The 58,619-nt window shown below is 42.5% G+C and overlaps 1 protein-coding gene across 1 annotated transcript; it reads right to left on the bottom strand.

Moving 5' to 3' along the window:
• Positions 1–16,538: 16,538 nt before the first annotated feature.
• gabra1 (gamma-aminobutyric acid type A receptor subunit alpha1) lies at positions 16,539–39,349 on the bottom strand. The gene is made up of 9 exons (XM_061085293.1): positions 39,270–39,349; positions 35,132–35,244; positions 34,073–34,140; positions 32,219–32,439; positions 31,105–31,187; positions 29,770–29,913; positions 28,795–28,947; positions 17,502–17,704; positions 16,539–16,862 (listed from the first exon to the last, which is right to left on the bottom strand). Exons 1-9 carry the CDS (start codon positions 39,347–39,349, stop codon positions 16,539–16,541), a joined length of 1,389 nt encoding a protein of 462 aa, XP_060941276.1.
• Between the last annotated feature and the right edge of the window lie 19,270 nt (positions 39,350–58,619).

Below are 58,619 nucleotides of genomic sequence, written 5' to 3'. Positions count from 1 at the left end.
CTCTCGCTCTGTTTCTTTACCCCTCGCTTCACCCCTACTTCCCTTGCCGCCTCCCCTGTCTCTGCCGTCTGGTCTCACGGCGCCAGGTCGGTTGAATATGAAGCTCGCTTGGACGGCTGCGAGACAGCGTGGAAGTGTCACTGGAGAGGCAGAGAGAAAGGGTAGAGGAGATAGCGGGTGGATTGGCTACGCACTGCCAGTGGTATATCTGATGCTCTGTCAATCACAAGGTGTGGATCCGCACTTGATATTCAGTGTGCTGTGTTCACGGTGGATTTTTTTCCACTTTGACTTTGCTCAGTTTGTGAACACGCTGAGACTGAAGGGAATAGACCGACAGCTGAGGCTTACTCTTACCCTGAGAAGATTCCACCCAGGAGAGTTCTGCTTTCTCGAGGTTCGAGGGGTGAAACCACGTATTGTGACCAAACTGGAACCAGAGACATGTAGGAACTAGCCGTGTTGTAAGGGTGTGTGATTAAACATGGGGAGATGAAGGAACAACAGTTTTCCAGCTTTTGTTTAAGTGACATTTGAATAAAGTGAAGTGAAATGGCCATGTTCAGGTCCCAATTCACCTGTCATGACATCACTGCAGTTGGGCCAAAGTCAGATAAACTCTTTCACAGTATCTGAGTTCTCTGAGCAAAAAGGTTCTCAAAAGACTTTGATGATAATTTAGGATATTGTATATAGAATTTATATAGATATTCTGGTTTAGCAGATCTTAAAGGGGATCCCAGTTTTCCGAAGTTTTATCTAGAGGCTCGTTTTTGCATCTTGTGGGAAGGAACCCAGACAGTAACCTGACCACTGCATGAAATCAAGAACATAGAAAGGATGTATTCACTGGTGTTTATGCACCAGAAACAATGGATTCTATCACCTCCAGTAGAAGTTAATTTGTAGTTTAAATTATTAAAAATTATTGATTTGAATATCACAGAAAACTGTTAAATAATCCAGATCTTCACGGAAATGTATTTATTAATCTTCCTGAATTCTGCTTAATCAAGTTACAAATCAAACCTGCTACACACAGACAGTTGGATAAATCATGGCGTCGATAAAGGCACATAACCTGTTTTTTCCCAGAGGACAACTAGAGAGAAAATCCAGCTCAGATCCCATTAGAGGTTTCTTTTTCACATCCAGTGTGCGCTGGCTGGGATTTATCTCAGCGCTCCTGACAAAAACGTCATGGTCTCATTAGCCCGACGGGATATAAACCTGGACCACCAGTGTTGTGAAACTTAGAAACAAATGAAACAGAAGACCGGGATGTGGAGTTGAAAATAAATTCAATAAAACCCTTTAACTATGTTGACACAGAAATGATTAGAGAAAATAATCTTTGGTGGTTTTGTTGTGCGATAATTGACAACAACAAACTGCAACAATCACATTGTGTGTGAAAGAGAGGGTTCATCTCAATAATCCGACTTTCTCTCTCTCTCTCTCTCTCTCTCTCTCTCTCTCTCTCTCTCTCTCTCTCTCTCTCTCTCTCTCTCTCTCTCTCTCTCTCTCTCTCTCTCTCTCTCTCTCTCTCTCTCTCGCGCACTCTCACTCTCCAACCCTGCCTTCGAAACAGACAAAATGTCAGAGCTTCCCATCTGAGCGGAGACATTTCATGGTTGTGAACGGCTCTTTCCCTCAGCCAAGTGAGTCGGACTGGAGCACACACCTAGGGGAGAAAGACAGAGTCATATATGCTGTGAATATCTAAAGAGAGAGAAAGAACAGTATCCAAAGTATCCAAAGCCGCTGCTAAGAATCCTGAGGAATGTTGTGTTCAGGTAAATGCTCCTCCAGATGTAGATAAATGATTTGCATAGATTTATATATATGTTATATGTTAGTTGTCTTGTTTTTGCAACAGAGTTAGAAACCAAGCAAATATTGCAACACCACCCCCTGCTGGATCTACTGCAGTGAGATGTGCAGATGAATTATGGAGGCCTCTCTCTCTCTCTCTCTCTCTCTCTCTCTCTGTCTCTCTCTCTCTCTCTCTCTCTCTCTCTCTCTCTCTCTCGCGCTCTCTCTCTTGCGCTCTCTCTCTCTCTCTCTCTCTCGCTCTCACTCTTGCTCTCTGTCTCATCAGTCCCTTAAGCTCTTACTCTATTATGCTTCTTCTTTTTCTCTCACCTAAATATACCTTCTTATCTATCTATCTATCTATCTATCTATCTATCTATCTATCTATCTATATATCTATCTATCTATCTATCTATCTATCTATCTATCTATCTATCTATCTATCTATCTATCTATCTATCTATCTATCTATCTATCTATCTATCTATCTATCTATCTATCTATCTATCTATCTATCTATCTATCTATCTATCTATCTATCTACCTACCTACCTACCTACCTACCTACCTACCTACCTACCTACCTACCTACCTACCTACCTATCTATCTATCTATCTATCTATCTATCTATCTATCTATCTATCTATCTATCTATCTATCTATCTATCTATCTATCTATCTATCTATCTATCTATCTATCTATCTATCTATCTATCTATCTATCTATCTATCTATCTATCTATCTATCTATCTATCTATCTATCTATCTATCTATCTATCAACAATAATTAGATGGGGGGTGTATAGTAATGGCGCCAGATGACACAATGTAAAACAATAATGGCTGGTTGAAGGGGAAAAATGCATCGCCTGGGGGTGGAACAAATGTCAACAATAACAAATTACATCGGTATTAGCAATGTGTGTGTGTGAGGGGGGGGTGCATGTGTGTGTGTGCATGTGTGTGTGTGTTTTTATATGTTTTGTCGAGTACATTTGAATGACTAGGCGGTGTTTATAGTAACCAAACACATAATTTCTTACTAGATCAAATTGTGACGGATATTAGATGTATTTGTCCTGAAAATGTGTGTGTGTGTGTGTGTGTGTGTGTGTGTGTGTGTGTGTTTGTGTGAGATATATGATTCCAAGTACAGTACAGTATATGTTCAAACCACACAGTTTAGTGTTGGCTCAGCCCCGCTACTCTACTTTCAAAAATACGACAGTAAAAGAACACATCACTTAAAGTCCTACAGCCTCTTCTGTGTTTGAGGAGGCGAATTTATGAGAGAGAGCCTCGGGCATACCCTCATGTAATATGAAATAATTGCCCCCGAACAACACTGTCTACATCTGTATTTGAGAAAAGGAAGACATGTTTCCCCAATCTTCTCCTAAATGGCCCGCTGCATCCTGAAATCTCTGAATCTCAAACATTGGAGCATTGAGACAGTGTTGCTCAGAAAAAAAGCTGCTTTAAAAAAAGAATGAATCAGACTCGGTGAATGTCATGTCCCTGATGCTGGACACAGATAGAAGTCTGGGTGGTGTTTACAGAGACCGGTATCTTGTGCAGTGTGGTTACTGTGAAATAGCCTCTTTCATTTGTTATCATAGTCATTGGCAGCAGACCCACCAGTGGACTTTCCTTCCACATGTGTATGTCTGTGTCACACTGCACTGATTCACTGCCATCACAACTCCATGTTATTACCACATAGGACACTGAGGTGGCAAACGCGTATAATTACGATCCACATGAGTGCCCACATTATTTATATTCGGAACAAGAAGGTTTCTTGTCCTGACAGCTCACTGCTGAGACGGATAGAAATAAAGTGTGTGTACAGCTCGCAAGATGATAACTGACCTGATCTGTTTTGCTGTAAAATGGTGCAATGTTCAATCTGTCAGTTCTCTCGCTCTGACTAGATTTATTGGAATTCAAAAATCCATTTATTCACACAAACCACTCGGGTTGACAGCTGAAAACGTCTTCCAGCCGAACCTACAACCACACAGTGTATCTGCTATTCACGTCTACAGTTAGCTAATATAACCTAACTCACATTCTACAGACATGAAGTCCTATTTAAATACGTGTCAAAAATAATCAACTAGAATGACTCAGTTGAACGAATACATCTGCCAACAGCCCCTTTACATTTCACACTGATTATGCCGTGTTCGTTTGGACAGTTCTAAAACTACTCAAGATAATTATAAACTGCTGATTCCCAATTAAATCCACATCCAATCTCAGCTTCACGTTGGAGGCAGATGAAGGTTTGTAACACTATTTGTTACTGTGCTGTGACTGGAAAAAACTATCCTGCTTAAAGGGACTCTTACCTTTGTTGCATTTTTACACTTTTTGTGGATAAGGTTAAATTGGTATTACTAAGGTAATGACACTCTAAAATGCAAGACAGACCCACCAGGAGTTAAAGCAAACAATTATTTCACTCTCGTAATATTTAGTGAAAACTTCAACCAATAAAATTCTTCGGACCGAAGGACCTTATTGGCCGACAGACCTGTCTGTTTGCTGCATGGAAGCAGACAGGAAGCCCGTCTGCTTCTTGTGGCGCATTCGGGCCCGCGTCATCAAGGCGCGTCCTCAACTATAGGGTTTGTTTTGATTCCACGGCAGACAGTAGCGAGTAGCGACCGTATCGACCGTAGCGACTGACGATGGCAGACCAAAGTGGTCCACGACGTACTGAAACAGCCGCTCCCAGGGGGAAAAACAAAAGAAAAAACACCGCGGATGGGAACGAGGGGGTGGGGCATTGGAGGAAGGCGGGATGATTCGAATGTGCTGTAATTCTCAAATGCAACAAAGGTAAGAGTCCCTTTAAAACCACATATAAATCCAGTTTTTTATTTGCATCTGCACCATTCACACATATCGGTCCGCCTTTTTTCAAGATACAGACATTACTCATTGGAAAATTGGTGAAATTGTAATAAAAAAATAAAAAATCACAATTTGGATGAAAGTCTCCATAAAATCATCAATCTGCCACTTTTATGCAGATCCAAGCCAAAATTCAAGAAATTCTTTCCTGACCCATTTTCTAACCTTCAATCAATTTTCTTTTTGAAATCTGTTCTGTTGTTTTCTGCTGATTGTGAATCGCAATTCCAAATCTTTCAAATAAATCTCTGATCCTTGTCCTTTAGAACCCGCAGCACATTATCATCCATCTCTACAGCTGCTATTTGCTCTGTTAGGAGTAACACTGGAGGACATCACCATATGTTTTGCTCCTGGTCTGATCAGGATCCATTTGCCTCTCCCGTCATTTACGTTGAACCCATAACTGTTGATAGATTTTCTAGCGTCCCGTGAATCCCTTGGGAGGTGATGTTGAGATACGTCGATTCAAAGCACACAGTCTATCAAGGTGTGATTTATGGTGCAGCACACTATACGTGCTGCCTATCCTATACAGCACAGAAGATTGAGAGCCAACACATAAAGCTACAGATAAAAGGCTCTTGATCGAGCCCACGTTTTTTAAAGAGAGGTTTTGACACCATGTGGAAGTATTAAAACAGAGAAGTGCCCTCTTCTTGTCTTCTTGCAGAACTTACAGAATAGCTATACATCCAATTAATGGTTCACACTGTGCTTCCTTGGTCACACTCCGTGTTATCCTGTAAGTTCTTTATTGATTTACGCTCTTAAAACTGGGAATAGCACCGGCCTCATGAGGAAATTTTATTGTGTACATGTACAAGCCAATACATGTAATACGGTTACAGCTGGCACAGTGTCGCAGTTCGGAGAGAGTCAGTTTTGCGCAGTAATCCCCAGTAGAAAACAGGCCAAAACTCTCTCTGAAAGTCCACGGTGAAAATTATCTGGAGGAAGAAAAATGCGATAGGGAAGAAATGTTATGCTCTTGTGATTGAATTTGATAGAACTTGTGCCCTTTGAGCAGCCATCTTCCCTCCCAGAATAGATGGTTTCAAAAGGGGCAAGTCATGGTAACGAGATATGATTGAATGGCAATGTGTGGCTGAGCAGAAGTGAGCTTCGTAGCCTTTTGAACAGCGGAGCTTGTTAGAGATACGCGTGGCAGCTATTGGTTTTGACAAAGAACATCCGGACGGCCTTGAGGAGAGTAAGAAAATTGGGAGGAATGGGAACAGATGGAGGGAGAGGAAAAGAAAGAGGGGGGGGATGCTGAGTGAATATTACAAGAGAGGAATGAACACAAGTGATCCTTTCAGAAAATCCCTGAAGGGTGAAACAGTGCTCAGGTTGAGAGGGGCGCGAGACAAAGGGGAACTGTAACCAGGTTATGCTTGAGCTGACCGTGGTAAATGTGGGTTTACAGCGTGATTTATGGGAGTGAAAAGGAGAGGAACACAGCTTCAGGCAGGACACACACACACACACACACACACACAAAAGCATGAAGTAGATATGAGCGTAACATGTGCACATCGACTTTCACACACAATAACCACTTGATACAGAATCGTATGTAGCCGGCCAAGGTGAAGCTGTAAATCTATTGTGTTCTTTAGCCTCTTACCTACCTGTGGACAAATTGTGTGTTTGCCTGGTGCTCAGCGGACCTTCTAGCTGTGACAGGTGCAGCACAGCAGCTGCATCGGGTCAATACTGTACGAGCCTACTGGAGCCTATATTAATACAAGACAGCTGACAGCACACACATTCTGATAACACCCTGAACGGAAAGTAATTTCCAAACCCCAAAAATGGTTCCAAACAGCCCAGCGCCGAACAAAGCAAACACATTGTCCACATAGGATCCAAGAGTATTTATACTTTGACCTTCAAGAATTAGACAGTGTTTACCGACTGCGTAGCCAACTAGCTTACTGCAGCAAAACTAAAGCCAGGGACATTGTTTGGGATAAAAAGAATTCAAAAACTGCAAACAGGTCGAATTTGTTCCACACAAATCCGGTTGTATTGCCACAAAGAATGGATTGCACGCTGCAGATATGGTCACCGAATCCACAGGGACCTCGGGACAGCCGCACAAAGGCAGGAAATGCTCTGCAAACAGATGCTCTGCTCGTCGTTTTAATGAATGTACCGATTTGGTTGCGACGACTTGGAAAGATTCCGCATCCCACAGTTATTGTAATTATTATTCCATTCCATTATTTCACAAGGGCTAAACTAATTGTATTTCTGGCACTGGGGCCAAAATATCAGGGGGTTCCATAAGCCTCTATTGGTCTGTGGCTCTTATTAACTGGTGGGGTTGAAGTGGTATTTCTGTTTCAGAGTCAGAAAACCAGTTAATTTCACATGAAAGCCCTACTTGCAATTTAATGGAACAGGCCACATTTGGGATCAAAGCCATATAAATCTCTCCTGTGTTTTCTGATATTAAACATAACTATGGATTGTACCAAGCTGAAGGCCTCTCCTCATTCAGGATTCTTGGCAAATGGAAAGCACATTAAAGTGTCATTATACGAGGCAACCCTACATTTAAACTGGACGCGTATTCCACGGACAGGGAGCGTAGTCCTGTCGATAACAAAGCAGCTTTTGTTCTATGAAAGTCCATCACATGTTTTTCAGATGTGTGGGAGGATGGAAGAGGCAGATCTTGAAAAAAACAAAGGTACTAAGATGTTGAGAAGTGAAGGAAGGCGAGATGAAAGAGGAAAAGAACAGGGCAAAGCTGATTAGAGACTCGAGCACACGATTAAACACCGAAAAATAATTAGAATATGTTGTCAAACCAGCTTCTTTGGGTGTTTTCTTCAAGGGGCTTTACGCTTTGTAACATCCCTGCTCTCTGATCTTCACACCCCTGATCAATCCCGGGGTTTACTGAGCCCCTTTCTCCACTCTCTCTCATTTCATTCTACCTCTTGGATGATTTTTCATCTCTCTCTAGGGACCCCTCCCATATATTTTTCCCCAGTAAAGCACAATCCTTCCTATAGTTCACATTCTCCTGTAATAACCCTTGTATTTCCCATTTGCCTCCCTCGGTCTTTTCACGTCCTCATTTTCTCAATATAACTTTTTTCTTTGACTTTCTCTGCCTCTGGTCTTTCACTTGTCCTTGTTGATCATCTCCTCCCTCACGTCAGTCTATCATCTCAGCCCCCCCAACCCCACCCCACCCTCAGTCCCCACTCGTTTGACCCTCAGCTCACCTTTGGTTATTGGCGCTCGCCGTCTGCCGTTCCTCATTTCAATCTGGACACGAGTTCACTCCACCTGGAGAGCGGCGGAACAACACATCAATTGCAGTCAAAACTGACGGGGTGGTTGAATGGGAGATCAGTGGTGAGGACGACCCTGGATGTCAACTTCAGAACAAATGTGCGAGACAAGGACAAAACTGTGGAGATAAGCTTTGAGAAAACGCTCTGGTCCGAGAAAGTCCATTTGAAAGGGACAAGACAAAAGAGGGAAGTTTGTATTCTAATGAGAGCTGCAGGAGGAGAAGATAATACGCTGATGATATCATGATAGCCTGGAGAATATGTTCCATTCTTATGCCTGCCATCGCCCAGTCTTTCCTCTGGACTGACGAGTCTTGCCTTCGGCTGCTCTCACCATCATTAGCTGATGCCCAGTATTTTGCAGCATTCAACCAAGGCTTAACGACTACCTCATTCAGATCAACCTGTCACTGTGGTGGCTCTGCAAATGTCATATTATGTGACTAACATTATGCCCATTGCAAAGGAACAGCTTGTGGGCTAAAGTCTGCATCACTCAGGCTTCCACGAGCTGGTCCGGGCCATGTTTAAGAGAAGCCATTTTCTGTGTTCGTTGCAACATTATGCAAATAGTAACGTCCCTCAAGTGGGACATCTCTTTGTGTCGCATTTGCATCCAAGCACATTCGAGGTCGATCCTTTCGTTACGTGAGGCTGTGTTGTGTCTCGGTTATTTGTGGAAATCTCATGCAGTGTGACAGAGCCCCTCAGGGAGACTGGGCCGACATCCAATGAGACTGGAATTAGTTCAGGAGTTCAATTTGGGGTTAAGTGTCAAAACAACAGAAAAACGCAGCGCAGGAAGTCAAATCGGAAGCGTTTGATGAATGCGATGATTCACTTCTCACATTGTAGAACCTCTGCTTTTCCCTGGAGAGGAGGGTTTTATTAGTAACACCAGGCAGGAGTTTGATATCCCCTTGGAGGAGAGTCCGTGACGGCAGATTATCCCTGGAGCAATCCAGAAAAGTTTTTATCCTAGTGTTTAAAAAATAACTAAAACCCTTTTCTTAAATATTAAACTCAAGCAAGTGGCCACGTGTAATGGGAGGAGTCACTCGTAGTAATAAACTCTGCTCTTCAGGTTCTCCTCAGCTCCTTGTTTTAGTCTCTTTCAGCTCATTGTTTTGTTTATGCTTCCTGCAGCTTCACTGTTCTGGTCGACCACAGCAGCTTTTATTAATCTTAATTCCAACCTCAGAAAACAGATGGATTAAGGGACAAGTCTCAGCTTTCCGCACATCACAAAATAGTTAACTGCAGACAAAGTTAGCAGCTATTTGCTAGTGGAGCATATAGGAGATGAAGATGGTGGAATGGTGGAACCAAAAAAACGAAGCGAAAAGAGAGAGGGGGGAGGTAAATATCTGAATGTTAAGGACAAGAATTCATGTTCTGGGTAAAACCTGGCCTCTATTCAGAAATGTAGTTAATATTCTTTATTCCTTTCCATCACTGTGATATTACAGCACATGGACGGATGCAGCAAAAACCTGCAATGAGTCATTCCTCCAAAGGTTGGTGTCACCATCTTACATTACAGCCTGACATTTTGCCATTATGGAGCAGACATTTCATTTTTATCCGAGCTTCTATTCAGGAAGAGCTTTTCACAGTGGATGGAATTCACGATGCGAAAAAAGATGCCTTGAGCCCAACCATGTATTGACTTCCTAAACCCTGCTGAGAATAATAAACAACTAATTTGACTTTAAGGAAATAACAACCCTGGAAAAAGAAACCGATAAGGGTGAAGAGCTATTGTATTTAAACATTTTGTGGGCCCATGAACACAATATTGTTAAAAATATAAACACTGCTTGTCCTTGGGCATGGAACCTTTATAACATTAACATTTTCTTTCAGTAAACGCCAGGTAATTATCTTTCGCCGCGATTGTGTTTTCCTTGCTAATGTATTCAGTTATTCATTTCAACTGAAGGGAGAAAAACAAATCACAAATCCCGATACCTGGCCAAGTAATCCGCGAGTCTTCCAAAGGGTAATTGGGGGAAAGAGAGACAGTCGTCAATGGAGAAAGAGTGAGACGCTGAAGCAAAGGGACAGAAGAATGAGCAAGCAGGGAGAGAACTGAGAGAAATCTCAGGAGATGTGAGCCCCTGATGTGGCTCGAGCCCGAGGATTTAGAGCCTGGAGAATTGGACGTGGCACGAGGTACCTGGGACGTGTACGAGAAAGACAGAGTGACTGCTCGCTTCCCTTTGGCTGATCCGAAGTCTTCGTTATCTCTGTAGACCTTCACGAGAAAGATTTTGTCTGAGAGATGTCACATTTATGTAATTCATTTCGGGTACATTAATCGGATAAATGCCCTAAAATTTTCCCTCTTTTAGGCAACAAAATTCAATAAAAGAAGACCACCTATATTTATATGTATTACAAATGCTCACTGCCCATTAGGGTGGTTTTGATAAATGTGTATCTTTGATCATTTACATTTAATCCCATTGGCCGCTGAGAGTTAGGGTAGAAAAAGCAAAAAGGACTCAAACAAATTAAAAGAAAGGAAACAAAAACAATATCTTACTGTCACTTTCCTAATTAATTAAAATTTCTCAGCTAGCAGGTCAACTTGTTTCTGCGGAACTCATTTCTCTTCTATTTCTGTGGCCATTACCCAACAGCTTCACGTAACCTTCCACCACCTCCAGGTTTGGTGTAGCCAGCCGACTCAGATTTGCATATAATCCTCGAAAAGCAAGAGATGGATAGAATCGGATCTGTAATCGGGCCACTAGAGATGTTTATTCTGCATCTTCCTTCTATGTGGATACTAGAAATACTGTGAGTTAATTAACAAGGCCTACATTATAAGTGTTATACATACATATTATGTATATATATAAAATATATACATACAAAAATTAAATAATTATGAAAATTGGAAGCCACGTTATGATTGTTTCCTAATTTTTCATGTAGCCGAGTTGGATTATTTTGTGTTAAGAAAGGTGATCACCAGCAACAATTATCTTGTTTGCTATTCTTTGCAGCTTTTGCTATATTTTGATGAAGGGATTGGTTTTAATCACATTAATTCCTGCAAAAACAAGTCGTGGACAGACTCTGAATAGAGTTTCAAGACGATCGGGAAATACTTGTGCCAATAGTAATCCACACAATGCTTTTGTAAATTCAACTATGACTAATAATGCATATCGAGAGAAAAAAAAATAACAGGGTAGTCGGTGGCTATGAGGGTAAAAAGTGACAGACAGAGAGAAGGAGGAGGAGGAGAACCAGGCAGAGAGAAAGAGAGGGGGGGGGTCGGCCTCTACTTTAGCTGCTCTTCCCCAAGCGAGAAGCAGCTTTATTGCATAACAGTCTCAGGGCTTGGCAGCTCACATGCTTTTAAGGAAGAAGCGCACGTTCCCCTGCACCTAAAGTCTCATGGCAGGGTGGGAGAAGACGGGGATGAGGTGGAGGCTTAAGAAGAGAGGCAGGAGAAGAAGAAAGGAAAGAGGGAGGAGATAAATAATGAGGAACAAATTTCAGACGTCCATTTGAGAGAGGGTTGGACTGATGTTTTTTTTCTGGCTTGACGACAGGCATCACCCAACCACTGCCACCAGCACTAATAATATAAATAATGATTATTACAATAGTAATAGAGCACATATATGTTCTACATTTGCTTTTATTCTTGCTCAGCACCAGCACGAACTTTTTGGCTCATTGGAAAACGAACTGCAGTGACTTATAAAGGTGGTTGGTGCCGGGCTGTGCCACATTCGCCTCAATGTGAAAGTACCACAGAACGCCAATGTCCTCAGTTTGAAAGCCATTGCATTTCATTCAACTCCCGGTTCTCCTTTCCTGTTTTCATCCCTACTGCTGCTAACAAATGACAGAAGAATAAAATCTTTTAAAACATTGGATGCAGTTAGGTGAAGGGGTGTGGGGTTGGGATTTAGGGTCATGGTTACTTAGATGTGTCAGAAACAAGGGCTCGGACATCAGCATGCATTGAGCAAACTTCAGACAGCAGCCATGCTAGCTGGTATAACGTTGGTCATCTTTGGTAACCACTTCTCGGTTTAGCTTGTTAGCTTGCAGTTATTCACTAATTAGTAAGCAGAGGCTTACAGGAATTGAATCAGTGATGGTAGTGTTAAGTATGAAGCAAATAATGGCACCAGATTAAATGTTAGAGGATAATCAAAATGTTTTCTGTTTAGAGCCTTATCTGTGCCAAAATTCTTCCAGTCTAGAAAGTAGATTTTGAAATATATCACAGGATGATGTTAGTGGCACCTCAGGGAAATATTGAGGATGAACAAAGTCAGAGGGATTCGGCCTTTGGGCAACACATGCCTGCCGGTCTGCCTGAAATTCTACCATCTAATAGTGAGATATCGTGGTGAAATGGTTGACTCACCGACTGATAGACTGAGAAACGATCCTTCAGTTTTGGTCCTAATAAAAATCTTATTCTGTGTTTTTAAATACAAAATTGACACATAATGTAACGTTTTTAAACCTGCAGAATAGTAAATGATTTCCACTTTTACCACTTATTATCAGTGGACTTCAAACGGACCAGACAAAGACAAACATCTCGGTCCGGTAAATCCATAGCACACAAGGACAGAGGGAAAGGCACGACTTCACTTTGTTTTCTTTTTATTTAAAGACTAATGCAGAGAATCAGATTCTACAGGGGCCATATCATAACCAAAAGAAACAAAAGAAAACATTTACAGAAGGTTCACCGTTTCATCTACACCCATCGGAACCCTTCGTCCGTGTCACTGAACTCCGAACACATTCCTGTGTACAGTATGTATGTCTGTGTGCATCGTGAGAGTGTATGGATGTCTGTGTCCGTGTCCGTGTGTATACAGTCTCTAATCTATCATTTCTCTTGCCGTTATCAACTTTTGTGCTTTAGAAAATTAGTATTTTTTTTTTTACATTTCAGTGAAAATCAGAACATATTTTGCTTGATAAAAATACAAGAAAAAACTCCAGTAGGTATTTAGGAATAACCAAAAACTCAGTGTTGAAAAGCAAGTGCTGCTGAGAACTGCAATGGACCTTGCATCAAACGTAATGAAACAAATGAGTGACGTGCCTACAAATGTGATATTTACATGGGTGCTCTGCATATGAGTGTGAAGGTTAACGTTGGAAGCTCATGATTGCACTGTGCCTCATATTTCACATTCCCTCTCTCTGGAGCGTGGTGTAGCAAAACCAGACCTGGCTCGATATATTTGTAAATGGTCTATGGCGTCTGTTTTTGATCCTGCTTGGAGTGCAAGATAGGGGGGCGTATCAAAAACATTCCCGGCAGAAAAGTGTACAAAACTCACTTTTCCCTTCTCAAAGTCAAACTCTCTGGCGCTCCCTGTTTTATCATTGAGCTTTGGAAAGCAGAAAAAAAAAAAGACCATAGAGCAAAGTAACATTTCCCCTGCCACAATTTCTGTAATGACACACATGCTCGAGGAATGAACAGAAATATGATCAACAAGGTGATCTCGTTATAGTTTTTCTCCTGGTTTCTCAGTCCAGTCACTTTATTGCATGTCCCTAGAGGAAAAAGTGCAATCAACGATGAAAGCAATTTTGTCCTCAACCATCGACAAAAATCCAAAGCGCAAACAAAAGAGATAATCCACTGTTTCCTTTGTGGTCACCCTGTTTAGCCATGGTTGGAAAACAAAACAAAATAAGCTAATGGTTTGCACAGCTGATATAAAAGCCAAGCTTTTTTTGAATTTCTTTTTTTTTTTATATATATATAATAGCTTGGGAATCTGAAACACAATGATCGGGGAGAGAAGGTCGATGACGTGATTCGAAGCTGTCCTTGCATAGCACAAAGCTGACTACATAAATGTAAATGTTATTGTTCTTCTAAATGTGCAAAATGCATAACAATAGGTTGATAATACAAACAATATTCATCATCATCTTAGCTAATATCTTCATTAATATAATCAAATACTGTATGCATTATGTATTTTACATATGTATATATATTTTTTCTTCATGATAATAAACATACATACAATAGTTTAGAATTCAAATATCTTTATACAACTCTTCACCCTGAACTTCTGCAGTTCCTTGACCCTCAGCTTGTAGGTTTAGTGGCTGTGAACAGTGGAAAGCTGGCTTAAGCCATCAGGGGACAGGTTCAGTATTAGCCATAATGATGATGCAAATCATAACAATAGCAACAACCACCAATGTCTTTTTTGTTACCCTCGAAAGTGTGATCTCCTCACCTCAGTGCACAGACACACAGAGAATCCTTGCATGCTTTTGGCCTGTTCAGTGCCCTGTAAAACATATTCCCCCCAAAGAAAGCTCGCCCAGAGCGTATAATGCAATGCAATGCACCCCCACTCCACGGCGAGGAATGTGGAGATTTTGCAGAACAAAGATAAGAGCGGGAGCCAAATGCGTCTGGACCCCGGTTGGATGCACAATGCATTGATACATTGCGTAAAATCTAAATAATTTGTTTGATCTCTATGTACAGCATACTGATGAAACGACAAGTAGGAGGGGTCAATGTAAAGCTACAATGGATATCACCCCCAGACTGAGTGTCAGGTTCAGTTCCTAAGAAAAGCCCTTGCTCATTTATATTGCTACATTAACATAATTTTAAATGGACTTTCCAGAAACCTTAACGTGCCACATCAGAGAATAAGTGTTTCTCTAAAGTGTGTGTGTGTTTGTGTCTTTTCTAAGTTTTAAAGAAGAAAAAAAAAGAGCAAGCAATGTTCAAGACAAAAAAAACCCTAAAAACTAAAGCATTCTTTTTACATTTGCGTTAGTTTCTGTTTTTTGTTGTTTTTTTTACTCGGAAGGGGGATTGACATCATGCTACAAAAATATATTCATCTTCGTCACTATCGTAGAACTACAAGACAAGTCCTCTGTGCGAAACACAGCGCCGGCTAAAGTAAGATTACAGTGCCACTTCGACTCAACGTCTCCTCCCTCTCTTTGTCTCTTTCTGTCTCTGTCCCTGTCTCTCGCTGTTGCTCACCAACAAGCAGCAACAAATGAGTCCAAACGGCCATGTGATACTGAAGGCAGTGTAGCTGGTACTTCTGAGTGTTATGTTTTAAACTTTCGGCTGAAGGGAGACACGGTCGGGGGAAACAGTGGGATGGAAAATACAGATCGCGCCATCAATCTGCAAAGTAACAGCCATCACACCTTCAACTGGGATATCGGTAAAAAGGCACTTCCTTCTCAGTGTGCCCCACTCGTCTTTAAGCGATGCTAACTGTACTCTGCGAAAAATGGCGTGTTTTTTTTATACGAGGCCGCGTCTTAAATAGTTAAAAGCTCAAAAAAAACAAACAAAATAAGTAAATAATACGTGTTTTAATTCTAAATGTAAAATGCACTCCAGGAATTTGAGATGATTTTTTCTTTTCTTACATTCTTACTCATAAATAGTCAATCTCAGGTTTACACTGGTGATGTTGTTGTTGCTGTTGTTGCCATCAGTGTACACACAAACACACAGTTGAACAATATTTTACTTCATCGTGAAAGCAGCTTTGAATGGAAACGCTAACTTGGTGAGAAACAGTCACTTAAGCGTGAATTAGACCAGTATATACTCTTTTCGTAGAAAGTATCATAAACAAAAACAAAATGAAAATAAAATAAAAGTTCACTTTTCCATGTATTCAATAAACATACCCTTTAGTTACATTTTGCAAAGCTTAAACATAATATTGACATCTCTAACACTTGATCGTATTTACATTGCTGTGAAAGGAAATTAATATTTTCAATGCTTAGCACAGAGATGATTGGATTTTTAAGTTGTTTTTTTTCCCCTAAATAAATGGTGTGTCCACTGAGACATGTTTTATTGCTATTGCAGAAACCCTAACATATCTTTGAAGAATGAAATAATCAACCTCATAAAACATCTACAGAGGATGGAAGATATTTTGACAAAGACCGAGCATAGCATTTTGCTGCTGATGTCAAATAAACTAAGCCGTCAGTCAATGTTGATCAGTATAATAAATACATTTTTAACGTAAACGATACGATGCCTTGCCCATGCATATACACAAATATGTTTTCCCGTGTCTGTGATACATGTTTAAATAAAATTTAAAAAAAAAGAAAAAAAAAAGAAACAGAAACAAAAGAAAACCAGTTTGAGTTATGTGCAGTTGTAGAATAGCATTCTCTTGGCTATATATTTATATTAATATTTTCTAAGTAGCATTGTCCCAGAGCTGAACAACACCCTCTCAAAAGTCAGTTTCGTTTTCGTTCTTTTTTCCCCTCTATTTTCTTTTTTTCGAAATCTTCAAAATTTAGGTAAACATAGAAGCAATGCAACGACTGGGAATTCAAACCAGCATGGACACCATGTTTGTCTGAAAATAAACACTTTTTTTTTTAGGAGGAATAAGAAAGAAAGTGAAATAATTACAGATATAATTTAAAAGGAATGAAACATGGATTAGTCTGGATGCATTCCCTGCAGTTTGGGCTTCTTATTCAAGTAAGTTGCCCAGTAGACCAAGTTAAAGGTTCCAAAGAGTAATGGGAAGGCTATTCTGGCAATCCTGTCTATCTTGCTCACACTGTTAAAGGTTTTCTTGGCCTCTGGAGCTTTGGGCTTTGGCTCCTCCTTGGGCTCGGAGGATGGGGGCGCCGGTGCGCTTTTGGCAATAGTGGCCAATCCAGGGTCCCTGGCAATATTGGGCGCGAAGGCTGTAGCAGTGGCAGCTGGGTAGGCTGTGGTGTTGTTCTTCTTCAGGAGGGACTCCTTCTTCTTCTTTTGCTGATTTTGTTTTTGTGGGGGAAAAAAGAAAAAAAAAGGGACAAAGAGTTCTGGTTAAAGCTTTGACTGTTCATGTATATTTGAAATGTTCATTCCTCACCACCACAATAGGATCCACAGTGGTCTTAGACCACTATCTCACTCAGTCGAATGGGAACCCAAGTGCATTTCTAAATATAAACATTAACCTCACACACACAATCTAAGAATTAATAATAAGAACATTTCATAAAATAAAAAAACTGCTGGAGAGTAGTGAGAGTTCTGCGCTGCTAACTGTAGCATGGAGACAAGTGGAGCAGAAAGCACAAGATGAACACTAAACTATTCATGTTCATGTCATGCTACTCAAATTGCATTTTCTAAGAGATGAGCCTGCGACAACAACTAAATGTTCCCTGCCTCGGCCTTGCTCCCTCTGCAGCTAAGTGCTAACTCTCCAACATTTTAAGCAGGACTCCATACATGTAATTTTTAACATTTTCTTTTCTGTGACTGGTGTCAGGTCATTTGAGGAGTTCATCCACTTCCTGGAAACACAGCCACGTGCCATACAACGGCAACAGGCCATAGTATGTTTGTTTGTTTGTTTTTCTCTGTGATTGTATTTAGACATTATAAAAGAGTTGCCTCAAATACCTTCTCTGGTACCACACTCTTTCCATCCCAGGCGTAACCCCTCTTGGTGAAGTAGTTGACTGTGGCAAACTCGATGAGGGCCGAGAAGACGAATGCATAGCAGACAGCGATGAACCAATCCATAGCTGTGGCGTAGGCCACTTTAGGGAGAGAGTTCCTGGCACTGATACTGAGTGTGGTCATGGTCAGGACAGTGGTCACTCCTGCAGGGAAATACAAAGATCCACACATGATTAGCAAATCAAAGATAATATAGCTGCTATCACTACTCACCTGTGTATCATAAGTGTATGAAGATCAAATATGTGAAATATTTTAACACTCCATATTATATAAAACTATATAATTGGTTTCTGGAGACGTCCAAACTCGTGAATTGCATGACATAAAACCCTTTCTAGAGGAGTGATGTGCCATAAAGTGAATTTACTGTTGACATTAGCTACCGTTTGGCAGTAAATTCAAAGTATTTATATGCAGCATGGGGAAGGTACCGTGATATAGGGACGTCATATTGTGCATGGGAAGTGTTTTTATATATATTAATAAATCCAATGAGCCTGCAGTTCACTCACATTAATCTGTGTGAGCACTCTTGCAGCTTGTGCTTTTAATAGACTCGGAAAGGTGGAGATCTCTGCAGATGCAGCTTAGAGATGCAGTGATAGCCTCAGAGATGCTGCTGCTGATTAAAAAATAGGCTTTCTCGCTTAATTTGACCTCCACACCAGCGCCAAAGCATTCGCAATAAAATAAATCAGAGTAAACAATCTTTGTTCGAAGTGCCTGATAAAAGGAGTGGATGCCCGGCCTGGAAAATCAAGTGCAACATTAGCTACTGGAAGCTAAGACCCTGCACAGGGAAGGAGAGGAACTGGGTCAGAGCGCAGCTAACAATGCGGTGCTCGTCACAGAACAGGCTACTGCAGATGTTTACACACCAAATAACATCAGCCTAAGGAGCAATCACTCCGCCGATTCAGCCTGGGCTATCATGAGGGGAGGTGAAGAACAGCTGGCTCCAACAGGAACTATGAAAAATGCAGAGAGGAGCCTCCCACACACATGCTGCATGCACAGAAACATGTTTATATACAGTACACACACATGTACATGATAGCCTCACACACACACTGTCATGTTGAAAAGATCCAAAGAAACGTCTGCTTATCTGCTTCTTACGATTTATTTTAAACATCAAAGGATGATCGTGTCTTTCTCTCAATTCTGAGCAAACTTTCCAACCTTCAACTTTCAATGGGACTTTTCAATCCTTTGTTGATCCAGACACTCAAGTGAACTCTAATATTAAAGAATTATTTTGATTCAAATATGAGGAAAAAAAGGAGGCCACCCTGCAGAGGCTGGACGGGAACAGCTAACAACTGAAATGAAAAACTACCTCTGTGAAGAATATTGCTCAATATCTCCAATGACTATATCAGACAGTTGTTTATTCAACTGTCAGTCAGCGTTGTTATGATCTATTCATCACCACCGCTCCTCTCTGTCAGTGTTCCCTTCCATTCACTTGATTGTTACGACTTTCCTTTGGTTCAAACTTTCTCGGCTTTGTCATGTTTGTTGGGAACTAACCATCAATTCTTAAAGTCCTCAGACAAAGCTGCTTAACTTGAAATGGCTAATTTTATAGCTGCTTTTCCTAACTTGCAAACCATCGGCTTTCAATTATTTACAAAGAGTTTGTATCAAACAGCAGCTGCAACATGGTGACCCTTTTATATTTGCTCAGCAGAATCAACACTAGTTTCAAGGGATTCAAGATTCAAAAGACAGTGGATTATATTCACTTACAGTTATGTAATGTTTCTGTTATTGTCTCCACCACCTCCAAACTGCAAACACAGCTAATACTAAGTTATTACACGTGTCCTCAAATGTTACTGTTCCCCCTCAGATTCACGGACTCTTCCTCCTCTGTTCTGCTGAAGTGTTAGGAGATGAATCACTGACTCCTCATCCTCCCACTCCCTTTTCCATGATTTTGGCATTGCTTTGCTGACTCTGGTGCTGTGACATGAAGCATAAAGGATGAGTATTCTGTTCTCATTAGTCAGAGCCAAATAAATGATTGGCCATTAGCCATGAGCCAACAAGACACCTCTGATGGATTTATTGCATCTGAATATTAGGTAAGGCGGGTGCGTGATCATACAGTCCTGGTGTTTGTTATGTCACCGGGGGAATAACAAAGTGGGTCAAAGATATTTTCTTCTGAAATAATTTGTTGTTGAAATTTTAATCTTTAAAAAAAGGTCTCTGCTAGAGAGTCAGTAATAAAATTAATAAAAAAAAGGACGGAAGGAGGAATAATTAAGAGCAACACTTGCCTAATCATTTCACGCATACTACAACTGCACTGAGCACAGCTTGAACAAACAAAAAAATATAAATTATGATTCCAATTAACTATCCTCAACGCAGCCTCCTTTGTATGTGATGTTGACAGATGGAGAGGGAGGACGTGAAAGATAAAGGTAGCCGCTGTTGAATTCAGACACTAAGGTGTAAAAACTGAAAGTCATTTTTTATGCTATAGTGAGTGTAATAATACTGTCATGTGATGTCACAGAATCCACACCTTGTTCTGCGCCTCTCCCACTGCTAAGTAGGGCATTGACTGGTTTTGTTGATGCATTGTTGTGGGGGTGCATGGCAGCAGGAGATATGGAAATATTAAGTCATGCTTACTCATGTATTCACACCAGATTTCCATACCCCTCTATCTCAGCTCGGAATTATGTTCACACGCGGCTAATTTGCCCGAGATAAATGAGTAAATGTGCGCAGCTTTTTAAACAAAATGCAAAACATTAATATTGTTCTGTTCGCCGGGACGATTTGTTTTCTACATCCTACAAAAAAAAATAAAAAAAAATTATCTCACGCTGCGCTTAACACGGGCAGAAATCCAAACAGTGGAGCCGCCTGAAAACGTTCCAATACCTCTCATTGTCTCTTTCTCCGGATCGTGTTTGCTCCCCACAATATCTATGACAAGGGGAAGTTGATGCCATTTAAAGTTTGACAGCAGCGTGTTAAGACTTCTGCTGGAGTGCGACATTAGCATTAAGGTGTCACTGCTTTCTGAGGCGGGTGCCAGAGTATAGTCTCCGTTGGAGCACAGCCAGTGTGAAGGGATTTTCGCCAGCAATTATGCATACTCATGGCCTCGGCAGGTGCTGGAGCACAAAAGAGACAGCTCACATTGCGTGCCACTGTCCTTGTGGACCACAGAGGTATAGGAAAGATGAAGTATTCAAAGGGACAGCTGTTATTGGGAACAACTATAACATATATATATATATGAATGTCCAGGGGAGGATGAAAGCATGTATGAGAATTGATAGAGACATGTGAGGTGAGGTAGAAAAGGTATAAAAGACAGTGAATGAAAGGCGAGTTATCCCATTATGGTGTTTAACCTGTGTTCAGTTTGCCCCAGTAAATCAGTTCATTTTAGTGGGGGATGATGAAGGCAGCTCCACTGGGTATTACACAAGTCCTTATGAAAGCGCCCAGATGCTTGGAATCATATACTGTGTTTGACAGGCTCTGTTGTCATGGAAACAAGTCTTCCACCTCCTCCAACGTCTTAATACCACGAGAAGAAAAAACAATTTTAAAATTTCAAAGCTTTGTCTTTTTCTTTCTTCTGTGTGTATCTTTTACAATCATCTCGCATGTATACGTGTGTATGTGTGTGTAAAGGTGGGCAGCCGGGTTTGTGTTTCCCGTCGCCCCCCCCCCCCCAGTGTGTCCGTCCAGTGACAGCTCTGCTTAGGAATCATTTAGAACACGAGCGGGTTGATTCATTAGAACGTGACTCCAGAGCTGGGTTTAAATGACTCCATTTGACATGTTGTAACTAATAGACTTGAGGCTTTGAGGGCTGTTAATGAACAAAGTCACTGATCTGGAAAGTTCTAACTGGATTAATAGTGGAGTAACTCAATTCTGGAAAGTCCCTTCCACTCAATTTAGCTCTGTGTGCACAATCAGCGACACTTGATTTATACGATACATATCTTCTAATACGATTTTAGCCCTCTATTTGTGGATTCACTCTCAGATACACATATATATATAAAAAAGGAAACAATCTTTGGAGAAAGATGGTGCGAGAATGCAAATAGGGGGAAATCAAATTGTAGATTAAAGGTGATAAATAACAAGGTGACACATCACTGCAGCCTCAGCAAAGGAAATGGTTTACACGGCTAAATGTCAGGAAACAGCCTAATATGCATTTTTTATAGAACAACATGGCTGACACATTAAGTGAAGCCTATAGAGTTCTGATTTAATTTAGTCAGGCTGATCAGTCTGATGGAGTTTTAGTGCTCAACTGTCTTTAGAAGCCTGTGGATCAGAAGATTAATTGCTCCAGACATAGATAAAAATAAATGAATGGGCTCAACTTTGTTTGTCCTTTCGGGTCAAACTAAATTTTTCAGCATACGGTGCAAAGTCATTTTTTTTAAATTGCCATTAATATAATTAACCGTTTCCTATTATACAGTGATTGCTCTGATTGACAATCCCTCCCATGACAGGCTTCAGCTAATCTGACCGGTCTCAGGCAAACTCCACTGCTCAGCGGCTGGACCGAGGCCAAACCACAGGCACGTCTTTATGGGGCTTTCAGGAAAATGTCTGCTCTCACTCTCTCTCTCTCTCTCTCTCTCTCTCTCTCTCTCTCTCTCTCTCTCTCTCTCTCTCTCTCTCTCTCTCTCTCTCTCTCTCTCGTCCCTCTGCTCCAATTCCTCCTGATTCCAGACAGAATTTTGCTTCTGACAATGTTTTGGGTGAGATGGCAATAAATCAATCTGGACAATTAAAATCTGGGATGAGGTCAAATGTGCATGGGGGAGCGGGACGAGCGCTCATTCAAAGACCACATGTGCTTTTAGAATCCAGATTCAAGGCAGGTCGCTAAAGAGCCTCGTGATAAAGTTGCTGTAATTGAACTATGTGGCACGCACCACTGCTCCTGAACAATGATGGCACAGATAATACCTGCCGTGCATTTGCAGAGATGGATAAAAAGAATGCCAGAGCCAGTAAGAAAGCTTTTAGAAGTCGCTGGGGTGACTGCACATCTGCAGGACTATCAATTCAATTCAATTCAGTTTTTATTTGTATGGCGCCAAATCACAACATATATTATCCCAAAGCACTTTGCATAGGGAGAGGTCAAGAACTTGCATTGTTATAGAGGAATCCATATTTCCCACAATGTGTGAGCGTGCACTTAGCCACACCGGAGGGAGAGAGAACTCCTTTTAAAGGTACTCAAGAAAGGTTGAAATACTGAAATATTGATTATTAAAATGTTCCATCTTGAGCTCCACCATCTTTCTACTAACAAAACCTTTACCATTTTCTAAGACCCGCCTTGACGTAGAAATACTACGCTATTATAGTTGTTTGTATTCATTTTGTTGTGAAAACAAATGGAACAACTGCACGGTTTTGAGTTACTCTTATTGTAAAGATTTTGTGTTGGCACTAAACACTTAAAATTAAAACTCAGGTGCACAAAAGTGGCATTTTTATAGGGTTCCCTGCATTTAAATCTCATTTCCAGGATTTGTGCTTTTATGGGAACATGTGGACGATCAGCTGGATCTCATGCTAACACCTCAGGGAGTGCAGCAGCAGCGTTGTGTCTCGTAACCTAAGTGCAGTTGATGAATGAACACGGCCGGGGTGTTGGGAGTTGTCAAGCAACTTTTCATTTTCCTCTCAACTGGTCCCAGGGGAGAAGCCGTCTTTGTTGCACGTCTGTCAACATCTCCCCACGGTGCTGTGGCTACTCATTAATGCAGGCCTTATCAATAACTGATTCCTCCGGAGGGAGGGGGGGCGACTGAGAGGCAAGATATCTTCAGCTACGTCACCTTTGATTGGCGTAAGTGAAGAAACAAATTGACGTCTTGATTGGCGGTTGAATTAAATGAGTGTTCCAGCACCACAGCCTTGGCACGCACACACACACACACACACACACACACACACACACACACACACACACACACACACACACACACACACACACACACACACACACACACACAAACACACATTGAAGCACTGTGTCACAGAGTAATCATTAATTTATGAAGACACCCACTGGCAAACAACCAACATGTGCACATATAGCAAACATACAGTATATATATATATCCGATGACTACCACACACGCTCACATTTGTGTACATACACATTCAGAACACTCAAACACAAACACACAAACACAGGGTGTTGTTCCTTAATGAGCAGATACACTAACCAGCATCATGGGAGAACCAATAAATACCCAGTCAATAGCTCTCAAAGTGGGGAGAAGGAGGCAATCTTGTGGCTGACGGCTTAGAGACGGAGAGGGAGAGACGGGGGAAGGGCGAGCGGCGGGGGGGGGGGGGGGGGGGAGAGAGGAGAACCGAGCGTCATATCAGTACCATCAGTGGCTGTTTCCTTTTGCTTTTCCATTTGGACTGCAGAAATAACTAAATTGCCAACAGTTTTCCAGTACACCGAACTCGCCATAAACCAATCAGCCTTTTAATCGGGCACGATGATAAATAAGATAACTCTACCCACTGCTGTGTTTTCAAATTGCCTATTCATCTACAGGGCAGGCTTGAGGAGAAGATTTAGTGCAGAGGCTGTGCTTCATAGTCACATAATGTAATTTAAACTGTGGTCTCCATGCTTTGTTTGTACATGTTGGCGGGGGGGGGGGGGGGTTGGGGGGGGTCTCTGTCAGCATGGAACATCTGTGTTGAAAATGTAAACCTGATCACATCTGTAGAACTAAGACATAACAAACAGTATGATATCTCACGGTGGCTGCCTGTGTATTATTAGTACCGGTGCACTATGTGATGCATTGATATTGTGTTGTGCTGAAATGAAAACAAGGAGAAACCAAGCTGTGAATAGGTTTCTGCTGCAGGAGTGATTACAGTGCATGTGTGGAGTTTAGTCATTGCTCCTGTGGTAAATATATTATATAAAAGAGCCATATTTTCTTTCAGGTGCAATTTTTCCTTGTAGGTTTTTGTTTGTTCCCCTGCAGTCCTTTTTTTCTTTATTCTGTGGGTCTGGAATATGTAACATCGTTGGTTTCATCCACGTATTTGTTCTCATAATGAGTCTTTATCACTTAGTGTCTTTGTGTAGCCGCTCATGATTCATTTTTGGCATCGCAGGGTATTTTTGTAAAGTGCCACAACGCTGGCACATTATTTTGCAACTTGAAGGCAAGATGGAGTTGTGTTATTGGAGGACAGTGGTGAAATGAAAAATGACGTTATGAAGGGAGAAGAGGGTTTTTCATCAATGATGGATTTTAAAACTTATTTTCCCTTTGAAGATTTAATTAATGACCATCATGGGCACGGGTAATGCTTGTCCTCATTCCTCACAACGACTCCTCTTTAATAAAAATTCTCATTAATTTCATCATTCATCAAAAAAGCGTTTGCTTACTTATAATTTCCGACAGAGCAAAAGCACTGGATGACAAGACATTAAGTTGGGAGTGTTATTAAATTCCCATTTGCCCACACGTCGTATGTGAAGCTTTTTGTCTGAATATCCATTCAATCATCCATGTAGATGTAATTAATGAAATTCATATGGAGGCAGTGCTGATCTGCTGATAAGTTTGGTTATGTGGTGTATTGAACCAATTTTATTTTCTCTGTATAAAAGAGGCAATAATTAAGTGATATATTTATAACAGTAACAGTGATAACAATATGTGTTTTATTATTTATCTCTGTGTGTATTTAACCTTGTGTTATGGTAACCCCCAATATGAATGCAAATAAATTAAACTTAGACTTGTGCTGTGCTGGGAATGTGACCGTGTCAGACATAATTCAGAAAATCATTAAATTTGCTATCATGTATATGATGATGTACCTTTCTGAAAGGGGGCCTGACACTACATCAGGTGTTATTTGTGTCGATCGGCGTGTTGAAACCGTTCCTGCCAAGCCGTTAGCCGCCTGTTCCTCATTTCTGACATCCCTCTGCCTCATGTCGTAGTCATTGAATGTTCAAAGCGCCATTTACAAGCGCTGCTCTCAAAAGTAATCAGTAAATGCAGCCGGGGCGACGTCACAACAAGACAAATGGAGGCAAGAGGTGCTGGGAAACATTTCCCCTTCATACACAACAATCATTTCAAGAAGTGAGACCGCAGTAAACATTAACCTCCATCTAACATGAACACACGGCGCAATACTTCTGTGTTGACACTGAACGCTTCCTGGTCGCTTGTTGTTTAAGTTGACTTTTGAATATGATTCATCGAGACGGTCTGTAGCATGAAGACATACTGCACATAGGCAATGCATGAGCCTCTGTGACAGGACAGCTCAGTGTACCCTGCCAACCTAATGGTGCGAGACACATGTACACTTGCTTTATATGCCACATAAATCTTTGACACAGATGATAGTTTAAGGATTAAGATGGCGATTAAAGATCCGGATTGCCTGCTATGTCTTTTAAACGATTCGTTTAAATCGGTATTGACATTGTAACCTCTCGGAGGAACAGGCTCATTCATCTGCCCTCTCAGATGATGCATATTAATCACATGAATGACCTACCTAGTGCACCTGGAAGTTGCAGCGGTGCAGTGTCTTCATGAAGGCATGTACATGTGGTTATTCAACTGTGTGCGTGTGTGTGTGTGTATGTGTGTGTGTGTGTGTGTGTGTGTGTGTGTGTGTGTGTGTGTGTGTGTGTGTCTCTGCGTGTGTGTATGTGTGTGCGCGCAAGCTTGTAATCTCGTGAAGCAGAACCAGCAGTGATAGCATGAGGGACACACACATGCCCTAGATAGTTGTTTGAACCTAATCTAGGCCATCCTCATTTCCCCTCGACACGTGATGAGCACCGCAGGTAGCAAGCTGTGGCGCGCGCACACACACACACACACACACACACACAGATTAATACACTCACAAATAAAAAAGATGCCAAAACATTGCAGGAAGCACATATTAAAAAAATAAAACTACTGCATGCCGCAGAGCCGCAGAGCCGCAAAATCTAGTGCCTGTGTAACGTTTTAGGGAAAGCTCTGGATGTTGTGGGCCAGGGGAGACGCTGACATACATGAGAAGAGCAGGAAGAAAGAGGGAGAGCGCAAGAGAGCGAGAGAGAGAGGGAGAGAGAGACAGAGAACGAGAGCGACAGAGAGAAAAGAAGAAAGAGTGTATGGTGAGGTAACTCAAGGACATTCTGCCTGCTGCTGTGCTTTGCTGCTACAGAGCATGCTGCAGACTAGCAAAAGCTTTCCTTTTGGGCAGTATTATGTAAGACCTCAGTGTGACAGACAGACAGATACACACCACGTACACACACTCACCCGGAGACACACAGATACATACAAGCACACACACACAACACACATAGGCCAATCGCTGTGCGCACACACACACACACACACACACGCACACACACACACACACATGCATAAATAGACCCACAGTGACAAATTCATCGCACACGCAGGAGGACACAAACACACACACTTGTTGACACACATTCAGAGCACGTACATCTAAATTCTCAGTGAGTCTTGGGCTTGAAACTCTGCTGCAGCCTGCGCCACAATTGATTAGAGCTTTCGTTCCCCTTCATTGGTGCAGAGTGCAAACAGAATAAAAATATACATTGTGGTAGGAATGTGTCAATCAGTTTCCTTCTAGAATGTAATGTCCTTAGAGGCAACAGTTTGAAATTTGGGCCAGGAATCTTATTAGATCATTTCCAGAGACTTAGATGATAAGACTGATTCTCCTCTGTCATCACTGTGTGGTTGCCAGGCAACCAGCAGTGACACCGTGAAGTCACGCGCCCGGAAAAGCTTAATAAGACATTTAACCGCATCTTGTCCTTTTAGTAATTTTCTCTTTGAGACACAGCGTCTTAATCATTACGATTTAGAGGTGTTGGCATTTCTGAGCTGTTGTCTGAGCCAGGATATAGATCACCTCCTCTTGTCCATAATGCTGTGCTTGGTCAGTCACCTGTGCTCATCTACTATAGCAAATGAAAACGTTTCCAAAATGTTGGGATATTCGTTCAGATGAATGCTTTTTGTGCGTATCGGAGATTCATTCTTCAAGTAAACCATTACACTCCTTGATTGTCACTCATCAAGTCGTCAAACTCAATCAATATTCTGTCGTATCATCAGGGAACAGACGACAGGGCCCCGGCCTGTTTTTTTTTTTCCAGAGGCAGCCTCCTCCTCACAAACAAGTCTTTTCTAACAAATGCAAATGTATTGTTCACACTGAGGCAGAAAAACACAGCATAAACAATATAAAACTGCACGCAACTCTTATTCCACTGTATGTGGAGAAGCTGTGCATCTCACAGTTTCTTCTATTGAATCCAATGTCAAGCGTCACCAGGATTTCATTTTGAAATTCGAAATGTGTGATACAGTCATTAACTTTGGATATAAAATCCAAATACAGTCTGAGGACACCATGTTATAACCAATATATTACCAGTATGCAGTAAATATATAACATTGTCTTCTGCTGATAAGAGAAATTGATGGAAAAAATACGATCTCCTTAGAATGCAAACCAATGATACTTGGTTTTAAATCCCAATGTACTATTTCAACTATATCCCACTTATTATGATTTAAATGAAATTATTTAACTCAACATTCTATGACATGCAGAACATGTCTAATGTGTTCTCATCAGTTGACAGTTTATTAGGTCCACCCTAACTTTAATACAGTAAAAAAAAAAAATACAACAGTCCTCCGTTTTCCCTGGCCTGGATCAGCTTTAGAGAGATGTTGATTTTATTGTCAGATCATTGTGGAGACTGCAGTGTGTTGCAAAGGGTGTTCCAGTTATTCTGTCCACCCCATTTATATCAATAAGAAAAGGCTACCGAACAGAAACACCTCTCCGTATAGTGCAATAAAAGTTTGACAGCAGCACAAACTAGATAATCTAAAGTGATGTACGGTTGAATCAACACCTCCCTAAAACAATTTCAATAAATAGCTGAGCATTATAACCTTCACACACCTCGGATTTATTGTAGTACTATAGCAACAGACTGCATTATTTTTAGCTAGGCGTTTATAATATACTGCCAAATGTGCGTACTGTATATTCCACATTGATTTCCCCCGGAACGGATCTGAAACCTTCTGGTTCCCTCTCGTTCCCCTCAGATGTATGAAAGTGAGGCGAGCCCACGACTCACCAAAGACAGTCCTGGCAGGGACGGACTCTCTGTTGAGCCAGAACGACACTTGGGAGAGGATGACAGTCATGATGCAGGGCAGATATGTTTGGATCACAAAGTAACCAATTTTCCTCTTCAGGTGGAAGTGGGTTGTCATCACGACGTACTCTCCTGCAGACAGGGGACGAGACAGAGAGTCAGGACCAACGCACAGACAATACTTTTCACCTTCACAATATATATCCAGGAGACGTATCGTATACCTGTCTCAGTACTGTAATCATTTTCTAAACTGTTGGTTGTGTTGTGGCATTCAGTTTTATTGTAGTGGAGATTTATCGGCACAGTTGTGGTGGGCGTCATTTGTTCAACAAACTCGATACCCTGGCATGATCCATTTCATCAGTGTATACAGGCCCGGTCCGGAGAGAATACAACACTCCCAGGAACAGGGTTTTTATCTGGATATAACAATATGCTGGTTTTGAGCTTTTCCAGAGACACATTTGTAACCGTTTCAATGAAAAGAGATGCACTCACACATCAACAAGGCTTATTCTAAGACACTTGGAAGATACAGCGTCTTGGGAGCTTTTTAATAATAGCAGAGCATGAATTGGGGGGGGGGATAAGGCTGTTTAACGCATTGCTCTCTGCAAACAGGTCACCCATTTTATGCCGTCACAAGTTTTTTCCAGTATCAATGGACCAAAAAGAGGAGGAGGTGTAAAAAAAATGTGATGGCCAGTGGGGGAATTATGAATCTGGGACATAGCTCTGCATCAGTGTTGCAACAAAGCAACGTGTCAGATGACCTGATGCAGCGTTTACACGTTTTTCATTTTAGATCATTCATTTGGGAAGAGATAATTGCAAATTATTTTTTTTTTGGACCATTGAAAAAGACTCTTAGCTGACTTGATTCAGTAATGCCAGCGTAAACACAAATGTCATAAATGTTGAAATACAATTAAAAAGGGTATGGTAACCTACCCGTGCTGGACAGCACCACACCAGAATCCACACTCTGTCCCATCAGATCGTACTGGTTTAACCTGGACCCGTCCTCTGCCACCACCACAGACTGGGCAGCTCCTCTGGTCCACACGTACACCACCTCTGCTCGAGTGTAGGCGTCTGAACAGAGAGAAAAGCGTAATAAATGATTTTCTTTCCGGTTGCCTCGTGTCATGTGTTGCCTCGCAGGTTTATATTTTTGGAGTGTCTAGGGATGCCAGGTGGAAAAAAAATGCACATCAGAAATCAGGTCTCCGACTAAACTCTCTAGTTTTGTCTTCCCTCATCTCATTTTGTCTCTCATCTTGTCAAATCTTCTCTCATCCCCTCGTTCCCTGCCTGGTCTCATTTGCTGTTTAAGCACATTATTCCCTTCTCTCACCTTGCTCCCGTGTCCCATCTCTGTTCATCTCATCTCGTTTCCTTAGCTAAACTTTGCGTGTTTGTGTTTCTTGTCAAACACTTTCTCATTTTGCGATGTGACGCGATGTCATGTCACATCGCGTCATTCCATCGGCTCGTAGGGAAAACAAACAAACAACCTCCCGACAGGACAACATGACCTCCAAACAGCCAAGTCAGTCTTCCGTTGCCTCCGGCCACCCAACCTGTCAGAGCTGCGGTGTGACCGGACCACTGCAGAGGGAAAAGGATGGCTCCACTGCAGACTGCAGCATAAGGGAGAGAGAGCTCATCACTGAAATATTTAGGGAGTGAGTTCAATTTAAAGGAGGTTGAAGCCCGGTCCGCTCACTCACGCTGTGCAGCTGTCTGCACAACGGCACCGTGACATTAACTTTTCTGTTCCTGCTCTCCAGCTCTCCACTTCCCAGTTCCTCCTCTCGTTCTCTATTATCGTCTCCGCCCTCCATCACTCTATTGCTTGTTGTGGATTGTTGCAGGGTAAGGGGCTAGCTGTCAGCGGTGAGCAGCTGGTTGCGATGCTCTGGAAATATATGTGAGAGGGCGGCCTTGGATAAACACAGGTCTCTGCGCTACACGCCTGCCGGGGTCTTACAGGGCCTGGCAGGGTTGAATGGGGGGGGGGGGGGGGACCAGAGGGGCCTTGGAAGGACAGTCCCTCTGGGAGAACAGCTGTTACCACACTGTCATCCCTTATCCAGGACTGGTGCAGGGGTCATGATCCCCGTCAGATGAGGAAGTGACAGCGAGAGAGGCGTATGTGTGTGTGTGTGTGTGTGTGTGTGTGTGTGTGTGTGTGTGTGTGTGTGTGTGTGTGGCTGTGCCGTGAGATCATGAGCGTTTACCCGTGTGTATGCCGGGTTGTGTATGACTATAGAGTTCACTTACAGCTGCCAAACTTCAGTGGACAAGCATGGGCATCCATCGGGAAGTCCTCCAGGTGCATGGGACACTCGGCCCTGACTGTAAGCCTGGAGAGATCCACACAGACAGGGACAGTGAATTAGGAAAAATAAAACAATATCAACAAGGAGAAGGAGTAGAGAGCTTGCGGCAAAAGGCAAAAGGAAAGAAAAAGCTTCTTCTTTATTTGAAACAGAGAGAAAACAGCTCCAGTTGTCTGAGCTGTGGCTTTTTTTTATTCCCTGACAGCTTGGTGAGAAACAGCATGTCAGGCCACCCGTGACACACTAATCTCCCATCCATCTCTCATCTCGCTCATCTGTGACAGCCACGTGGGCTCAGCCGCTGCCACCCCCCTCCCCTCCCCCTTGCTATAAACATGCAAAAACAAACGTTTTACCGTCCATACCTTTGACATCTCGCATCAGCATCACTCTGCGGTGTGCATCAGGGTTTGTATTGTGATTAAAGGTTTTATTTTACCTCCTCTGTGGCGCGATGTGTGGTTCTAAACGTGACAACACCTTATTATCCTGCTCGCGAGCGTCAGATATCATCCCCAGCGTGATTTATCATGACTGGATAAAGCTGTTTTTGTTTTTCCTGGTGAACACTACACTGACAAATTAAATGGAATGGAAATGTAAAGTGTGCGATACGCAAGACTTCCACATGGCTGACCATAATCTCTGAAGAACGGTAGAGATACATTTTATAAGAAATATGATCAATTGTAATAAATTGAAAAATTGACATGAGCACATCAATTGCATGTTCCATCATTACCATGAACACAGGGAGTCTACATTAAAACTCAAAAACAGTTTCATACAAATGCACCACTTACAGTTCTGGTAACACTTGCTTAAAGAAAAATATAGAATGTCTTCTTTTGAGCTGAAATCACTGTCAACATCATCAGCCACGTTTCCATTTATTCTCAATATTACATTAATCACTCTCCCTGCTGTTCAGGTAATAGATATATATATACCCCCCAGCCATTCTCATTAATTTACAGGGAAGGATGTGCTCTGATATTAAAAATACAAATGCTTTTTTCCCCTGCAAATCCTCAACACGGAACATGACAGCCTACCTCATGGTGTACAGCAGCGTGCCCTCCTCTGTGATTCGCAGCAGCTTGTTTGGCATGGTCATGTTGTGCGCCACCGACTTCTTGCCATTGTGGAAGAAGGTATCGGGGGTCCAGATCTTGCTGGCCATCAGGTTGTTGAGACGCAGCACGGCCATGGGGCCTGTGAACTTTAATCTCTCATCCTTCCAGCTCTGTCTGAAGAAGACATCGATGGTGTACTCCTACAGGTGGACGGTGAGAAGTGGAGAAGAACAGGAAGTCAATAAAGAGGATGACAAAAAAAAGAGATAACCGGACTCCAAGCTGTTATCTCGTGAGTGGCTGAGTAATCCAACCTTATTCTATTTAATTTTACCCTTTTTGTGTTTGCACATTTTCCATTTTTTCCCCTCTCGTGTCACTTAGACTATCTTGTGCTATTTTGGGCCTGTTTTTTCCTGCTGGTAGCTGTCTCTTCGTGTTAAAGGTTTTTTTTTAGCAGGGAGGCTCTAAGTGCACAGAGGTGGAAAGGTTCTCTATAGCTGGTTCTCTTTACTAAAATAGCGCCTCCATTTTTAGAGAACATTGTGATAGCATGATGGCATGGGGTCTTTCTGTTGGGGGGGGGTTTGCATCTTCTCCCTGTGACTGTGTTTCCTCTTGGTTCTCACACTTCCCCCCACAGTCCAGAGACAATCAGAATGGTGTTAGATGAGTAAGGTTAATTGGAGAATCTAAATTGACAGTAGGTGTAAATGGTTGTTTCAGTATATTGACCCCCCCCTCGCAACCATTAAAGGAAAAGCTATTTCATAGATAATGTACAGGATGGATGGCTTGGTCATTTCAATGAAATAAAACTTGGTCGTATTGGCCTTCAAGTTCCAAAAATGACCCTTGTTCGGAATTCATATTTGGAGAAACCTCTTTGCCTGGTTATCTAAATTACACTTGACACAAAAAGGAAGCCCTGGATATAAAATTAGGCAGACGTCTCATTTTGAAGGCAGCTTAGGACTGTAGCTGAGAGCAGATTTTAATGGTTCCACACGACTGCCCGACAGAGGAAAGGAAGCCAGTAAAAACAGTACTCTGTTCTCTTCCCCTCACTTTTCCTCTCTCGACCCGCGTTAGATAATTAGGGTGAACTGAAACAGAGCTTCAAGGTAAGAGAGTAGGATACGGAGAGGGTGGAGATGGAGAAAATGTTCTTCAGCTTCCTCCTTCTGGCTTCGGCGCGGCAGCAAAATAGTCCTGGCTCGCATGTCAGCCAGTGCAATTAACTGAGATTATGTCAAGTAGAGTACACACACTTCACGTGCATGTAACGGGAGTCTTTTTTCCCTCCCAAGTGGTAAAAGAGAGGCAGTGAGACATTTGGACGAGTTTAATTGGTTTCCGGTGCACGGGGCAAAGATCGGATGCTCGTGCCTGAACAGCCCATGGCGTGTTTTTTTACTTAGCATATTGATGAAAAAACTAAGGAAATCATGAGTCAAGTGGTGTGATGCATTAAATGTCTTTGTCTTTCCTAGCTGCAGATTTTCCAGGAGAGACAGTTCAGCACGTGGATTGCTCTGAAAAATTAATACTCCTCATACAAACCAAAGCAAAACCAAACTAAGAAATATTTTATAGTATTCACAGACAAGCAATCAGTATTCACATGCACATATAGGGGAGGGGGGTGGCATTTATATAGAGAGGGATAACAAAGCATGCACCAGCAAATACATTTCACACATGTGGCAGTTCTATTAACACACCAAGATTTAATGGAATGAATTTAATTAATAAATATTTTACAGCTTTGAGACCTCAGCTGGGGGGGATGGGGGGGGGTCTGACATTTACAGAGACGAAAAAGAGTCTTACCATGTCGTGGTCCGAAACTGGCCCAATGCTAGTCACGAAAATGTCAGTCTTGACTTCGGTTACACGCTCTGTTGAAGCAGGAAATTGCCAGAGTGAGTTACTATCTGTGGCATTCATTAGCCCCTAACTACCTGTTAATGCAAGACCACCTGGCTATTGCATCGGATTTATTCAGTTGATATGAAATACAAAAATATTAATATTCAGCGTTACCACACACACACACACAAACACACAGTGAAGAAAATACAGCTTCATAAAAATGTCCATTTAGGATGTCGATAACCATTTCTGTTGGTATTGGTTTCAGTGTCGGCTCCATTACCCGGACAGTGGTTCAATCTCTTAATAAATTTTAGAATTGCAGCATTACTGAAAATATGTCACTGTGTTCCCAAAGCACTGATGGATAAAATACAACCACTGGGGATTCATTTGGAATGAGCAGAGTGAGGCAGTGAACGTGTGTGTGTGTGTGTGAGAGAGTGATGGCTCATTCCCTCTGATTCTGAAACTGAAATATGACAGCATGATTTATGAATGATACCCATCATAATCCATAATTTCTTCCCCTTGGCTGCTGAACTTCTAGCAGGCCGGGCTTTATTCCGCTGTCTGTTTGATGCCTGCTGCATCACACTGTGCGATCCTCAGTGTCCTTCACACCCTAATTCTCACATTATCTCTCCCTCTTTTCACTTTTTACTCTCTGGTTCTGTCTCTTTTATCTGTTTCTCTCCGTTTTGGAATTCTGCTCATACACTCCCAGCCATTTTGTTTCGCACACCACCAGTGGACGGCTGACGACAGGAAACTGGTGCCAACACGATAAAATTACATTTATAGTACAGCTATACAGGTTTTATAACAATTCACTGTTTCCCAAAGGCAGCAGATGAACATTCCAACACTGAAACCAAACCCAACTTGGTCAGATTTAGTTATGATTGTGTGCTCGTGTAGACAGTCAGTCACTTGCATTTTGCATGATATTTATACATTTGCAACAAAAATTCACCATGAGAGAAAAAATACATTCAATGACTTGGGTTTACTGACCTCCTAGTCCTGGCCTGAGGCGATTGTCATAGCCATCCAGAAGGCTGTCTAAGATCTTGGTGAACACTGTAGTGTTATCTTTCTGTTCATCTGTCATGCCGTTCGTCCCAGCGCTGGCAAAGCAAAGAAGAACAATTTTAAGTCACAGAAGAGAGTCGGAAAAAAAAAACCACAGTCACAACGGCCAAAAGACTAAGAACAAACTCAGACAAATGAATCATGTGTCAAAGTCAAGAAAGAGAGAAACTCCACCACGAAGATGGCGAGACCTCTTTGTCAAAGCACATGGGCAGAACCGAGTGTATCATGAATCACATCGAGAAAAAGGACAAGAAAACTGTCAAATCCTGTTCGGCGCTGACGCACTTCATTACTGTTGCCAGTTTAGAATTCACAGTGTGTGACAATGAGGTTTGACATCACATTGATATGAGATTAATAAACAAGTGATTGTTCTGAGATGGACTGGAAAGCGGGGCAAAAAAATCCCATGATGCCCAGTTATCCTGTCTTATCCCTGGAGAAAAACCCATTATTTTTTTATAATACCAAGTGTTTTAGTTATTTTCATCACTGGGTTGCAGAGAACACGTAACCCTGCGCACTCACACCCGCCCACATATAGAAACAATCTCGCACAGAGAGAGAGAGAATAGAGAAATCATAATACATTATTTATGCCTTAATATGGTCTTTTAGACCACAAAGGCCTTGCTGAATGTGCTGTTTGAACAACATGAAACAAAATGCTCGGAGCAATGCTGAATTGTGAGAGCAGAGTTTGCAGCATCTCCGCGCATAAATATTCCAACACTCTTATAATCAGCAATATACGGCCCTTAATTACATTGTGTTGTAAAAAGGCAAACAGTGAAAGGAATGGTCAGAGAGTGTGCATGTGCACGTGTGTGTTTGCATACTTGAATCAGTGATTGCATGTTCTGTGGGCTCAGGGCTCAGTTGGCATATGCAAGCCTGTATCACATTTGTTTGCATGTGTGATAATGCTGATAATACCCCCGTGATAGTCTTAACAATGCAACGTACGCCGCTAAGCAATCATCCTCTCCCTCGTTTTTTTAATAGCCAATAGCGCTCGGTTTGATTGCATGCTAAATAAACAGCAAGTGTTTGGAAACACGCTCGGCAGCTGAATGGCTCCAAGGAGAGGGAGAGGTCATCAAGATTATCTTAGCACGGACCTGGGAACGAGAGTGAGGGGAAAGTAGGAGGTAGAGTGGCGTCTGGAGAAACACGCGAGAACGGCTCAAAAGACGTTGAAGAGGGGAAAATGTGGAGATGGAGAGATGAAGGGCGATGGAAAAAGGGGAGGATACTGCAGCTCACATTCTGAACTGTCGGATTGAGGCAGATCTTAGTGCCGGATGTGAGCCGCTAAACATTTTGCTTTCTAAATAAAGATGCTGCATCCACGTCACGCATTGGATTTGTAAAAAAGGGTTAAAGCACATCTGTCTGCCTCCAATTTCGCTTAATTCTCAAGCCTCCCTATATCTGCCAATTTTAAACCAAACAAATATCTGAAAACCGTACGCCAGCTCTGAAACTGTAGAAACGGTGATGAGCAATTTTGTTTTGGAGGCTTTGGAAAAAACTCACATTCAAAACAATAATGAATCTGCACAAGCACAGATACAAGAAGCATAAATTGCATCCATGCGTCGTCAGCTGAGGCAGAAAAATAAAAACACAACTTCCCCTTTTTCCTCCCATTTTAATGTTTATGCTTTGCACATTAATTTAGGCAATTGCAATTTGCCAAATTCAGAGCGGGACAATGAAGCAGCTTTTGGGTGAGCTCCAAGGGTTACAGTCAACTTCTTTCCACCAACGCAGGAAACAGGCAAGGACGTTCGCTACCTCTTTCAAATTGGCCGATAATTAAAAAAGAATCTGTCCTGGCCATTAGTAAGTACCGGAGGTAGCAGTGACACATGTTGGAAAGAATCTATCACACTGCAGTCGTGGAATTATTCTCTTTCACTGCATATACTGATGCGTCAGAATGGATGAATTGAGCAGGGGTTTTTTTTTTCTTTTAAACTTGACTTTTTTTACAGGAAATGTGGGTGGTGGGGGGGGGCTGCTGGGGTCACATGCCATGGAGAAATGCACAGAAAATGGAGAGGGAAAAATGTTCTGTGAGGAAGAACACACATGTATCAGCCAGGGGCCACATCCTCATAAAACCCTGTACACCACCCCCATCTACAGGTCATCTGAACAGCAACAGGGCCGTTCACACACACACACACACTCTGCCGAACGGCCCCTCTCTCTCTCTCTCTCTCTCTCTCTCTCTCTCTCTCTCTCTCTCTCTCTCTCTCTCTCTCTCTCTCTCTCTCTCCTTCAGCGTTTGTCCGTCTCTCTCTGTCTCTCGTGTCACTCGGCTATCTAATTATAAGGCAATTTCTTTCATTGGCAACCTACTGTAGCAGAGGTCTTCCTGATTACTGTGTTTCATTGAAATCCCCCCCCTCCCAAGGTGTGTGTGTGTGCGTGCGTGTGTGTGTGTGTGCGCGTGCGATTCTGTATGTGACTTCAAAAAGGGGAACTGGATTATACAGTAAATCTTCGGGTGATAATTGCTTTGCAGTTTGCAGTGACAGTTCCTCAGTGCAGTAATCACTACTTTTACATTTTCTCTGATGTGCTCATCCTGCCGCACATCAGACCCTCCATTTGCCAGTCAGTACATCCCAAACCCAGGCTGTGATTAATTAATTAGATCAAGTCATTGTGCTATAATGACACAGTGCAGTGCATCATATATTAAAAATAGGACACGTTCCATCTGCGGCCTGAGTGTGCTCGGGGCGAGCAAGCGGAAACGTGTACTGTGTGGACTGTATGGCTGTGTGTAGTTTGTGGCGTAGCTGTTGTCACACAGAGAGAGAGAGAGAAGCAAGCTGGACCATCTCAAGACCTCACCACTGAAATCAACTGCGTGTGACAGTTCCACTGAATTATTCAACCGTGCGGAAAAGGCCGATCCCCTCGGTTCCTCCAGGGTTCTCCAGCAGAACCACCAAGGGACGAGAGCTCGGATGATCTCGTGCAGCTGAAGGATTCACCTTTTGGTTCTGTTCCACCTGTTATTGTGTGTGCTTCAATTGCCTGCAGGTTTCAGTGTGAAATGAATTCACCCAAGGAGAGGAGTCACTTTATGGCGTTTCGGGGTATGAACGGCTGCCCAGCATTTGAATCATGTGGGAATTAATGCAGTTGAAGTCACATGACACTGGATCTTATTGCTGTCATTTCAAATCCAATCACTCATCTGCCTCCTCTGTTTGTCTGCTTCTGGTGAGGTGACATCTGACACCTCGGTGTTGACATTGAGAGTTTTTTTCAGTTCATTGACTCCACCATCCCCGCAGCAAATGTCAAATACGTGTGCTCGTATTTGTGCCAAATATCTCGGTGCAACGCACATCGTCTACATCACACAGCCCTGGACTGAAGCCTGGGAGATGTTGTCCCACAAGGCTAGTGAACCGAAGACAACTGTGGTGGTATTGTGGATAGTGGCTATTTTGGCTCCTCATCTCCTCTCACTTCTTATTAACTCATGCAATTATAGTGCTGTGGGTGTCCTGTGGGGACGCCCCAGTTACAACCACATTAAATCTGCTCTGCAGGAGTGTAGCCCAACAAACCAAGCTATAGGCGAGATGTCAGAACAGCACCCAGGCTGTTGTACCCCTGCTTGCCTCCATGGCCGACCGACTGCCTGACTGACTGTACGACGAAAAAATGTTTCGGCCAATTTAACATTCGTCGCACACCGAGACCAGCACGAAAAGATCCCTGTCCACTCCGACAAACTGCATTTAATATTTTCCCAACGCAGTGTGGTCTTCACAGTCTGTCGCCCATGTGTCACTGCTGCTTGTGTAATCACCGTGTCCCAGTCTTGATCACATAAACAATACTTAGACCTGCAACAATAAGCATGCTGAGCATTCCTATCAAAACTCTGCTTGAAGCTCCACACTGAGTCATATGGACAGTGGGCACGATGCGTGCAGATTATGTGGCTTTGGTTTCTTTAACCTCGTCCAATAATCCCAATATACGACACACATTGCATTTGTGAAACATAGAGTTCTCTTACCTTTTCGCACTCAGCACGCTGTTGGTCCCCAGCAAGCAAGCCCACAGACACAGAAGGGCCGTCCTGCTCCGTCCACCCATGGCTGCAGTGTGAGGACCTTTCACTGTTGGAGGTCAAAGAGAGAGAGAGAGAATCACTTTTAGAACGTCATCCCCCGTGTCACAGGAGCCAGTGGTCCACCATTAAACCCAACGTGCCATCACGTCAAGTACCAGTACACATGTGGATTTACTAAAAACAACACCAGGGGGCTAACATGTGGGATGGAGGAGGGGGGGTTGCAGTCTCTGAGGGAGACCTTGTTTCTATAGAGATGTTTTTTTTGGTCCGGCTTGTTAACATTTTCTCACAGATTCCCTGACAGCAAACTAACCGGCCTTGCCAAGTGCACTGGGGCCATCACATGTTCACTGACACACGCACCCGTCCAAGATTGCACAAACCTATTAACACCCTATACACCGCGTTTTGAAAAAAATTAAAAAAAGAAGCCTCTCAACATTTCAAAGACCGGGGGAAAGGGAGCCAGTGCAAATATACGACTTTCATAACTGTCACCACAATGCATGGGCATATGTGGTGGTGGCAGTAGCTGTAGCGCATAATAATTAAGAAGGGGAATAACAAGGCGTCACATCATCATCGAGCACATACATCCTGTGGTGAGCTCGTAGCACCTGTGCACACCCCCCCCCCCTTCTAAAACCCTGCATTGTGAAAACACGGGGCACCGCAATATCAAACCCAAATCCCCCCCTAAAAAAAAATCACAGCATTTTGCTTTGCTTCTTAATCATCGATGCTATATGATGTCAGCCGGGTCATAAAGTATGCAGGCAATACAGTTTGTCTGCGCAAAAAAAAAAAACACACACAACGCTCGCATGCATGCACGTTTTCCCGAACCGGATCCTCGATGTGATGCGAGGACCGATGACTTACTTGTGCCAACGCGCAAAAGCCGGATATTCCACCAGCGACCATCGAATCGTGCCTTGGACTCAGAGCCCACAGAGAACGCGACACGCCGGCTCTACTTGCTTGTGATGTTCCGAGGTGCACTGTGAGCGGAGGGGAGTCGTGGTTGGTTGGTGATGGTGGTGGTGATGGTGGTGATGGTGGGGGCAAACAATGCTCTGTTAAAATGAAAAATAAAAAAAATAAATCCTTCCGTTGACAAGGATGAGGTGGGGAGGGAGGGGAGAGGAGAGGAGAGGAGAGACGGGGGGGTGGTGGTGGATGATGCAGATTAACGAATGGAGGAGAAAATCCCCGCACCAGCTCACTTTCTAAGTTATTCACAGGAGGGAAAAAATATATCCGCCTCGACACAGCAACAACGCACGGAGGAGCCCGGGACGCATTCGGGAAGCCGGGTGGAGGAATTCAGGCTTTGGCTTCTGAGACACACACACACACACACACAACGCGCACGGCGATCCGGTTCGTGCGTGTGTATCCAGTTCGTGCGTGTGGCGGAGTAATTAAGCAAAAAACGCGAGCTGATTCATTCGGAGGAGCGCTGTCCGCGGTGCTGAAAACCCAAGGTTCTGCCTCCCCGGGTTGGAAACGCATCAGACTCGTCATCTGCCTCTCGCTCGCCATAAAATAGACCCCCTTTAAACGATCATCGTTTTTCGACGGAGATCACCCCCCCTACCCCCTGCACCCCCCCCAGCCCCCACCACCACATTGTCTTCCCTATAATAAAACATTGGCTTTCGATTCTACAGCGGCGTCCAGCAAAAAACACGAACCATCCCTTTGCCGAATCCGAGTGTGGCTCCCTCTCTCTCTCTCTCTCTCTCTCTCTCTCTCTCTCTCTCTCTCTCTCTCCTCCGTCTCCTTCTCAGCAGGCGATGTTGCAAACCGGGAGAAATGTCACTTACAAGCGGATGAGTCGCGGGGTTGTATTCGGCGTCCGCTTCCCTCCTATATCCTCAAACTTTTTGTGAATATCTTTTTTTTTTTTCTTAGCCGGACTGAATGAAGGGAGGGAGAGAGGGAGAGAAAAAAAAAAAAACCCGCCTCTGTGATCTCAGATCTGACGAATTCTAGCTCGGGGCTGGAGAAGCGGCTGCTGACGATATGCGCAGGTCTCTCTCACTGTTCATTGGCGCTGCTGTACAGTGAGTTGAACTCTCGCAGTCTGTCAGCAACACATACACACACGGGGAAAGATGTTGTGCTAAACTATAACGCATCTGAACCGAGGTCTCTATGCCCCCCCCCCCAAAAAAAAAAAAATAGACGTTTTAGTTCATCCACCGTGCCAGTGATTAAAGCGCATGGCGCACAGGCTGTGTCCAGGCGCAGAGCATCTTATTATAGAATAGGCTGTACCAACCTAATATTAAGACCAGCCCGCCCATTTTTATATGCAGCACAATTTAACTTCCACTGCTGTCGCCCTAATCTCTTCACGGTGGCTGCTAAATAAAAAAAATCCTCTTACATTTGCAACCGGGCTCCCTTGTTTTCCCCCTCGCGTTGCGCTTTGTCACTCCCTGACTCCTACGTGATGATTTCCAAGGAGATGCAAAATGACATTTATCAAAACACCGTCTAGCGACCCAAAGCAGCTACTGGGCATCTCATGGACAAGAGTCATAAAACAGGACAGTAAGTACTACTCACGATGAACCCCCCCAAAAAATAAAAACGAGCATTAATGGACGCTGCACGGTTCGGGTACGCGCACGGAAGAGACACCTCCAGAAAAATGATTTTTTAAGAAAATCGCGTTCCCTCACCAGCTTGCACTGATCAGACGAGCCTCTCACCGCAGTAAAATCCTCCTCTTGTCCTCTCGCCGTCTCCTCAGAAGCCCACGGTTCGCATTGAGACGACAGCACAGTGGCTCTGTTTACAGCCCGATATCGTGCTGCTACAGCCGCGCCACTCCAGACTGAGCTCAGAGACGCCGCGGAGCGCTGAGCTGCGTGCATCTGCAAGGGAGAGAGAAAAAAAAAAACCCGGGCTGATGATACCCGGCGTATATTTTTTGTAGTCATCTGCGTATTTCAAGTTAAACTACAAATCAGAGGACATTTTTCATCACCAAAGGACTACAGCGGGAGGCATAGGAGGGGAACGAGGGCATTTTTATGGGTAGTTTTATAACACATCAGTGTAATAATTCACGGTATAAGGCCCCCGTTGTAAACACATGCTCCTGATTTGGGGAATATGCTTTTTGACACAGGAGCAACTCATATATTTTTTTTTATCTCTTTCAGTTCTGAGTGGGGGGTTATTTTCATGAGAGCAGAAACAGTGAGCTGGCAGTGTAGTCACGTCAGTCTGGTCTGCAGTGCAACGTTTCCTCAGTGTGTGCCTAAGAGTGTGTGTGTGTGTGTGTGTGTGTGTGTGTGTGTGTGTGTGTGTGTGTGTGTGTGTGTGTGTGTGTGTGTGTGTGTGTGTGTGTGTGTGTGTGTGTGTGTGTGTGAGTATGACTGTGTGTGAGTATGACTGTGTGTGTGAGTGTGTTTGTTACCTCTTCACGCTTGGTTAAAGTAGTGCATGTGCCTGATTAGTTATGAGGAACATTGTGGGTTTATATGTTATATCTATCTATCTGTATATCTATCTATCTATCTATCTATCTATCTATCTATCTATCTATCTATCTATCTATCTATCTATCTATCTATCTATCTATCTATCTATCTATCTATCTATCTATCTATCTATCTATCTATCTATCTATCTATCTATCTATCTATCTATCTATCTATCTATCTATCTATCTATCCATCTATCCATCTATCCATCTGTATATCTATCTATCTATCTATCTATCTATCTATCTATCTATCTATCTATCTATCTATCTATCTATCTATCTATCTATCTATCTATCTATCTATCTATCTATCTATCTATCTATCTATCTATCTATCTATCTATCTATCTATCTATCTATCTATCTATCTATCTATCTATCTATCTATCCATCCATCCATCCATCCATCCATCCATCAATCTATCGATAGATTTTCAGATATTTGACATGGACTCATCTTCTCCCTCTTCTCGCTCTCTGCTCATATTTCGTCCCCATAACCTGATGCTGCAGGTGCACGCGCTTATTTTAACAATCGTAACGAGAGAGAGAGAGAGAGAGAGAGAGAGAGAGAGAGAGAGAGAGAGAGAAGAGAGAGAGAGAACTCCACGCCGAGTTCCTTCCGTGGAATTAATGTCATTATAATGCGAGGGGAGTATCATTTCCAGCTGCCCCCCCCCCCCCCCCTCAGAGCCCAGACGCCACCGCTGCATGTGACTCCCGATCTGCCTTGTGAGCGCGCGTGCACGTGCGAGCATGCATACCCAACACGTGCCCGCGTGCGCGCTGCGTTGACGCATGCACGCGCGACTCATAGTGGAGAGCTGGGGAGAAGAAGTTCGACTCCCGATTCTCCCTCAGTCCTCCTCCTCCTCCTCCTCCTCCTCCTCCTCCTCCTCCTCCTCCTCCTCCTCCTCCAGGTTTTAATAAGCTCCAGCTCTGCCAACGAGGAGAATTTGTTCATGGGCAACAATAGTCGAGCGTCTGAACGAAACAAGGATCAATTCCACTGAATTTACAGTTCAAAATTGGAGAGGAGACGAGGCATGCTGTGTTAAACGGTGGATCCCATCTTGAAGCTGGATCGTGATCTTGCTGGCTGCTGACCAGAGACGATTGCAGCAGGACTACTTGACATATAGTATTGAAGTTATCCTTCAAAAATGTTTACCCTCATCGATGCTGCTAAAAATCTTTAATCCCGATGATGTTTTCCTACACTTGACATCTATTGCACTTCTGTCCGTCCTGGGAGAGGGATCCCTCACATGTGGCTCTCTCTGAGGTTTCTGCATATTTTTACCTGTTAAAAAGGTTTTTAGTAGTTTTTCCTGACTCTTGTTGAGGGTTAAGGACAGAGGATCTCACACCATGTTAAAGCCCTATGAGACGAATTGTTATTTGTGAATGTGGGCTATACAAATAAAATTTGATTGATTGATCGAAGGCTACTAACGCATACAGCTCCATCTCTGGGCAGGTGTGTGTGTGTGCATGCGTGCTTGAATGTGTGTGTGTATGTATGTATGTGTGTGTGTGTGTGTATGCAGGGCTAAACGAGAGAGATGGATGATGGTAATTTAGGTGAGAGATGTGCAGGTTATGGGAAAATAATAATTCGCTGTGAGCTGTAGTTTTGAGTTTTAAAAGAAAGGGATATTTATACACTCCCTCTATATATGTATATGTGTACATGTGTATGTGTGGCACAATCGGCCTTGTATCAATGACACGTTAACACCAAAAAAAGTAACCTGCTGCGGCCACCTCTGAGTGTTTGCACTTAATTGTGTCTTGTCGGTTTGTTTGTGTATGTTTGGCTCAGTGGTCTCATACATGTCAGTCAGTGTGTTTTACAATTTGTTCGTCCCTTTAACCTTTTAAAGTCATTCACACTGTACTTTTATCATTGTGCATTCATGTGTGTGGCTTCACATACAAGTGCACAGCCATTTGCTTTTTCTTTTTTTTCTTTTTCCGCAATGTCCCATGGAGCCTTTGTCCGGCACTTAAAGCGCCAGGATTGTTGTCTCACAAAGGAGAAGTGGTCCTTTGAGCAGTCGTGCTCCCGACAGGTTCCGCTGACCCCTTTTCCGTTTAGTGAACACCTGCCTTTTAATGACTGTTAACACAAACCCCAACACTCGCTAACACTCTATTTCAACCCTTGTCCACATGAACACAGACGCAGCAGTCTCAGCTTGAAGTCTGGGCCTCAGCTTTTTAAACAGGGACAAAAGTGGGACAGTTGGGCGAGGGTTTTTCCAGGCTCCTCTTCACAGGGGAGGAATGTCTTACTTTGGCGCATGTGATGTCACTCGATTGGAGATTCCTGAGGCTTAGCGAGTCTCTGCGCTCACGGAGTCGTGCTGGGCCATGTTTTAGCTCCGGTTAGGTCACGGCTGCTCCTCCATGAAGAGGTCGCTCGAGACCACTCTCCGTCCAGTAGGCAACAGCAGGCACGGCTCCCCTCTGACTGCCTCCAACCGAGGCTACAGCAGGAGAGATAAAGAGAAATACAAGCTCAATACTTCAGTTCACTGCAGTAAAGCTTGATTTGCGCTTTTCTTTTTTAGCCCCGTGTGCCGGTGCATTACACAGCGCCGCCCGGTTAACACTCTGCTCCCTGAACCGGGACTCGGTGTCTGCTGCATAATATTGTATCAATTTCCTTCTGCCCAGCTCCTGGTGTCTGTTTAATTTTGATCACTTCAATCTGGATGCAGCGGACTAACTGGAGACTGTCCCCAGGTGCAGCTAAATATGTTCAGTCGGGTGTTAATCACGTGGGTTTCGGGGAAAGAGGAGAAGCACTCGCTCGGTATGCAGGACGGCTGAGACCAGAGTGGACCAGCATGCACTGTCAGAAGTTACAGTTTTTTCACAGAGGCTGACGTCCTGCAGTTTCCATTGTGCAGAGTGACTCGCCTCAATCAGGCGTCCTGAGGAATCAATCTGGACGTTGTGGGAGACAAAGGAGCGTTTCCCTCTGTGAGCTGCTCTCTGCAATCAGCCGTAAGCTGGGGTCTTCTCTGACTCACCGCTTGAGGCCGAGTCCAGTGTGACACATACGCGCAGGTGCACAGATACACATTTGCTCATGTAGGCGGACATGCATGCTTATATAAATATACATACACTTATATGATTATGTGCATACCTATTGACATGCAGTAATTCATATTGCACAATCCCATGGGGACTGTATCTGCACACCACACATGCATGTAACTGAAGAGATCATATGTGGATAAAAAAAAGGAATTATCCTTCCAGCAACTATTGGATTATTTATCACTGCTTTGCTTGAATTACGATTTTAGTAAAAGTAAAATGAGCATGTGACATTAAAGACATTCTTACAAAGGGGATGAAAGAATTGACACAATTACTGACTACATATTCTGTGTATCAATTTAGACTCAAACGTAGTTTTAAGAAATATGTTAAAGGAATTAAAGAGCATTGATATACAGCTTAGCGTACATTAGACACAGAGGGAGTTCTTTCTCTATCAAAGCTGTCTACAAACCACATGTATTAATCACTTGATCCTCTCCCACATGTTGCATTATTATACAGCCTACCAGCATGCTGCTGAAACCAGTCATTACTGCTGTAAACAAACACTGAACAGCACTGGAAAACAGGAATAACTTAGATCTACGCATTGTTTATTGGATGATTAAAAGATCTGTCAGTCCGTGTACACGGTTAAAAGTTTGGTGGTTGAAAATGCAGATTGTACTTTTAAAGTTGGAAATGGAAAGTCACTTTGTGCACTGCTCTTGAGTGCTGTCAATTAGTGATTTTACTCAAATGTCTGGTACGTATAATTAGGAACAACTTGTTCTCTCCTCTTTTATGCCACTGCATCTGTCTTCAGGCAGAGAACATCATGAGCTTCTGTAGAAAGGTTTCCATTAAGGATTATTCTGAACTTTTTAGTTGTACTGTGGCACTCAGGAGTTTCAGTTTAAACCACCGCCCAGTGGAGGGATGTGAGAGAGGATGACAGATTTGACAAATATACAAATGTATCTTGAATATTTATACTCTACCTGTTTACAATTAAGAAAGTATAACCTTAAGCATGATGGGTAGTTTTATCCAGTTGCTGCAGGAATCGGAATAAACATGCAAATAATTATTGATAAGTAAAAGTTGATGCTGAAACTATCCCAAAATATAAAACTGAATAATTTTGCAAAGCATTAACAGACATGAGTGCATAGGTGTAAATAAAGGTGAACAAATATACCTTTATATCCTTCATAAATATATTCTGTGCTAGAGGCTTTTGGATAAGCAACAAGCATATACACCACCTCCGTCCACTTACACACACACAAACACTCACACACACACGCACAACACAATGCAGGACAAAATAAGAAGGCAAATCCGAAGCTAAAGCTGGAGATAGTTTGCAAATCTCTGCAGGCGACTCTGTATTATGCAACCAGTTGATTTTTTTCACACTCAAATATTCATGATGGCCAATGAAACGCCATGATTTATAAACACCCTGTGAATAAATATCAAAAGAAGTAACACTGCTCAGCTCCATATTTTGAGTAGGCTATAGAGTGTGGTATCTAATGTGCAAACCTGGTGTAAAGAACCCAGAGCCCTCTGCTGCATCTTCATTGATGCCATTGATGTTCGGTACACCAAGACACCCGATGGAATTATGCATGTGAACTGTGTAGGTGTGTGCACGTGTTTGCATATGTGTGAATGCTCTCTACCGGCACTACCCTTGTACTTCTCAGTGTTTTCAGAGTGACAGCTTATGAAGTTAATTTGATCAACCCTGTACCATGATGTGTATAAAGTGTACACATGTGTTGCAAGTACTCACAACACCGTGGAGAGGAAATGGCGACAGCAAATAAGAAAGCACGTGGACACTGCATCCATCTCATCAGCGACGAGTCCTGTTGCTAGCGGTGACCTGCCTTTTTGTTTTGTACTCTGTTGTTTTTTGTGATTTGTTATTGTCTAATGTGGTGCAAATTCACCACACACTACAAAATAGACAAATGGGCTGCATGTGCACACAACACAACAGACGACAACAGAGGTGTTTCCAGGGAACAACAGAAATGTGTCGGCTCATTTTCCGACATCTGACCTTTGCAATTTACATAAAGTCACAAACTGAATACCGAGCGTGTGTCAGCCATGTTGTCATCATTTGCTTCCTGCAGTGTGTGTCTTTATTCACCCTGCGTCTCTGTGTTGGATTGCATTGTAATTATTCGTAGCACACTTGTCTGTTGCGCTTTGACGGTTAATTTGAAGTAAAATAATGTTTTTGTCTGTCTACTCCACAGAGCCACCGTGTCTGCAAGGTTAAATACGACATATCCTCTTCATGGTATGGAATTCATTTGCCACTCAGTGTCTTTTGAAGCCTTCGGATCTATGTTCAGTTCCACATCATGTCAGTGGTACCATAGACTGTAGTACTCAAGCCATAATTCACACAATTAGTTCCCATGCCAATAAGAACATGAGTATACAAGCTATTTGAGGATAACACAGCACATGCATGATCAAAAACACATTATTCTATGTTACTATTTTTTCAAGCAAGTGCCTAACACACACACATCCACTGTTTCTTGCAGTTTACTCAGATAGCTGTTTGGACTATACCTGTATTTTGCATTTTTTCCTGCTTGTACTTGTTCCCAAGAAGCTAAACATCTCTTCCATGTTTGGAGTTAGAGGGAGGATTCCTCTTCACTTCATTGCAATTTCTTGGAGCCAGCCTCTAGTGGCCATTACCAGAAGTGCTCCTGTAGATACATCACACAGGCCTCAGTATTCTGCTGCTCTCTGTGTTGAGGGGACGTCCTCTTTTGGCCTTGAACACGTCACTCGACCGCTTCCCCCATACGGAGATTATTCGAATTTATACCAAACATCTGAATTTGTCCGTGTCATTTCCTGCTGGCCCTGATCTGCCCCGTGTTTTCTCTGTGTCATCTTGCTTGGCTCGTGTTCCGGAAATAGCAGCTCACACACACACATGCACACGTCAGCTCGTGAATACATGCTAAACATACACATACAAACAGAGCTGTGGATGCAAGGGAATGGGGCCACGGAGCGGAGGCAGACCGCACAGCAGCAGCAGCAGCAGCAGAGCTCTCACTCGTCAGTTTACATAACACTGATTATAACCCTGAGCTTTAGCCAACCAACGGGCAACAGTTTACTTTGGCCTGGGCATTAAAAATCGCATTGACCATCTGCTCCACTGTTTAGTTGCTTTTCTTCAAATACTTTTCCTGGACACAGACTCTACCTTGGGAGACCCTGCCACTCACACATCAGAGCAAAACAAGATGTTTACTATCAACATCTCTTAAATAGTCGTTTAGCCTTGAAAGCTCCTGTGTCTATTTACTTGGAATGAATATTTTTATATTTAGCGTGTCACTAATACTAATGATGCTGCTTCGAGGATTTTTTTTTCGTCTAGTGAAGCATTTAAAGCTACTTAATACCTTTTGAATAATTGATAAAGGTCATTACTAAAATACTTAAACAAGGAAATCAAAATCATGGCAGACTTTTTGGCAGCAGTTTGTAAAATTACGGTGAAGAAAATTAAATACACTCGTCTATGTTCCTGGATTTGATCATTCGTCTTTGTTAAAGTGTCAGACAACGCAAAGCAGAAATTTGCTTAAGAGACTGAAGCCATTAGATGAACCTAGAGAACAAATTTGCTGTAAAGGAACCAATGACAGTTTTAATCATTCTAATGCCAAAGTTAGTTTGCAGGACAGACAGTCAGGACTTTGTATCAGGATCTGTATGAGCCCAGGAGACAGACACAGTTAGCTGTTGTCAGTAGGATGAAATTACCAGGCTTTTAATTCACAAACTTAATGTTACATGTTGTCGATAGTGGGGCAAACTAATCACATATTGAATTAAATGATTGATTGATGGCAGAGATATAAACAAACTGATCAAGAATGTAAAATAAATGTTTCTAATGATTGTTGAAATATGGGGTGGAAGACAAACTTTTGTAAGAACAGTTTCTCTTCTCTTCTCTTCTCTTCTCTTCTCTTCTCTTCTCTTCTCTTCTCTTCTCTTCTCTTCTCTTCTCTTCTCTTCTCTTCTCTTCTCTTCTCTTCTCCTCTCTCGATCTTACACAATGAGCCTTAGGAAATCAACACAGTGATTAATTGCATGTGCTATAATATGATTTCATAACTGCTCCACACTGAAAAACAGGTTTTATTTCATGTAACAATGACAGCTACATATTCATTCCATTAGTGAATTAGCAGAGTGTGTTCATTACATTCTGATTACGTATTATCCTGAATATTACAACAAGGCTTTCTTGGCAACTAACGTTAAGATGAGGGAATTTCAACCAGAAACAACTGCCCGTCTTAAAAGGACAAAACACTAGGATCTGTGGTTTTCCTGCATAGAGATGTGCTTCTCTGAGAAGTGATCAGTGGTTATGTCAGAGCTCTTCTGCTTCATGAAGATCTGCTGAAGGTTGCAGTCGATGAGTCCTCGGTAATTATGACACAACCTCCTCTGCGATGGACCTTGTCTCCATCCCCGTCCTCCCTTTGTCTCATACTTCCGCCGAGTGCAGTTTACAAGTTAGAGTACTGACAATAATGGATCATAAACTCTTTCCTCTCCAGACGAGATGCAGAAATTGCAGTGTAGCACCATTAACTACGGCAATTATATGGAATGACGGTTCCTCTCAAACATATCACTGATCCTAAAATAAAGACGGAGCGAGGGAGATAGAGACACAGGGAGAGAGAGAGCGACAGACAGAGAAGGATGTTCTCTGATTGTTAGCACAAGGTAATGAAACACTGAAAAGGTGACATTATCAACATGAGGGCTGAGAGATTCAGTGAGACTGTTGCTGCCTCTATTTCTGGAGGTGTAGGAGTATTCGTGCATCCGAGTGCATGTGTGTGTCTGTGCGTGTGCGTGTGCGTGCACATTTGTGTGTCTTTGTGATTGAAAGAGAAACTTGTGGTGGCAGACTGTGCATGCATGTGTGTGTCAACGACGGAAAGTGACAGAATAACAGAGATGGAGGGAGGAAATGCAGGACAAAGAAAAGATCTTTCACTCATCTCCTCCCTCATTAGAGTCCATCATTCAGTCATTCAGCAAAACTGTGAATTTGTATGTAGGTGGCATTCTGGGTCGCAGCCAGGAAAAGTTGCTCTTCTATTCTCCCAGTCGCAGGCAAGCCTGACGTTTCTGTTTTAACTCGTATCATTATGATTAATTCCTGAAGAGTTAACATTCATCAGCGTGTGGAAAGGTGATTTATGCCGAACAATGATGCCTGCTCCTGTTTCAAAAGGAGAAAACAAACTCAGAGAAAAGTCAATTTCTATGATTAATTCATCTCCTTGTTGCTGTCGATCCCTGCACTCTGCTGCATCGCTTTGAAACAATCACAGATTTACTCCCGAGTGGACATACTCATTAAAACGTGTTAAATCCCTGAACTCACTGCTTTTTGCTTGTGCAGTGTTGTATCTTTATCATTAGGCTCCTGCAGGAGAACCGGCTCAACCACTCAAAAGTTTGGAACATTTTTCCAGTTGTTAAAACTTAAGCAGTTCAAGACCAATGAAAAACCTTAATCGGTTAAAAGGTCAGTGGCAAAAGTAGATCATAAAAAAGTCACCAAGACCGTAAGTCAAGTAAATGTCATTGAAAACAGAGATTTTTCAGGGATTGAAATTGGTTATTTTATAACTTTCCTGCAGCAAAGGAATTAATGAAGCCTTGAAAGTTAAGGTGACGACTTACTAACCCTCTGTCTGTATTAAAGTATTAGAGTATTATACATTATACATGGCATGTTATATGTAAATGTTATATGTTGCATACACTGGCTTTTGTTTCGCCATCTTTCAGACATCATCACTTTCATCTCTTGTTGCCTTAAATTCAACAGACACTGACTTCCTTGATTTAAGTCGAGGAAAAACTTGAAAACTTATTTGTTTTCACTCTTTTAGCAGTTTTCTGCATAAGCTGCTTCTCAGAATACATTAGGAGCAACAAGATTGACAGACAGACACACACCCACACACAGACACACACACACACACACACACACACACACACACACACACACACACACACACACACACACACACACACACACACACACACACACACACACACACACACACACACACACACACACACAGAGAGTCATATTTTGAAAAACAGCAAAACAAGTGTCTGCCTCTAAGCTTTTCACTGTCAAATACAGCTGGTGGCTTTAAGCAGTCCTACTTACATGTTGTTAAAATGAGGCAAAACAGTGTAATACAGAGGGCAACAAATTCATATAAGACAGAAAGATTTTTGCATTAGGTTACGATTAACCCACGAAGAACAGGATCACTGTGCACTGATCTAGTTTGAATTTACTGTGGTGGACAAAGTAAGTGAAAAATTGAACTGACATGCATTTATATATAATCTCTCTCCAAATATGATCCAATCCTCATCTAAGCTAACGACCAACCACATCCATTTGAATTTATAAGACAACATTGCATTGTTCTTGTAAATACTGAATACATATTTTAAATGTTTACATTGTGGGCTATCATCAGACAAACAAAAGCTACCTAAAGGCAGGAGTGAGCAAACCTTGAGTCCAATTAACAAGTTTGGAGCTGTGGGATAGAACAACACCTGATTATAAAAAGCGAATTCCAAAAACATGAATCATACCCGACAAAAATCAGAAATGAGAAAACTCACTGTCAAGACTTCTTGAGTTGCATAAAGCTGCGGAAGGGCTGTAGGGTTCACTTTAAATATTCATCAACCCTGTAAAACAAATTCGCTGAAACTGAAAGACAGTTTAGTTCTGTGGTTACTCATCCAAGATGTAGGCGTCCAGCTAAGATGATAGCAGCTGGTTAACATCTCTGCTTATGAGCCTGCATAGCAACATATCCCTTAACTAAGAAAATGTGCCTTTTGGAGCTTAACCCAATAAAAATGCAGTGGAAAAATCTCAGAAAACATTGGATTTCTTAAGGCTACGGCTGATCTGAAAACATTCTGATAGACCAAAATGTCTCTTGAACCTTGTGCTGGTCGGATTTCTGCTACGAAAGATTGAACCAGTCACTTCATTGCTGAATAGTTTCCTTATTCTCCTTCGAATAAATGTGTTATAAATCCAACAGAGATTTTATTTATCTCAGTGTTACAGCTCAAGCACACTGTGTTTGCCTGAACTCTTAACATAAATGAACATCAGATCACACTTTATGTCTAAAAGTACACACACTTTCATTTATATGGCAGTTACTTTTACTTTCCTTACAGATACGGAGCACATATCCACTCCTGTTAATCCCGGTCTGCTTCAAAATGGAATGGATTGTTCTTTGGGTCAAATCCCGACCTTCCGCATGGTAATGGGTTCAGTAGTTTTCAGTAGAGTAATCCGGCAGACAGACAAACAAATGGCAATGAGAGCATAATCTCCTTGGTGAACCATCAGTGCTCTCCCAAAATATATGCTGTCACTTGCAGCTACTGCCGGCATCAGTGCAGCTCCTGTTCATATAGCATTTCAAAAGACACCCTGTAGGCTCTGATTCTACGCTCCCCCGAGCTGGAATTTATTATCGTTGCACCACAATCCCTGGTGTGTTGTTTGCTAGTGGGGAGTAACAAGGTCAGAGCAAAGACGTCAGAAATCAACCTTGTACATGTTCGACTGTCACACGATGAACAATTTCAACTTGCTGAACAAAACGTTGGGTAATGTGCTGCAGCAAGAATTTACTATGACGACCTCGAAGCCACAATAATGTAATATAACCAATATCCAATCAGTAAGTAATCAAAAGCAGCGGTTATGCAGCATGTTGTTCAGGGTAAAATGAAGACACCAGACTCAGACGTTGACGTTTGACCAACTCTCAAAGTCCCCGTGGACCAAACCCTCAGACAGATCTGCCTTATTCCAATGACCTTCAGCCATGCAACTGTTATGAACACGAGAAAACTGTTGTGATGTAGTTGTGTTTTCAGATAAACAGCTCGCAGGATGTACTGTTTCCTGATGTCACACACACAGAAGCTCAAATATTTGAGGGTTTATTAACTGTGTTATAAATGTGTTATATGAGGTAAAGGGGAAACCTGTTTCTAGCCTATGAATTACAGCGTTTCTGCCCTAATTTGAATTGATGAGAAATCCAGAGCCGACCCGCTGCTGACCCAGTTGCAGGCATTTGGAATCATAATGTACAAAAAAATCCAGTTTCCCCCACAAGTGCTCCCTTTTTCTTTTGCCAGTTATATAAAGGCGTCAGAAATAGACTGTTAAATAAACACACACAAAAAAAAAGCTCCTCATAGCTGATATGAATGATTTCCGAACACACACTGCTGCCCGTATTGCTGTGTTGACATGCATTACCGCCATAATGGTCTTATAAACAAGATTGTTTTTTTTCTGCCGTTTGGGTAAGAAAGGAGCGAGAAAATGAGTTCTGCAGTGACATAACAAATGCAGTGCTGCACAGTGAAGAAACAAAATGTGTATGAACGCAAAAGCATGAATACGTAGCATTTATTTATATTTGGTTATTCTATCACGAAGACAAATACGCCTTCAGCAAAACACACACACACACACGAAAGTAAGTACACAATGGCCCTCTGGCTTTGAGCTAGGTGATATCCATCCATGCTTCAACGGTCACATCCAAGGTCAAGTGCCGCGTAATGATGATTGATGTTTGTGTGATGTGACACCTAAATTGACGACTGTGCAACGCGGCGGGTGTGTGTGTGTTTGTGTGTGTGTGTGTAAACATGCATGAATACAAAACTGTAAAGTGAGAAGGCAAATGTGTGTAAACAGCCCGTTGGGGTTTTGATATTTTAAAGCAGCTCTATCAGGCGTTTGAGCAAAATTCCGATCAAGTGTCATATAAATCTGTAAACAGCGCACGCAGCTGAGGCTACATTCCACTGGGCCAAATGCTTCTCAAGCCTCCATTCCGCCTCTATAGCTGGTTGACCATGATTGATGAAAGGCACAAGCCCACATTGGTGAGGGAGAGGTGACCAGCGGAGCCTACAGAGGTAATAAGCTGTGATGGTGGTTGAGATAGCTCCAGTGGATGTATTACGGCCTCATACTGTTCACCTTCTCTGGAGCATCAATCCTATTTTGGATAAAGGGTTTCGACTGTAAAGACCTCACAGGATATGACTTGAGATTGGAGAGCAAGTCGTTTGGCTGGTTATTTATGTGTGCTGGAAATATGTCACTACATGATGAGAATGGAAATAAAATAATTACTTCGCTCGACAGAATACAGAGACAATTTTGAAATATCCAACAGGATGCTCTCAGTGATACGGCAGAAGGATCTATTAGCATATGTATGTCACATAAAACCACTCTTCATCAGGATGCTGGCACTTACTCTTGTTTCTCACACTTTGAAACAGTTAGCGAGACACTAGGCTGGAAGTTACTTGGGTTCAGAGCTGAAAGACCTTGTACCGAGTTACTTGTGTGAAGATGAAGAATCAGGGGAGGAGGAATGCGGAATAAATGAGAAAGAAGGTCCCTCGGTAGTGTTTGCACTTTTGTTTGTAATTTTTTATCTCATTAGATTGACTTTAATAGGAGTTTTCCTCCCATAAATACTGCATTGTGTAAAAAATAGTTTATTTTAACATAGTAGTTGTGGAAACCTGAAATTTGCAATTTAGTTTTCTACAATTAATTAACATAATTAACCGATAAAATTGGTTGAAACAATCAGTGGATTTGTTTAATTATGGACAAAGTGCAAAGTCTGGTGCTGTTGTAATACTCCAAACATGTCAGGATGCAGGAGGTTCTATGGATTGTTGCTGCTTTGTCAGTTATACGTTTTTTACATTTGAAGAACCTTTAACCTGTAATACAAATTGACTCACCATATATCACATGGACCCTGTAGCCAACACTGGTCTCCGCCACATCTCTGTCCCATGTGTTTCCTGCACCTGTGGCTTTTCTCCGGCTCCGATTTGGAATTGACATATTAATGCTTTTTCTGACCTCCGGGGTCGAGACATCAATCTCTGAAGAGCGAATAGATTTGTGTCGGACACCTGGAGCCATTCACTTTGCTAAGAGGACCTGTCCACTTTACGATGCTGGTCAAAGTGGTACATTTCCGAGACTCTGGGATTATTTCAGGTTCCGAGTTGACGGCCGGTGTTCGTCTGAGGCAGATGTTGCTGAGTGTGGTTACGGTCGTAGTGATTTCACACAGTTTGGTTTGATTACTGAATCTATTTTGCTTTTACTTATTTGTAAAGCAACTAAACTAAAACCAAGTCATGGCTCGTTTCTTCTTCTCGCTCCCTTGACATTGCTGTAACGAAGTATAGATTGACCCTTGTACTCAGGGCCGGGTCTAGACAGGCATGTATGAGGGGGCAGCCACAAATCTTGAGGGGGCATTGTGCTTTATTATATTATTATTATTATAAATTGGGATTTAGTTTGAGGGGGCACAAGATTTATTTGAGGGGGCCAGGCCCCCTCTTGCCCCTGCCTAGACCCGGCCCTGCTTGTACTTATTTCTTAAAGGACATTCGATGTGTGGTCACCCATATTTTATTTGCATGTTTGCATGCAGCTGGTGCTCAGCCAGAGCTCTTTAAAATGGGCAGGGGATGGTTCAGTGTCGAGCTTAATGACAGAGTGACAGCGGGAACACGTCGGCTGCTGAGACGGCAGATTGGAGGTTTAGCTGTACAAATATTTCCTGGAGACCGAGCTGCTCTGGAGGTTAATTCTCAATTAATACAAGAAAATAATTAATGTTCCTTGACATGACCCGCGTTCAAAGTCGATACTATTACGACACAATAATACCAAATAGGTATTAAGTAGCTAAATGACGTCATTTTTTGCTTTCAAGGACTTAAATTAAAATGCTAAAGATAAACGCCTCCAGAAAGATTTGAAAAAAAGGTGTAAAATCTTTGTTGCCAGCTGGAGCAGAATCTTGTACCGTGATCATTGTTACATCACACTTTTAAAACATGTGAAAATTTTAAAATTCATGACACTAATGCAGGTGTTAAACTAGTGAAATTTGTAGCTGTTCTTTGTTGTTGCAGTGTTTGCACCGATTGTGCAACATTGACAGAGATAATTGCTGCTTTGGTGAGGAGCCACGGTTTCATTAAGAGATTTGGATACTCCAGATCTCCACTTCAGATACGCTGACCCCATATACATTCCAATGAGAACTGCTCGGCTGCCCCATAAAGCATCTGCATCGGAGTTTTTGTGTTGCTGCCGAATGGAAATTATATTAATTTGCACTATATATAAATGAGTTTACCGCTGCCTGCTTTCTTTTTGGACCCGACTAAATCACACGACCTATAATTTTGACTGTTGCCACTTTACTAAAATCGCCTTTCAGTCCAACACTGTTTGTAGAAGCTTTTCAGATGCTAAATTTTGGCAAATCATTGACGAAAAAAAAAAATGATTTGCATGTTATATCTGTTTTTGTCGACCTTCTTCCCACCACTTTTGCCGTTAAGTCAATCGCTAAGAAATTTAAATTTATTGCTGAACACATGACACCTGTGACCTTTATGTTACCTGCTCAATTGCCTGGAAGTAATCGTTTTCAAGGGATCTGTTGTTGGCTTTTTTGTGGGACGACAGCTGTGCTTCCGAGGGCCACAGGGAAAAGGGAATGTTTTCTTTTGTTTGCGTCGAGCGTCAGGCCCCGAGAATATGTGCTGATGTGAAATATGTCAACGCAACACCGGGCCTGAAGGTTCTCCTTGGAGCAGGTATTTACTTTAACACCGTCAGCATATTGGACCAGGCTGCAAACCGGTTGATGTACAATACAGCTGCTCCATGTGTATTTCTATGGGAAGCAATTTCTGATGAGCAGGCCAGGAGGGCAGATAATAGAGGGGTTGGGCGTCAGGAGGAACAGCGTCATCACCGTCATCACCGCCATCACCGTCATTGTTATTTCCGTTTACCAATCAGTTCATACTGTACCTCTCTATATACTTGTTTTCTCTCATTCATCTCCGCTCAAATCAGTTATCTTTAAATTAATGCTCTCTTTCTTCTTAGCTCTCACTGACCGTGTTCTTCACAAGCCTTCTCTTTTCATTGACTTTATCTGGCAAGCCCATTTCCATCCATCTATCCATCCATCCATCCATCCATCCATCCATCCATCCATCTGTCTGTCTGTCTGTCCATCCATCCATCCATTCATCTTTCCATCCATCCAATCTCTTTTCTTGCTCCCACAGTGTTCATTTCATCAGCCTTCTCCATCCCCTATCCAGAGTTAACCTGTTCTGTTCTGTCTCTCATCCGTCTGCTTCCTCCTTCACCCCCCTCCCCCCGAGCTAATTTATCTTTTTCCAATTCACTCTTTGCTCCGTCCTCTGGTCATTTAAATTTTTTGTTGCCTATTCTTCACCATTGTGCATCTACTTCGCACAATTGTTATTTGTCCCTCCCTTTTTGTTTATTTTGTTTTATGCCTTCCCACTCACATTTTTCATTTCTCAATCCACCTTTTCAATTCTTTCTTTGAGGAAGCGTTTCTCTGCCCCTGCCTTGATCCTTTCAGCCCACACTCCCTTTGCCTCGGCTCGATTTAACCTTCGCTCCAACATCTGTCACAAACTTCCTTGTCCTTGACGGT

The sequence above is a fragment of the Limanda limanda genome, chromosome 14 (genome assembly GCF_963576545.1).
Source record: "Limanda limanda chromosome 14, fLimLim1.1, whole genome shotgun sequence".
Lineage (NCBI taxonomy): Eukaryota > Metazoa > Chordata > Actinopteri > Pleuronectiformes > Pleuronectidae > Limanda > Limanda limanda.
This window is presented reverse-complemented; position numbering and strand designations above follow the sequence as displayed.

Bases quoted from the DNA above. Each gene is read 5' to 3' on its own strand.
- gabra1 (XM_061085293.1), bottom strand. From the start codon at position 39,349: ATGGGTGGACGGAGCAGGACGGCCCTTCTGTGTCTGTGGGCTTGCTTG. The intron at 35,245-39,269 runs GTAAGAGAACTC...TTGCTTTGCCAG, and splicing joins AGCGTGCTGAGTGCGAAAAG to CGCTGGGACGAACGGCATGA. The intron at 17,705-28,794 runs GTGAGTCGTGGG...ATTTCCCTGCAG, and splicing joins CCCTGCCAGGACTGTCTTTG to GAGTGACCACTGTCCTGACC.